Source organism: Danio rerio, chromosome 2 (assembly GCF_049306965.1).
Source record: "Danio rerio strain Tuebingen ecotype United States chromosome 2, GRCz12tu, whole genome shotgun sequence".
NCBI lineage: Eukaryota > Metazoa > Chordata > Actinopteri > Cypriniformes > Danionidae > Danio > Danio rerio.
Window position 1 is genome coordinate 13,596,928 of NC_133177.1, and position 54,819 is coordinate 13,651,746.

Sequence of the window (54,819 nt, forward strand, 5' to 3'; positions counted from 1 at the left end):
AACATACATTTAACACAAAACAAAGGTAAACCACGTGGAGATATCGGGTCTATAGAACATGTAACAGCAAAGAGAAATAGTAAAGCTAGGAGATAGGGATTTCAGATAAAAGAGTGACAAAACTTTCAGTTCCACCCGCACCGTTAAGGACCACCAAGGTTATAAAAAACACCTTTTTGATAAAAGGGGCACAGCTTAATCGCATAACTAAAATCACCTGGTTTTTCATGTCTGGTGGTCTCTTTTATGCATCTCTCTTCCGTCGTGATGAAAACTACTCTTGATGTCCTTTGATGCGTGGAGTTTGTAATGCAGTTCGGACGAACACGATCGCAAACTTTAAACTGAATTTACTTTGCCGGAAAATAAAGAAAACGTGGCGGGAAAGTCCATGCGGCTGTGAAGAGCCGTGTGGCCCTTAAAGGGACCACCGTCAATGATGTTCCTTTTTGGGACGTTCTCTTTCTGCCCAGATGTTTGGGGGGAAGTGTGCTTATACCTGCGGGTCACGTGACAACCCGTACAGCATTCTGACCAATGATTTCAGGGGAAAGTTTGCGCGCGAACCTTCCTTTGTCTCTGGGCTGTGCGTATGCAAATTTGAGCACCCGCCTAAAGCATGCGGACAGGCATTTAATACAGAGCTTTAAAGAATAAAGCAATGCGAGTTATGGTCTCGATCTATGCATCATGTGTTATAAAATGTCGAGGGCATTCTATTGACACCAAACACTCTACAAGTACATCACATTAAAGGTACATTAACATAGTTCCCATATCCTTACATCATTGATGCTTTTAAAAAGGCCTGAAAGTACGAATGTGTATAGTCTATATCAGGGATTGTACACATTACAAAAGTTAAATGAAATTAAACAAGAGATTTGGGTTCTAAATATCTTTGTTTAATTTTGAGGAATGTCTTGTCTGTGAGCAGAACGTTGGCTAAAGAGGTTTTTTTTTTTTCTTCATTATCTTATCTGTCATGTTCTTTTGAAGTAGGCAGAGAGTGGTCTGTAAAGTCTCCCAGACTTGTTAACATGTCACCACGGATTACTAAGCCAGACTTTTCGTCGCCAAGTGATTTTATTGTCCTGGCGATTCACCCAGATTGTTTTCTGGAATGTTAAATGGAATGTTTATCTCCAGAATGCAGGTTACAATATGTTACAGTCCCCCTCTTCCCAAACAACGTGGTTCGGAGAAAACCCGGTTGGTTGGGATCTAACTTAACTTGTTGGTTGGGCAGGAAGTGAGGGCCCCTCGATGTCCGTTCCTGAGTCAGCTGGACGGAGTTTCATTTCGATCAACGTGGGCGCAGCTCCTTGGCGTTCCTTTCCTTTCCCAGCTTTCCGCTGAAAGGCTCGTGGGAGTACGGCGGTGCACTTGTTCACTGGTGCTTGCATCTTATTGAATGGCGAGGCCCTTGTTAATGTATGCTTACCTGTTGTCGGGAGGCACGGAGTGGTAGTTGTTCCGCAGTTTTCCAGAGATGAGTGATAGTGGAGTATAGTTGTGAGGTTGCAGTGGTCTTCTGGTGAGACTGAGGTACAGGATCGTGGCTGTATCCTGTGTAGAAAAGGAAGAGAGAGGAGAGAGGGAACAGGGGAGAGAGTAGGTGGTGTCTGTGATGACTGTGCTTGGCTGGGCATTCCACGGTGACACCGGTTGCAGGGTCTCTACCTACTTTCCTGGCTTGTGGCCCAGTGTTTGTTACTCTGGTTGTGATACGTAGGTTTGAGGGTTGGCTGCTATGCAGCTGAGCGTATACAACCAGGAGTCTTTGCCCTTCCTGTGTGATGTTGGTAGTGCAGGGTGGGTGCCTCTGTCCAAGTTGTTTACATCATCAGAAGATATGCCGTGGTCTGGGCTGTGTCGTCGGTGCTGAGAGACACTCTACCCATTTGGTGTACTGGCATATGAGTTCAAGGGGAAGAGAAAGCGAAGGAGGGAAAAACACACACACAAAAAAAAAAAATTGTTGCTCCTTGTGAGCCCATGGAAGCGTCCAGCCCGATCCATCTGGGTGTCTGATCATGAGAGGATGGTTTCTCTGTTGCTGTGGTGCTCGGTGAATCAGCGCCCTGGGCATGTTTTGCTGTGTGCAGGGTAAGTACATTAGCATTACCCCCCTCTGGCTCTGAGGCAGCACGAACTGTGGTGTCGTGGGGTCTTCAGGGACAACCCAAAAAGGATTCACACGCACCTGTTTTTTAAGATGTAGGAGGTGTTGAGTGACATCTGTGTTGAAGCTGAGGTCAGACAGAAGGATCGGGTGGTAGGTGGGGTGAGTGGTGGAAAACTAACAAAACAAGAGACAAAGTAAAAGTAAAAAATAAAACTGGTCTGACGTGAGGAGTCAGATGCCTACGTGGTCGCAATGTCGTTTGCGAAATTTGTCGGGCTGGTGAGATTGGATGTGGCAGCTAGGCTAGGCAGGGTTGTTGGCTGCCGGTTACAGCTGCCAGATCTCGGGGTTTTGGTTGGGTGGTGACCATGGTCCACCGTGTGATGCACCTTCTTGGTAAGGGCATCGGTCCAGTCATTCAGGTCCAGTCATTCAGGTCCTTGTCAGTGCCTGAAAGTTTGAACTGTTCTTATCTCCTTCTGTAGACGACCATGATGTGGTTGTCAGTGTTGTGGTCGCCTACTTGGGAAGAAGAAAAAGTGTTGACGTTTCACGGGCTTGTGGTGGGCAGTTCTGAAGCCTTTTGTTTCCCCCCTGGGAGGTGGAACGTGAAACAGAGTCTAGCAAGTTGGAGTCTGCAGCTAAGTGCACTCTGATGTCATGGGCTGCTGTGCTTTGAAGGGTTACAATGGTGACTGCCATTTCTGCATACTGCGGTGGTTGTGGGAGCATCCATCGACACAGGTTGTGGTCATACCTTGGCACGCATTCTCATCCCAGTACTTGGGAGTACTTGAATGACAGGTTGGCAGAGGTGGCTGGGGTTCCTCCTCTACAGCGTTGCCAATTGTCTGTCAGTTGTACAGTCTTGGTAAACAGCTATGCTGTTACCCAGCGTGGATTTGTGGCTTAAGGTGTAACAAGTGTCAATACAGTGGCCCTAGGGGGCCATCGGCCGCATGGCCGTACTGGCATTAGTCTTTATGCCATCCCGGATGTGCTGACTATTCAGTAACGTGACAGGTTGGTGGCAGGTGTCTATGATGGTTTTAGTGCTCCAAAGAAGTTGGAGAATAGCTGTTGAAATGGCACCCACCGTGCAGAGCGATGTTGTTACACAGTCTTAGTATTTGCCTTCTGGCGCAAGGAGTGTCTTACTTGCATATGCCTAGACGTTGTCTCACTTCAATCGTGGCCAGCTGTTGACCTTCCGTCAAACAGAAGGACAGCCCTTTTTGACAGGGTGGTCACGGGTCGAGAAGTCTTTGAACAGTTCTTAATGACGTGTCTGGAGTAGTTGCACCCCCTTAGGGAGCCGCTCAGTACAGAGACCTTGCTAGGCGGTAGTCTTTGCACTAGCCACAGTCAACTGTTGTAGGCCATGGTCTATCTCCTTTGAGTGGCCAGACACGGTGGTACTTTCATTAAGGATGTCATCAACGTAGATGAGGTTGCCTCTAACATAAGCATCGGGATATGCTTTGTTCAGGAGGATGTTGCTTTCGGCTGGTGAGTTGGCCTAGCCGATGGGGCACCTCATGATCGTTTAGTGTCTGTTGTTCAAGCTGAAAGCTAGCTTATGCTGGTCATTTGGATGCACAGGTATTGTCCAGAAGGCGGGGACCACATCAAGCGTTGAGGAGATGGTTGGTCCTTGAATTCTGGGCACTTCCTGTTCCAGTGGTGTCGTTGGCCCTCGTGACAATGGCATTTGCTGATTTAGCTTTCTATGGCTGGTGGCTGGTGCAGGATGACCGGACCATCGATCAGATCGTCGACGCTGTGGTACTGGAACAGTTCATCGCCCGCCTTCCCTCCCGAACATCGGAGTGGGTCCAGTGCCACCGACCAGACGATCTGGAAACGGCCATCCAGCTGGCGGAGGATCACCTGGTAGCGAGGTCCAGGGTTGGCAAAGTAACCTCTCTCTCTCCCCCTGTCCCTCCTCTTTCTCTCTCTCCTCCTATCCCCAGGCCCAGATCGAGGGGACCCCCCATACCGACTCCCAGGAGGCGGATCCCAGGCCCGGAGCCCCAGCGCAGCACGCATCGCTGAGGCACCTATCGGGATAGAGACGGGGAGGCACGTGGCATGGGCGGGCCTACAGCTATGACGGGTCTCTCTCCGGCCCAATCAGTTGGTCCTGCTGCCCTCGGGGGTATAACGGGAAGGTCTGGGCCGGCATGTTGGCATTGCGGGGGGGCGGATCATGCACCAGAGAACTGCTCCTTGATGGAGGTGGGTGCATTGGTCCGCCTGCCCGATGTGCCAGCAGTCGCCCCCGGTTGCGACGGGCTATACCGGATACCTGTGAGTATTAAAGGGGGTACATATCAAGCTTTGGTGGATTCGGGGTGTAATCAGACCTCCATCCACCAAAGCTTGCTTCAAGACCCGGCTTTGGATATGAGCCGCACGGTAAGGGTAAGGTGTGTACACGGGGATGTAATTCACTACCCGCTAACGGCAATAGACATTCAATTTCGGGGGAAAAAGCATAGAGTGGAGGTAGCGGTTAACCCGCACCTCAAACACCCGCTAATTCTGGGAACTAATTGGCCTGGATTCAATAGATTATTGGGAGTTTTATGTGCGGGTGTTTCTTGGAAGAAGAAATCGCCGGATAGGGGACGTGTCGCTCAGCTGGGGGAATCCCAAGCAGTGACGTCACGCGCTGACTCAGGGGAAGGGCTGGGAATTTCCCGGTGTAAAGACTTTCCCCTGGAGCAGTCGTGTGATGATACACTAAAACATGCACTCGAAAGAGTGCAAGTTATTGATGGGAAAATCCTCCAGCCTGATCGACCCCTCTCCTATCCGTATTTTGCGGTTATTAATGATAGGGTGTATCGAGTGACCCAAGACGCTCAGACAAAAGAAGATACAACCCAGTTATTAGTACCAAAGAGCCGCCGGGAAATGCTTTTTCAGGCGGCTCATTCTAATCCTATGGCCGGACATTAGGTCAGGCGGCCACACTAAATCGCCTCTTGACCCGATTCTTTTGGCCGGGCATTCACGGTGACGTCAGCAGATGGTGCGCTGCGTGCAGTGAATGTCAGCTGGTAAATCCGCCGGCCACCCCAAAAGCGCCGTTGCGCCCTTTACCAATTATGGAGATCCCCTTCGAGAGAATTGGTATGGATCTCATCGGGCCATTAGAGCGATCCGCACGCGGGCATCGGTTTGCATTAGTTCTGGTGGATTATGCAACCCGATACCCGGAAGCAGTCGCCCTCCGTAATATCTCAGCAAAGAGCGTTGCGGAGGCGCTGTTTCGCATCATCTCCCGTGTGGGAATCCCCAAGGAGATTCTCACTGATCAAGGCACCGCGTTCATGTCACGCACGATGCGCGAGCTTTATGGATTATTGGGCATTAAATCTATTCGCGTCAGCGAATCACCCACAAACAGACGGGCTGGTGGAAAGATTTAATCGCACGTTTAAATCAATGATCCGTAAATTCGTTCACGAGGACGCGAAAAATTGGGATAAGTGGTTGGAGCCCTTATTATTCGCTGTGCGAGAGGTTCCCCAAGCCTCCACGGGGTTTTCCCCCTTCGAGCTTCTCTACGGCAGACAGCCCAGAGGGGTTTTGGATGTTGTTAGAGAGGCTTGGGAGGACGAGCCTTCTAATAGTAAGAATGAAATTCTATATATCCTGGACCTTAGAGCAAAACTCCACACACTGGGGCGGCTCTCTACAGAGAATTTGCTTAAGGCTCAGGATGACCAACGCAGGCGATATAATAAGGGCACTAAACTCCGTAAATTTTCACAGGGAGATAAAGTACTTGTACTGCTACCCACTTCCAGCTCTAAATTACTCGCCAAGTGGCAAGGGCCGTTTGTGGTCACACGACGAGTCAGTGATCTCGATTACGAGGTGGTTTGTTCGGACAGGGCTGACTCGCGTCAGATTTATCACATTAATCTGCTTAAGCAGTGGAGGGAGCCGGAGGATGTGGTGCTGGCTACGCTTGTTACTAACGAGGATGACCTGGGGCCGGAGAGCTCCGGCCGAGAACGGCCGAGCGCTCTGGTCAACGGGGGCGATCAGCTCTCAGCGAGCCAGCTCCTCGACATCCGGCACCTCCAACGTGAATACTCTGACGTGTTTTCGCCCCTGCCCGGTCGTACTAACCTGATTCAGCACCATATCGAGACCGAACCGGGCGTGGTCGTTAGGACCCGGCCGTATCGCCTACCTGAACACAAGAAAAAAGTGATTCAGGAAGAATTGAATAATATGTTGAAAATGGGAGTAGTAGAAGAATCCCACAGCGACTGGGCCAGCCCGATTGTCTTGGTACCTAAGACGGACGGCTCGGTCCGGTTCTGTGTGGATTATTGCAAGGTGAATGCTGTGTCGAAATTCGACGCTTATCCAATGCCGCGTATTGACGAGTTGCTCGACCGGTTAGGTGCTGCTCTATATTACTCGACATTGGATTTAACTAAGGGCTATTGGCAGATCCCCTTATCTACAATATCCCGCGAAAAAACAGCCTTCACTACGCCGTTTGGATTGCACCAATTTGTGACGCTTCCGTTCGGGCTGTTCGGGGCGCCGGCGACGTTCCAGACGGGCCGGGCTCACGGCCAACCCACGGAAGTGCGCAATTGGGCGAGTGGAGGTAAGGTATCTGGGCTTCCACTTAGGTCACGGGCAGGTGCAGCCCCAAATTGATAAGACTGCAGCCATTGCAACCTGTCCGAGACCCAAGACCAAAAAGGAGGTGAGACAGTTTTTGGGGCTGGCAGGATATTATAGGCGGTTTGTTCCTAATTATTCGGCCCTTGTCAGCCCATTGACTGATCTCACTAAAAAGGAGGGACCGGATACCGTCCAATGGTCGGAGCAGTGCCAACAGGCCTTCTCAAAGGTAAAATCTATACTTTGTGGGGGGCCGCTATTGCACGCTCCTGATTTTGCTCTCCCCTTTATTTTACAGACTGACGCATCCGATCGGGGTCTGGGGGCGGTTCTCTCCCAGGAGGTGGCAGGAGCGGAACGGCCGGTGCTGTACATTAGCCGCAAGCTAAGTAAAAGTGAGGCTAAGTACAGCACCATAGAGAAGGAATGTTTGGCGATCAGGTGGTCCGTTCTTACTCTTCGCTATTACCTCCTGGGTAGGGAATTCGTCCTCTGTTCAGATCATGCTCCTCTCCAGTGGCTCCACCGTATGAAGGATACCAACGCGCGGATCACCCGTTGGTATCTAGCATTACAGCCTTTTAAATTCAAGGTGATCCACAGACCGGGGGCGCATATGGCTGTAGCCGACTTCCTCTCCAGAGCGGGTGGGGGGGGGGGGGATGGGGGGGGTGGGGCTGGGCTGCAGGCCGGACGGCTCCCCGGCCTGAGGCGAGCGGTGGGGGTATGTGGAGAGGTAAGCATGATCGAATACCCAATAAAGGGGGGAGAGCATGCTCAGAGCCCGGCGGCTAATCAGCAGGCCAATCCGAAATAATAAGCAACACCTGTTTATTCTAGTGATTGGACCGGAGAGACACCCGTCTTAAGGAGAACGGGAGGAACAGTCGGGAGAGAGAGCTGAACGACGGCCACATAGTGGGAGCTGAGCTTGCAGTTGTGACTGAAAATAAAAATATCTATTACTTACCTCAACGCCGACCCTGTCTTCTTCTTCCCACACAAAGAACCTTTGTTACAAGGATGTGCTGACGTTTGTCAGGTGGCCTCATCCTGCGTGGCCTCAGCATGTCTGTTCTGTTGAGGAAAGTGCCCTGTATTCATCCATGTTAGTGATGGGGTGACGAGTGGCTGGGCACACGGCAAGGAGTTAGTCCTCTGTGAGCTCACTTCTGCCTACCGGTTCTTTGTTTACTGGTAAGACAGACGTGAGTGTGGCGAGCTGGAATGGAACAGTATAGTCTGTGTTTTCTAAGCTCCCCTCTGGTGTCGTTGCATGTAGGGTGAGGCCACTAATTGGCCCAAGAGTTCAAAGTCATGGAACTCGTAGCTGACCAATCGTCCCAGTAGGTAGTCTTTGGGGATTTTTATGTCAGTTGCCATGCAGCTATTACACAAGACATATACTGTTCATGAGGACAGTTCAATTTAGTGTATGGCTTCCAGGTTGAGGCCCAGTTTTATGCCTTCTGTTGTTGGTTGGAAGGAAAACCCAAGGTGTGGTTTAGAGTTCGGCCTTTCATATGGAGAGCCATATAGAGCACCTGTTTGTATAGGCTGGCACCACAGAGTCTTGTTTGATGATGACAGAGCAGGCCTCTGGCATGGTCTGGCCTGAGTGGGGCTTCTTGAGGGTGACAGCCATTGTTGTTGGCTGTGAGAAGTGTGGGTGCCTATCACCAGTCGTTAAAGGTGTCTATATATATGCCTGAAGATGTATCAGGCTATTAGCTCTGATGTAAACATTGTGCGGCGGGGCCGTGAGAGTTAGGACGGGATGGGTCAACCATCCGCCGTTCCGATTCAAGTTCAATGTGCAAATGCTGTTGGCAGTTGTCATGTGTGAGAGTTCAGCATTTGGACAGTAGTGTGTATGCTTGTTAGTTGAACACAGGTCTGGGGGTGTGTTCAGGCGGAGTGTCGCACAGTGCGAGGCTGATGGCTGCTGGGTTGTCTGCTCACAGTGCAAGTACAGTGTCATTCACAGTCCGGTTATTCAACATTAAGTCCTTTGAGGCCTGGGGCAGCAAGCGTTGGGGTTTCTAGCTGGTTTGAAGGCTGCAGAGTAGCGACCTTGACCCCCTCTATGTTGTTGAGTTTGGGTTCTCGCGGGTTCCAGCAGTTTCCCGCGACCTCGGTGACCTGACAGTCTGTTGGGGTTGACCTGACGGCTGTGAGAGAGTTCTCGCACTTGGGCCCAGATTTTAAAGGGGTTCAAAGTTCGAAAGAGGTTCACACGTACGCAGCGGATTTTTACCATTCAGCAGCAGTCCCATTGGCGACGGGTACACGGGGTGCACTGCAGTCATGGGACAGTAGTTACTTGAATGGGAGCGATGTATGTGAGTTGAACCTCAGTTGGGCTGTATGATTTGCACAATTAGCCTGCCTGGTTGGCAATTAAGTGTTTGTTTTAGTCTCTGAGCTCTTCCTTTGAGTTACTCAAACAGGAAAGATGACATTATTGTGAGGTCTGCTCCCGTGCTGACGCGCGTTTTTCATCTTTCTTTCATCTCCACGGTTACAGCCAAGTAGCGCGTTGTTGCCACGCCATTTTGGTCAGGTTCCCCAAGAGTTGAAGTGCAGGGGCCTGAGCAGTTGTTTGTACGCAGGTGTGGCTGGTTGGTGGGCTGTGGCTCAGGAGGTAAACAGACAACCAGACCAGTGTTTCCTGGTACCTGAGGTTGCAAGCATGGTGGCACTGGCTGCTTCTTGGGGGAAGCGTGATGCTGCAGTTAGATACATAGTCTTTAGCTTGTGTTGGACTCGCAGTACTCTGCGGGGATGGAGCAGAAAGCAGGTGTTCAGGGGGGGTAAATGGTTTTGGACCCCCCTCTAGTCATAAGGAGTCTGGCTTGACTTCCTGTAGGGCCCCTTCAAGCTTTTTAGCAGTTCTGCTGCTCATGACGCCACCGTGCCGTTGTTTGGTGTCAGGTTTTCACCTTTGGCTTTCTCTGGCGTGTAACTAGCTGGATGCTGGTTGCTTGAGCTCCTAGCTACTGCAGGTTGTTCATTCCTTGGTTGCTGTTAGGCTCCTTTTGGGCTGCTTGTGGTGAGTGGCTTGTCCCAGTGTGTCTCTAAGCATCCTGTCTGGTGTTGGGACATGCGCCTTCCTGGCGGTGCTGTCCTCTGCTGGCAGAGAAAGGCTTTAACTCACTGTTTGGAAGTCTTGCGGCTGGGAAACAGTAACGTGCCTTTTAAAGTCAGCTCCGGATGAGATTCTGAGACAGGGTAGCTTGTAGGTGTTTGACAGTCTTTCAAAGCAGTCTTTGTTTTGAACAGATTTTATGAGCTAAACTCTGCCGCTGTTGGGTGGTCAGGGCGTGGGGGCAGGGCATTGCCCGTGTGCGGACTCACCACAGAAAGCAGGTTTTTGGGAGAGAGAGGATCTGGAAGGTGAACTCCTCCTCCGTCCGTGGCTCATTTCCTGTCTTGAAGTAGGGTTGGTGTAGTCGACTGCAGTATGCTTCTGAGGTCTCTTGGCTGTTCTGAGACCCATGGCGACAATCAGTCCTTACTCTGACACGGGGTCAGGTAAAACACTCTAGTAAGAGCTCTTGCATTGGCTCGTAATCTGCTTTGATGGCATGGCGCTGTTGATTCAGGAAACTTCTGCCTCACGGCTCGAAGTAATTCTTAGCAGATACAGTTTGTCACAGAGAGTGGCACTTGGCCTCTGTGTAAAAGTGTAAAAGTCAATGTCTTAGAATTAGGGGTGCATGTCGTCGCCTTCAGCAAGGTTTGGGGTGAAAGTTGGCATTTCCCTGGCCAGCTGGTTCAAAGTCTTTGGCTGACAGATGGTGTCTGTCGTGGGGGACCCCATTGGAGGGAGTCCTGGCCCTGTGTTGCTGATGGGCGTTGCTGGAATGCTGGCTGGCGGGGCGGCATGAGTTGGATTCACCCCCCTCTGCTGGTCTATCCAGTCTTGGCTTTTGGGGCTGACTGCGGCACTTCCCCTTTCTGGTAGTCACATGGCTTGTAGGAATGTGACAGTTCTGGGTGAACTCTGTCAAGTTCATGCATAAAGTCTCTTTGTTGGGTTCCGTGTTGGAATTTTGCTCGGGCCCTCAGCCGTTGACTTTAGAGGCCTTGACCTGAGCTTCACTGTCTTTAGTTCTGCTCTTTGCAATAGTGTTTCAGCTTTGTAGCTTTACACTCAGTTCATATTTGGCTTTCTCCTCTTGTCGCTCCTTGTGTCCGTTGTCCGCTTGTAGCTCCATCGGGGCGCGCTGCAGTCCATCCATTTGCTCCAGAAGTTCGGCGTCCTTTTCCCTCGTCGTCTTGCAGGCGTTCTGGGCTCGATGCTCCAGCTGGTTGAGACCCTTTCCTATGGGTCTGGCCGGTGCAAGGGTGAGGTGTGTCAGGGCCCTGGAGAGTTGAGTCTGGGCTTGGCTGTCATGGCTCCGGGCTAGGTCGTTCGCTCTCAGCGGATTAATACAGACGTCCAGCTGTTCTCTGCTTGGCCGCTGCAGCTCCATGGCGTCGTTGGGCAGGAGGTTGTGGGTTAAGCACTTAACCAGGCCTCCAGTTGGTCCCAGTGAGCAGCGGGCTGGATGCACATGACATGCTGGTCTGTTGGGTGAGACAGAGATAACAAGGGAGAGAGAGAGAGACCCACATGGCCAAATCGAGTGGATGTTAGCATTGTGCTATATTATTAGTCTGACAGGGTTGTCAGCTAGGGGGTATGTGCCGGCTAGACGTTGGTCCTTCTAAGGATCCACTGGGGGCCGGACAATTCGGATGTCGAATTTGGGTGGCTAGATAACAGTTGATATCTACGTACTGGCCTCAAAGCTTTTAGTCATGCGCCAGGCTGTGCAAATTATCAATCAATTATTTAAATCACCCTGGTGGTTCTCAATAGCGTGGTCTCTGAACAGGTCAAAGTAAATAAAAATAATTAAGTAAATAAAAATAACAGTAACCCCAAAAAAAACAAAAATGAATAATACTAACGATAAGTTAGACAAAAAGGGCACCTCGCTCGGATGAACGAGTGTACAGGGAAAGAAAAATGAAAGAAAATACTAATATGGATATCAGTAAATATGAATAAAAATAAAACTGAAAGACAGACAAGGATGAGAAACGAGGGAGAGAGAGATAGAGAGAGAGAGAATAGCAAAGCCTATGGGCATGTCTAAAAGGTTCGTTTTATAGTCCTGTAGTGGGCTAGGTTTAGACTAGGTTTTACATGCTATTTACACTTGGTGGTGAGTGAAAGGCATTCAGATGAAGGTCGCAAGAGCGTGCTATCTGGCTAGACTTTCCCCAACTCCTACTGCAGTCGCTATCAGATCACTTGCCTATAATGTAACTCGGTTGTGAACTCACACAGCGTAGGCTTTTAGCACAATACGTAGCACTTAAGAAAGTCACTGACCGCCTGGCATGATTCAAAATTGGGTTTTGCCTGATGATTCCGGTGCCGCACTAGGCCTGTAGAATGAGGTGGCCAATCTCACTCAGGCGGGCACGTGTGTGGAATCATGACAAGGTAATTAACCAAGATTGATCGTATGCCAGTTGACACGGATGGTGCTTCTTGGAGTACGATTGCTGATGCCACTGTGATCCACACAAGCCGGAGAGACAAAACGCCAAGGTATCTAACGCATCCTTCAGCAGGGGTCAGTTATGTCAGACAGATGAACCCAATCTTTTGATCTGCAACCTGAATAACCTGTACGCTTGTACAGGTACCACACAAGCACAGAGGACTAGGATCCGGATACGGGCAGTACTATGGATCTACTATTCTGGGCGAGCCAGTTGGAGTAGGAATCTTAGTATGCTGTAGTATCTGATGGATAGAGAAGGTTATCACCCTGTGATGGAGGGAGGCTAAAGGAAAATTAAATCGGCATAAAAGAATCTAAAAGAATAATCATAATAATCCCCTATAGGTAAAGGCAGTACAGGACGGCTTAGAAAAAGTAGAAAGAGTGCCTTAGTATTCAGGGGCATCTACAAACATTCATGGGTTAGCCCAACATGTTTTGATCAGATGTGGGATCTATAGATTGATAGCTCTGAATTTAGCTTCAGACTAATACTTGCCCTAATATAGTTATACTTTCCCTATAACCTAAGAGGTGAGGGAATAAATAAGGCATGAGGAAAAGATGGAGTAAAAAAAAAAAAAAAAAAGGGAAGAAAAATTATGCCTATTAATGATAATAATAGAGAGATTAAAGGCTATTCCCTAAATAGCAAAACCAACAAAATTAAAATTAAACATGACCTAAGTTTAGAATAGATTATTGGGAACTTGATTAAAAATCAAGTAATAACAAAATAAACTGGACAACGGTATTAAAATGAAAAAGACAGAAGGCAGAAAATTAATAAAAAATATTGAAAGTAACAAAATAATTCATAATACCAAAAGAAATAAAAACAGACCAATAATCTATACTTAGGTAACTAAACTATTGTTTGGATAAAATGATAACAGGGAAAATAAAATGCTTAATCGAAATTAAAACAAATTAACTCCAAACTGTTTGACCATTTCAGACCACTTGAGACACAATGGTGGGCGGAACTGATGTGAGGAGAGCAGAAGGAGACAGGGGGAGATGTTTCCGAGTTGCACTTCACATTCGGTTAGCCTTGTGCTAAAGTTTTTTTAATGTTACAAAATGTGAAGGGTTGGTTTGCTTAAGCATTAGCTGGCGTTAGCCGCTAGCAAGTTGTTACGCTTCGCATCCGGTTAGCCTTGTGCTAACAGTTTGGTAATGTTAAGACGCGAAGGGTTAGTTTACTTAAGGCTAGTCGTTAGAAGCTAGCGAGTTGTTTTGCCCTGTGATGTAAGCCGCGTCACACACTCTGCCTCCTGAAGGCGGATCTTATGCTTTGGGGTGGTGACTACGTCATTCACGCATGCGTGCGCGCGCACGAGTTACGTGGAGTCAGTGTTACGAGGACCGGAGTCACGAGTTACGAGGAGTCAATGAGCGCTCGAAGGGTCGTTTTTATGAATGAGTTCTCATTCATAACTTGGTATGCGGCTGACTTCACAAAGGCAAAGCGCGAACCACTAAGATTCGCATAAACGGTCATTATATATCATGTTGCCGTAACACTGATAATAATATTCGACCATTACAATTAGACAAAAAAACATAAAATGCGAGACGTCTCTCGAGGCGGTGCACGTTTGTACACATATTTGGTCCGGACGAACATAACTGAAATATGGGAATTCACATCCATATCAGATTTCGGTACCATTTAAAACACGCTTATGATTCTGAGAATTCCCTTCGTCAGAAAGCGGTTAATTGGCAAGCTTGCAGCTCCCAAATACATTAATTTAAAACCGTCCAGCAGTTCTGAAATTAATTTCGCACGGCGGCGAAGCAAAGAGGTTAAACGTTAGGCAGCTAATCTAACAGTTTGAAACCACGGGAGAAATAGTCTAGAGGTTTTCTAGCTATAAAGGCCTTTTAAACGTACAGGTTTGGGGTTACCAAACTGTCTTACAAGCGCTGAGAGAGGCGTCTTTTCCTCCGACAGGCACACTAATATATTCAAATGATTTGCGGATCGTGCGTCTCAGCAAAATCGATTCAAAATATATATGAACTGCAGTTTAAACTGTTACACTCTACACGGGCAGCTCTCTGCTGTGTTTAGTGAACAGAATAGCTGGAGCAGGCTTTCCGTCCTCCCAGCTTTGAAGAAAAGGAAATGCTTCTCGCGGTCCTTTTTTTTCTTCTATAGCGCTTAATAAATCACAATGAATTGGAAAGTTTGTTTCACAGAAAATGTTTGGAAAACTGCCCGCATTCTCTCCACCAATATATGTAACATGAAATTAGCTCATTTGATGAATATTAATAAATCAACAATAACGGTTTATTCTTAATTATTAATATTCCGGCTTAAGCTTCAGTCAATTTGGTCAAACAAACATATGATTGTAAATGATCAAGCTCGCGCGACCGAGCGGATTCCCAGATTCTGAATATTAATTATCAACAATAACGAATTATTATTAATCATTAATATTCCGGATCAATTTATTGTTAATTTGACCAAACGAACACAAGCAGAGCCGCCGCTCTTCCGAGCGGACACAGTAATCTATTCATTTAGAAAAAGGGAATTTAATTGCTACTTCTTGTGAAGTAGATTAATCATTCAAAAGTTTTAAACAACTTATAATAGCTAGGCAGGGGAATCTGTATTTCAGTGACATTTTCTCGTGAGGCAAACAATACAATTCATTTGATTATAATGGAATTTATTGACTAGTCAGACGTAACGAACAAACAAATGCACAAACATACATTTAACACAAAACAAAGGTAAACCACGTGGAGATATCGGGTCTATAGAACATGTAACAGCAAAGAGAAATAGTAAAGCTAGGAGATAGAGATTTCAGATGAAAGAGTGACAAAACTTTCAGTTCCACCCGCACCGTTAAGGACCACCAAGGTTATAAAATACACCTTTTTGACAAAAGGGGCACAGCTTAATCGCATAACTAAAATCACCTGGTTTTTCATGTCTGGAGGTCTCTTTTATGCGTCTCTCTTCCGTCGTGATGAAAACTACTCTTGATGTCCTTTGATGCGTGGAGTTTGTAATGCAGTTCGGACGAACACGATCGCAAACTTTAAACTGAATTTACTTTGCCGGAAAATAAAGAAAACGTGGCGGGAAAGTCCATGCGGCTGTGAAGAGCCATGTGGCCCTTAAAGGGACCACCGTCAATGATGTTCCTTTTTGGGACGTTCTCTTTCTGCCCAGATGTTTGGGGGGAAGTGTGCTTATACCTGCGGGTCACGTGACAACCCGTACAGCATTCTGACCAATGATTTCAGGGGAAAGTTTGTCTCTGGGCTGCGCGTATGCAAATTTGAGCGCCCGCCTAAAGCATGCGGACAGGCATTTAATACAGAGCTTTAAAGAATAAAGCAATGCTAATGATAACCAATGATATGGTCTCGATCTATGCATCATGTGTTATAAAATGTCGAGGGCATTCTATTGACACCAAACACTCTACAAGTACATCACATTAAAGGTACATTAACATAGTTCCCATATCCTTACATCATTGATGCTTTTAAAAAGGCCTGAAAGTACGAATGTGTATAGTCTATATCAGGGATTGTACACATTAAAAAAGTTAAATGAAATTAAACAAGAGATTTGGGTTCTAAATGTCTTTGTTTAATTTTGAGGAATGTCTTGTCTGTGAGCAGAACGTTGGCTAAAGAGGTTTTTTTTTTTTCTTCCTTATCTTATCTGTCATGTTCTTTTGAAGTAGGCAGAGAGTGGTTCTGTAAAGTCTCCCAGACTTGTTTTCTGGAATGTTAAATGGAATGTTTATCTCCAGAATGCAGGTTACAATATGTTACATTATATAGCTTATTGATGCTACAGCTTTCATTATTTGCTTTTGATTCTGCTGTTTATGTTGACGTTGTTGATTTTGTCACTTTTATTATTCTTTATATGATGAAGTTGAACCATAGACATTTTTTTGCTTATAAACTTTCATTATTCTGTGGCATGTGCAAGCATGTTATAACGTTACTTCTAACAATGGATTAAACATTGGTTAACATCAGTGAATTATATTATTTCATCACAGGTTGAGCCTCACTTAAGTTTTTTTTTTTTTTTTTACTTGGCTTCTTTGCTGTAATGAATAAACTTATCAAGCAAAGTTCTTAAAAGTTACAGCTTTCCAAAAAAAATGTATAATAAAGGGCACCTAGGCTACCCCTTTTTCAGATTTAATATAAGACTTTTGCGTCTCCAGAATGTGTCTGTAAAGTTTCAGTTTAAAACACCCATCAGATTTTTTTATTAGACCTTTTACAAGATTCTATCCTATACCTTTTTGCATGGGGTAGCGGTTTTGTCGTACTGCGCCTATAAGGCTAGTCCTTCCCGCCTACTGTTTCTACATGCCTTTCTGCATGCCTTAATCTCCTCTCTCGGCTGCACAAGACAACAGACAGACTTAAAGGAAGCAGATCTCACATATCGTTTGTGAGAAATACGACAGTAAGAACTTTGCCAATGAGTATTTGTTGTAGAGTTGCATCGATAAATCACACACAATGTTGTTACAAAGTTCAAGTGCACACACACATACACACACACACACAGATACACATTGCAGACACACACACACACACACATACACAGAGAGAGAGACAGACAGAGCGCGCATTTAGCTTTGCACTCTTTTTGCAAGCAAATGTGACAGGATACAGGATAATCTCCGCTGCTGTATGGATATATGTTATGTTAATGTACAAAATAAACCTGATGTAACGTCCACAAAGCGGGATCGAAGCGTATTCCTTTATAATTGTTCTGACACACAGCTGTGCTGATGAAGTACAGCTGAAGTAAATTGTTGTACTTCATTACACACATGCACTGTTTTAAAACATTTTAAACTTGTAAAACTCACTCTTGATCACATTTGATGATGATTGATGATCCTAGCAAACTGAACAGACCTTTTATTCCCGGTTGCTTTGTGCACGTCTGGTCTTGTTGATATGATTATACACGTGACTACAGGACATGTTAATACGCAGCTGTCAATCAATTCGTTGGGCAGGGGAACCACACTTCTACGTCAAGTTGCGGTCGGTCTCCAATTGGTCCACCGTTTTTGCATTGTAAATTAAAAAAAAATAAAAGGACTGGGTGTGGTGATATCACCCCAATATGATGGTCTATACACTATACCCACACACATGTCTGTCCAAACAGATTAGATGTTTCACCATAGGTGCCCTTTAAGAGGTTCAGGGCTATGAGCTCAACTAAAGCAAACACTTTTCTCCATGACGGTGACTTAAGTCTATGTGGTCCACATATGTTTTAGGATAACTGGGCCACATTTGCCATATCTTCTCTAAGCCACTTTAGGCTCACAGTCACATTAGCCAGAGCTAACTGTGCCAAATATTTGCCAAAAGTGGCCCACGTTTGTTTAAGGATAACTGGGACACATTTGCCATATCTTCTTTGGGCCGCTTTAGGCTCACAGCAACATTAGGCAGAGCTAACTGTGCCAAACATTTACCAAAAGTAGCCCACATTTGTTTTAGGATAACTGGGCCACATTTGCCATATTTTCTCTGGGCCACTATAGGCTCAAATCCAAATTAGCCATAGCTTACTGAGCTGAATATTCACCATAACTGGCCCACATATGTTTTAAGATAACTGGGCCACATTTTTCATCTTTTCTCTGGGCCACATTAGACTCACAGCCACAATAGCCACAGCGTACTGTGCCAAATATTTGCCAAAAGTGGCACACATATGTCTTAAGATAACTGGGCCACATTTTCCATATTTTCTCTGGGCCACATTAGGCTCACAGCCGCAATAGCCAGATCTTACTGTGCCAAATATTTGTCAAAAGTGGCACAATTATGTCTTAAGATAATATTTGCGCTTACACGTGAGAGCCACTTTATGTTTAGACCCAGATTACCCTTAAATGACTGTGCCACATTTTGCCAATTGTGGCCCACATTTGACCTCCATCATTTGGGCCAAATTTATCATTTTCCACATGGGCCACATTCGGCTCACGTACAGATTAGATTTTGCCATGAGTGCCAAATCTTTTCCTTATATGGCCAATGTATGAATTTGAATCTTTTGCCCACCTTTGCAATTGTACAGGAGGGCCACTTTAGGCCTACATTCATTTTGTCTGGGCCAAAGAAATACCAGCAGTGCTGCATAACTGCCTAAAGATGCCCACATTCGTATGCTATTTGGGTTTAATTATGTCAGTAATTTTTAAGTTGCTAAAGGAAATGCACAATATTTTATCAGTATTTAGCACAGAACAATATAGATATCATATTATGAAAATACATTTATTATTTAAAAAATATTCATGAAACATTAATTATAGTGGCATTTTATATAAACAACATGTTTTATAAGCTATAAACGTCTCGTCAAAACAAATGTATTGTTAGACTGATTTAGGCTACATCTCTTTTTTGGCATGAATGCAATTAATTTCAGAATTGTTTAAACAGACTGTAAAATTACCATTTAAAATTAGCAGAATAAACTTTTTCAAGTACGTTTGCTTGTTTAATTTTTTGATGAATGTGCTGCAATTTGAAGTTTGTAATCTTATCAATTATATTGTGTGCACAGAGAGCTCTAGTGTGATTACAGATTCTGACATTATAATATACTAAATTCTTGGTCATAAAGTTGTGGAAAACATCACGCCAACAATGTCCAACAAAACATCCTGCTATACAAGTGTTTACTTTAATTTGTGTTTATTGTATACAATTTTAAAAAAAAAGGAGAAATAAGACTTGATGCTGTATTTTTTTTTTTCATTTATTTTATTTTATTTATCTCCATTCAGCAATGTTCAGAAAATCCTGTATGTAGTTCTCAGGAAAAGGCTCACCTTGACATAGATGAACTAAAAATACTGCTGGATCCATGCTGTTGCTTAGTTGTCTGTAATGGTGTAAACAAGAAGGGTTAGATATCAACGCAGCTTTCATTGAAGTAGTCAGGCAGGCAAGTTTCAACATAGAATCAGATGGTAGCAGGGGCGTAGTAGACATTTTAAAAGTGGGGGGCAGCTGAATAAGATCCAAAATGTTCATATAATTATTAATCATCTGTTTCTAAATGGTCTGTTTATGAAAGTGAGGGGGGCGTATAGACCCAGCTCCACAACGACAAGGAGTGTTATACAGGCATTCGCGACGGCTACATTGCTAGTTATCACAACATTAACAAAGTGAAATTTATTGACATTTTGTTTGAATTAATATAATGGATAAGATATAATATATAGAAAAATACATCTTTAAAATAACAGAAAATGTACTGGCAGTTTATTACAAGCCTTTCCCTGAGAACTACAACCACCAACCCAGACTCAAACTTTTCAAGGTTAAAAGTTGTTGAAAGAAAATAAAATCAAAGTCCTGTAATGCAATTCGAAAGGCTTAATAAACAGAGAAAAAGAAAAAAACACGAATCACAAAATACAAAGAAACTGCTAATTTATTAATATAATTTACAAATTTGTTCAGTTTCATTTGGAGTGCGTCACAAACTATTTTCTGATGTGGGTTGAATAATAATATTTAAATCCATATTAAAAGCTTTTCGAAGGGCATATATAATTGAACTTTTTAAAATGCATGAAGTTATAGCTTTTACTTTGAAACCTGTTTTAAAGTGTTAATTATTTCAGTGTTGTGTAAAATCCCTAAATGTAGTTGAGAAACATGACTGGTTAAGACTGTTTTTTTTTATAGAATACATCTTGATATAGGTTAAGAAAGTGTTTGTTGCTTATGTCAAGCTAAACTATAATTATATTTTGGTAGCCATTATTATTTGCCACTAGCAGATGACCCCCTAAAACCATAACTTAGTTTAATTGAAAACATTTCTTATTAATTCAATGTTTTACAGTAAAGCATTTAGAATATATTTGATTTAAGACATTTTGTCAGAATGACAAATGAAGAATGCAGAATGAAACGCATGCGGCTCAAGCCACATGAAATATACCACATGAAATATGGTGTTTTAATTTAAATTGCCATTATACATCACAAATGACTAAGTAAAATCAATTACTAATATTTGTTTTATTTACAACATGGACATTTTGTTGTTGCCTCTTCTGAAGCTGGGATTCTTTGTGTATAAGGACATCTGCGATCTGTATTGTATATTGTATTTTTCATTTGTTCCACTAAAATCAAAATGAATAAACAGGAAGAAGTGCATTGGGTTTATATAATTCAGCTAGTTTTGGATAATTGTATTTGGTTTTGCTAAATAGAGTCCTTAATAGCCTATTACATCCTATTACAGTTACTCATGTATACAATTTATTTACATTTAAATTCATTTAACAAATATTTTGTAACTGAATAAATCAAACAAAGTAATATTTTCAAAAGCTAATGTATGTAATTGCTTAGGTGACTGACATTAGGTGCTCTGAATTTCTAATTAGTGCTAAAATATGTAGAATATTTCCAAACGTGAAGATGATTTTTGTTTCTTATCATGACACATGGTGTGCTTGTCACATTCTGAAGAGAGATGTTTGAGGGATGTACCTGAAAGACGTACTATTCTCTTCTGGGCTGTTTAATGTTCTCTGACTTAAAGTTATGCATATCTGTGTATGCAACTCTTAACACCTGATCATAGCACCCTAAATTAATCTAAATTCTTTAGTGGTTAAGTGGTAGAACAGTCAGATGGTACAAGAAACTTAAATAAGCTGTCTAAAAGCTTCTAGTTTACAAATTCTATTTACAATTTCCACGAGAATGCTACTAATCTTGTAACCACAACATGATGTGAATGCACCAATGGTCCTGGTTTGCTCAGTGTTTACAATGTGATACTTTAGGTCAAATTTTATGTGACAGAACTTACTGAACATTCAAAACAATATTGTATGCTGGGTTAAAGACAATACACAGTATACACACGTTATGGTGTTTTTATCACCAGAAAACTTGTGAAGAGCTAATAAAATAAAAAACCCTTAATTAAAAATTAAAACCCTCCTCAGACCTTCATTTATCTTCTGAGCAAAAATTAAGATATAAGGTACCTCATCCTCCATAGACAGCAGTCCAGAGATGTTCAATGTCCGGAAAAGGAATCAAGACTATTTTCAAAACATCCCATGTAAGTTCAGTGGTTCAATTGTAATTATAAAAACTGTAATGATGAACCTTTTCTCCCACGGCAGGTCGTCGGGCTGTGCTTTTAGTAAGTATTGCCATTAGAGTCAGCAGCCCAACTGCAAACGTCAAATCGCCCATAATAATTGTGGAATTTCTTTTTTTTTTTTTTTTTTGATACACAGAAATGTTCTTGGAGCTTCACATGATTAGAGTTGAATAACTGAAGCCACATTGAATATTTTGACAAGGTTTTTGGTTCCTTTTTTGGACATTGTTTGTTTTGAACTTTCTGTGTTGCATTAGATGTTTAAAGATGGTTTAAGCCTTCTGCCTTTTTGATGGTGAATCTTGTCCGGTTTTAGTTTCTCATCAGTTGTCTTAACTCCATGATCCATTCATACTTCATTTTAACTGCAGCAGAGTCCTTTGGAAGTGATTAGAGAATTAACTGTCCAGTGGTCTCAGTCTACTTTTTTTAGTGTGGACCGTGGTTTTGATGGTAGCATTCTTTTTTTAGATGAGCAATCGCGGCAGAGTCGACTATAATCAAATCAAAATTGCCATGTGTGCAAGGGATACTGTGACTAAACATTTACATACACTATCGGCTAAACAACTGCCTTAACAGTTGCACTATTTCTTTTTCTTCATACACTATAAAACTATCCTACAAAAAACAAGACTTGTTTAAAAAACCAGGATCTACTTTAGTGCAGATGCTTCATGCAGATAATTATATCTTTATAATCATCTTCATATTTATATAAGGAATCCAGTAAGTCTGTTATGTACTACACTCAAAATTATTTAAAATGTGAATTAATTTAAACAATGTCATCAGTGTCTTTCACCTTTTGTCTATCTTTTTTGCCAACCTCTCATTATGTGTCGGCTGTGCATTAATTTTCTTTTTTTTTCTGACTTTCTGAAAGCAGAGACTTGAAATAAAGTGGGAAAGAAAGACTTGAAAAGAGTGGGAGCAAGGCTTTATAGAGGATCAGTCTTGGGACATGAATGTCTTTTGGGGAAAGCAGAGAATGGAATTTTGACAGCACAGAGAGTGTTGAATCGATAGAAAAGAGGGAAGGCGTGTGAAGAAGCAGAAGGTTCCTTATTGTTGAGCAAGGTAGGCTCCTATGGTCAAGCCAACAGCCCCGAGAGCAGCTAGACCAAAGACCGTTACTATTGATGACCATGAACTGTGAAACACAGAATCCCTCTGGCTGCTGTAGAGCTCCACAAATGCTTCCTAGTGATAGAGAGAGAGAGAGAGAGAGAGAGAGAGAGAGAGAGAGAGAGAGAGAGAATAAATTGTATTAATCTTGGTGCATCACAGTTACAATTTAGTTTAATTTTAAAAACAATCTACATTGTAATATTGAATTACGATATGCCCTAGTTCATAAATGTCTTCAAATTAAGTATAATACATGTGAAATGTTATATATAATGAATATTTATAATTTTATTTCCTAATTTGAACTTTACTTTGATATTCACTCAGCAACTTTATACGGTAAAGCTGTTTAATTGGATGTCAATTCAAATATTTAATCTGCAAATTAGATATTAGAAGACTTTAATTTCATCTGCATCAGATAAAGGAAAATATTCAAATGAATATATTATAAATAATAATAAAAATTATTATATTATTAATTAATTAATTAATTTATTTATTTTTTGTATAGTTTGCCTAAATGCAAAAACCAAACATCCCTCTACTAGTCCACAGAAATGCTTGATTGATGCTTGACTGTCTACTGCAGGTCACTAAGTTCCAAAAACACAACCTGCTCCTACCTGCCCTTACTATAGTGACCTTCATCCAAGTGGCGGCTTTAGGCATAGAAAATGTGGGCTATATATTGCAGGAGACCGGATAGGAAGTTAATGAGTGGCACTGTTACCATTCTCCCTGAACATCGAAATTTGCACTGTATGGTTGCCTTAACTAAAAAAAAAAAAAAAACACTCATTACACTGAAAACACCCCCTGAACATTTAGCACATCCACATTTAATGGCCTACAGTAGCAGAAGACCACACTGGTGCAACTTCTGTCAGCTATGGACAGAAAACACAAGGATATAATACTTTCATTAATTTTCCTCCTTATTTAACAGTGGTCGCCACAGCAGAATAGAGCAGCCAACTCTTCCAGCATATGTTTTACACAGTGGACCTTCCCAGCTGCAACCAAGTGCTGGGAAACACCCACACACTCACATTCACACACTATGGGAATTTTTGTTTACACAATTCACCTATAGCACATGTCTGTGGACTGTGGGGGACAACCAAAGGAAACCCACGTGAACATGGGAAACATGCAAACTCCAAACAGAAATGCCAACTGGCCCAGTCAGAACTAGAACCAGTGATCATCTTGCTGTAAGGCAACAGTGCTACCCACTTAGCCACCAGGCTGCCTAAGGCTACAATTTACTTCATAATTAAGGCATTCCTGAAAACCAAATCTAATCCAGTACTAGCAAAATGCACCTACAATGCAGTGACTGAGTGACTATGAGTTAAAAAAAACTTACATTTCGGTTTTATTTCTAACATTTTTGATTTATAGCTTTCAATGATTTAGAAACTAAAATAAATATGTGCATAAGGTTAGAGTTGTGCATAAAGTATTATCTAACTAATGTTTTTAATAGAAATAATTATTTAAATGAATCACCCATTTCCAGTTAAAATCTCTTTTTTTTATCAAAGTAGCATGGTTACAAAAATACAAATAATGCTAAAAAAAACATTTATTGTATATGATCATAAACATTCTATTAATTTTAAACAATCTGTTGTTTGACAATGTTTACACTGCATGCATACACAATGTTTACACTGCGCAGGAATGCGGCTCTCCGGGAACTGAGTTTGTGATCCCTGCCGTTAAGCCATAGGTAGATGTTTAAAGTGTGTTGCTTCTACCGTCCCCTAGAGGTAGGAATGTGCTCTCTGTTGTCCAATTGTATGGGGAGATTTTAGTACTTGTTTCAAGAGCTCTGGAGATAAATCAAGTTCAAGACCTCTCAATAACTCGGCATATACTTCTTAACTTTTGCTACCACATGCATATACACTACTGTCACTTCACCTCAATTAAGTGCAATGTTTAACATCTACAAATTAGGGATTTCCACGGATCAGTAGTAGTCTCAGAAAGTGTAGTGTCTTTAACAATGAGTAGAGAGAGATGCCTACCAATATTACTAACATCCAGGCAGATAATATGTAGCATCCTGAACAAGGAACTTTGTGTTCAACAGGATGTCAAAGAATACAGCTGAACTGGGGTAGAGTAAGTTCCTCTCCAGATGACAGAACTCAGAATTTTAGAGACTATTGTGACATTAGAAACACCTTATTTCTAAAACGGAGACAAAGTATAATAAATAATTTAAAAATCAACTTTATACACTATGAAAAAAAAATGTGTTTAAGTGATTCATATAGGCATTTCATATGACTTCTATATGGAACAAAAGACAATTTGAAAAAAAAATGTCTAAGATGCTCTTTTCCAATGCAATGAAAATGAAAGCATATTAAGCTACTAAAGAACAAAACAGAAAGATTGAGGTATGATTTGTATCTTGTTTATAATTTGAATGTTTATCACTTTGGAGATGCTTTGACACAATCTGCATTGACATGTAAAAAGTGCTATTAAAATAAAGGTGACTCTAATTATTTCCCTACATTTTCGTGTTCACTGTATGCCATTTTTAAAGGTTGTCAATGGAAATGATTAAAAGCTGAATTGTGTATTCATTTTTATATTTTTCTATATTGAATCTGAATGTGGGGCGAAGCAGTGGCGCAGTAGGTAATGCTGTCGCCTCACAGCAAGAAGGTCGCTGGTTTGAACCTCAGCTCAGTTGGCGTTTCTGTGTGGAGTTTGCATGTTTCCCCTGCGTTCGCGTGGGTTTCCTCCAGGTGCTCCGGTTTCCCCCACAGTCCAAAGACATGTGGTACAGGTGAATTGGGTAGGCTAAATTGTCCGTAGTGTGTATGGATGTTTCCCAGGGATGGGTTGTGGCTGGAAGGGCATCCGCTGTGTAAAAACTTGCAGGATAAGTTGGTGGTTTATTCCACTGTGGAGACCCCGGACTAATAAAGGGACTAAGCCGACATGAAAATGAATGAATCTGAATGTGCTGAATAAATCTACAATCAATAAAAAGTCCCCTTGAGAGTATTTGAGGAAATGTTTGTAGGACTAAAACTTAAAGAAAAACAAAATATATTTCCCAAAATTTCCTCAAATGGTGGAGTGGGTAATTCAATGTAAAGAGGCCACAAAATTTTGAAGGCAAGTTTTCATATAATTGCAGATTGAACAGCTCAGGAAGTGGTCCTGCATGTACTTTGAGTCATATGATCAATTTCATTGATCCACAGGTCCAAAGCCATTCAGTATCTAATCTCAGAAAATGTTTTGGGATTTAAATGAATTAATAGTTAACTGGACTAAAATTAAATAAAATCTATTATACATTTCAGTCTTTTAACATTGACTCAGTTGCTTATCTGAATGGATAGATGGTGAGTAGTGTGATTATGATGATGATGATGATGACCACGACCCAAGAGTGAGCCAGAGGAGTTAAGGTAAGAGAAATGTAGACAAAATGCTTTGAGTGTGTCTTATAGGTTAATCAGGAAGTGCACAGGTGGCATGGATTAGAATTCAGGTGACAGAGATCTGGGGTGCTGGGATTCATGGCTGAAGGTGAATGCCTGACAGTAGCATTATATGATATCATAAACCTGTTAATCTGTATCATTAATATCAAACAAATAAATGTTTATTAAATATGAAATTTCTTTATTATTTTTTCATGAATGCTTCTGTTAAATAAATGTCATATATATTTAACTATAAAATTTGCCATAGAACACAAAGCCATATAGTGGTTTTACTATTATTAATTGTATATTGTATAGTTCTCAGGCCCTGTTCACACAGAGTTTTCCCCACTTTCATTAAAGAAATTCCATCCTCATGCATGTTAAGGGCTTACCAAACCAACAGGCAAACACAAAGACACTTTAATGCTGTGATCACACCAAATGTGTTATTAAATATTTTCGCAGGACAATTTAATACGTCAACTTAAACTTGAAACAGATGCCGATTACTGTTGTGTTTTACCGTGAACATGCAATATTTGTCTTATTTGTGTCTTCCACATTTGGTGTGAATCAGTCAGATTCAATTTCAGCAGTTGGCCAATCAAAAAGGAGAGAACAGCATGCACACTGACGTCATGAGGAAAAAACTCATGGTTGTAGTGTCATGACCACATTTTACACTGAGCTTTGGAAAATTTTCACCCTGGCAAGAGTATTCAGAAAGTTTCAGTAAGTCTCTCGAAACTTTGTTTTTGTTTAGACAAACAGTGAAACCAAAAAAAAAGTGCTGTGTTAAAAATGTCTTTGTGTGGACTGGGACTTATAGTCTAAGGCCCCGTCTACACTAGTGCGTTTTAGTTTTAAAACGGCGTTGTAGAATGAAAACGATCCGCGTCCACACTCGCGTTTTACCCAGCGTTTCTGAACAGCTCTCCGTCCACACCAAAACGCTGAAAACGCACATCACGTGACCACACACACACTCTGGGGCAAGCGCTCCAGCATTTCTACCCAGATGAGAGCTCTGCTTGTCGGACTGCTCATCAAGCATCTCCCGCTGGATCTGATCTCGCTATATTTGCTAAACGTGATATTTCATTCATGTTGTTGTCTTTATCTAACGACATAGGCCAAGTCCCTGACTTTGGTCATTGGAATCTATTAAGTTACTTGTTCACGGGTAACATGTTTTGGTTAAGCGCAAAGATAAGTTAATGATTAATCCAGGTACATTGACTGATCGCTTGCCTTTATTTCCTACAATGTATAAACTTATTGTATGTTATACTTTTATAATTATCGATTATTAAAACTGATATTCAGCAAAAGAGAGGGTGCGTTTCGTATTTTCACTGAAATTGAAAGGAGGCAGTTGTTATCGGCTCCGTTTTGTTATAAATATCCACACAGTGAAGATGACGCTCATATATGCAGCACGACGCCTCAACATTTCTGCTGTCTGTTAAGTTTTCTAATATTAAAAAGAAAATAGGCAGTTCCTTAAATCATGTTTACATTTTATTGTTGAGAAAGTGAAACAACGTAGCCAAGGTGATGTGAATGAAGTTATAAAGTACACTGTTCCCTTTGAAGATTTACCCGTGTCCTCGGTATGTTTTCCATATATCAAACTGAAAAGGGGGAGACTGCAGCCTTGATCAAACTTGCGAAGTCTTAACTTACAAGAAGAGGATGCGAGACTGAACTGTGTGTGTTAGGCTACTTAATATTGAGGAAAAGCCCCAATCAGATAGGCGAACGTTTGCAGCCCCGCCTCCGTTTTCAGATGTCTCCGTCTTTCCCCATCCACACTGAGACGGAGCAGCAGCGTTTTAGAATGAAAACGGCCTTTCCAGCGTTTTCAAAAAGCTCCGTTTTCAGCGCTCGAGAACTCCGGCGTAGTGTGGACGGATGGCGTAACCGTAGCAAAACTTATGCGTTTTCAAACTAAAACGCACTAGTGTAAACGGGGCCTAAGGGTGCTTTCACACCTACAGTTTTGTTTCGGAACCTGTCTCGTTTGCCCAGTTAGCGCGGTTCGTTTGGCATATGTGAAACCACCAATTGCTCTTGGATTCGTGCCAAATCAATTGCTCCGAGATCGCTTGAAGGAGGTGGTCTCGGCTTGATTGAAACGAACTCTGGAGCGGATTGATTGCAGTGAGAAAGCGATCCAATCCGAGCGCGGTTATATCACTGTGTTTTGTGGATATGTAATAGGCATACGGCTATATGAAGAGAGAATTATGAGTAGGGCGGGAAGTTTTGCTTGTCTCCGCATGCCCATAAACGAGTAATAATCTCCCGGTAATCTTGCGTCTCCCTCCCAGTCCTCAAATAGGCTCCGTCGCCCATCCTTCTCACCCCTCCCCACCGCATCTCTCCTCACTTTTCAGACACGTTGCGCGCACCTTGTCAAACACCACCAAACCACCACCTCTCCTGAGAGCTTAGCAGGACTCTACACAATAAACCCTGACTCTCTGACCAATGTGAGGAGAGTTTACTCACACGTGACTTGTTTTAACTCTTTTGGTCCGATTAGAAACTTTGCAGTGTGAAAGCGCACCGCACCAAGAGCAAAGAGCAACAATGTAACATTTGTAATCTCTGTTATGGAACAACTGAATCGATTCACAGGTGTGAAAGCACCCTAAGTACGTTTTCAACCTTTTGGTATCCATGCTTTTTCACCTTTATATTTAGGATTTACTCACACTAGGCATGGTTGTCGTGAACTGTGCCCAGGCACCCAGTACCTGTGCCCAGGCACCCCTTTTCCTCTAGCCCTCGGCCCGCACTGACATTGCATTTTTTGCCTTCCGAGCCCAAGCACACTTAAGTATTTGATAAAACACTCTCGCTCCATTTATTGGAGATTACTTTAGTTTTAGGTCATTTAATATGCAGTGACACACAGTCAAATCTTTTGCTGAACAGATCCACCACTTCTGACACTCATAAATGTTCGTTAAATTCATCATGCTGCTCTGACGTATCTTTAGTAAACTATGATAGTTAAAAACTTAAAAAAAAATTAAAAAGTAAAAATGATTAATAAATGCATATAAAGCACTCTCTTAAAAGTGGCGTTGCGTCTTCAGTTTCGCACTCAAGTGCATTTTGCACTCACACTACAAGCGTACCGTGCCAAAGCTTAACCAAACTGAGCTCTGGCACATCTCTTCCAACTGGGCCATGGCCAGCAAATTGAACTGCACCTGGGCCCAATTCTAACATTTATCAAATGAACCGGGAAACACATGCCTGTGCATGGTTCAGATAGCCTAGTGTGAGTACACGCTTAGTTATTGTCATGAAAATAGGAACACATCTATATTTAGTTGCTCTCACATAACTCTGAATATTTTAGGGCCTATATAGTTACCTGATACATGGAGCCTATCTTGTTTGAAAGGTGATCATTTAGTGCTTGAAATTATCCAGCTCATGAATCTTTCAGCAACATGTTTAGGCCTGGTTGTTGCCACAGGCAAAATAGTTTTATTTGACCGAGTGGCTTCATTGGATGCAAGAATTCCTCCAAGTAAACAAGTCTGACAATTCTGACAAATATGTAGTTACTTTAAGACAGATGAATCAAGGATGGCATCATATTCATCATAGGCCCTGATTACTACAAGTATTAAGATGCAGATGTTTAAAACCAACAAAATGCATCTACCTGCTGACCTAATTATTAAGCATTGTGGCATGTGTTGCTAAACTACGGAAGCTAGACAGGATTGAAATTATGCCATCTAGAATTCGTTAGTTTTAAAGGGCCATGAAACCCCCTCGTTTCAGCAGTGTGTTTTCACACCTCTACTTTGGAAAAAGTCAGAAAAGTGGGCGTGTCCAGCTCTGTTTAGGGGGGAGTGTCGGAGGAAGAAAAGCGGCTTGGTATGGGAGTGTCTATTTGGGCGCGCTGAATTTCAGAGTCAAAACACACACCCACAGCGGACAATGTGACTGTGTTTACATGGACATCTGTAGTCGAATTATTTGCCAAATTATTAAATGGTGGACTTTAACTGCAGTTTGGCTCTTTCATTCAGGGAATTCATTAATGTCCCTCCCGACAAACGTGATATTTGATTCGAGGAGCTGCTCTAAGCGTGTATTTTTCATGCAATGTTTGATACCGCACGGCGAATGAGAGAAAAAAAAACTCAGCATTTCCCGGAAACTTAGATACACACGGCAGGTAGCGTCAGAAAGCCTCGTGTGTTATTCCGGTCACAAAATCCAACACGAGGTTATAGTTTGGTTGTAACTGTTAGTGATAACTATTGCACTCGGTGCAATAGTTTGTTTGATACGAATAAAATACGAACTGAATAAACAAAGAGCACTGGTCGCTCACTTACCAAATCTATAGAGACAGGACAATCACCAGCAACACTCGGTGCAATAGTTTGTTTGATACGAATAAAATACGAACTGAATAAACAAAGAGCATTGGTCGCTCACTTACCAAATCTGTAGAGACAGGACAATCACCAGCAACTAGAGCCGCGTCTTTATTTAGAGGAGACTACAATCTGGATCTCAGCGTTTGCAGATGAGAATAGCTCTCAGGTAAACAATAATCCTCCTTAGACACGTAAGTTATTGTTGTCGCGCGTCGCGTACACTGTTAATCCACACATGAGTCTGCGCTCTCACAGAGAGAAAATGAAAACGAAACTTAACTGCAGCAAACTATAAAAGCAACACTTCACGCTTGTTTTGCCAACACAACGTGGCGTCTTTGCCGTCTACACTGTGACAGTAATGAATATTAATGAAGTTGCACAATAGAGCGCGCTGATTGGTTTGAACCAAGCCTTACTCATGCATTAATGCAACACACTGTAAGACGTAATAAGACTCACTCTGGCACAGGCGTCCAGTCTGCACGCTGGAATACACGCTATTATGTCATGACCGTGATGCAGCTTCAAAAATTCGTTTCAAACAGGAAGTACGAGTTTGCTTGAAATAACGCAAAAACAACAAATTTACACTTTTTAGTGAAATATAGGTGTCCTAATAGTGTTTTTAGCAGTGTGGGACACATATACGACTGTCAACAGCTCAAAAAATGTGTTTTGGTGTTTCGTGACCCTTTAAAGGCAGAACAGATAATAAAATTCTGATAAAAAATAAAAGTTGTTATTCTTCATATAATTTTCTATTGTCCTCTTTGGCGTTCATATGTAAACTGCACATTCCTAGTTTACAATCAGTTCATCAGTGGAATAAAAGATAAAAATAAGCTAATTATTATTATTATTATTTTTTTGAAGAGCAGTTGCATTGCAGAGTTGAAATAGATCTTTTAATTCCAATTTCATTGCAATTCCTGTCTTGTCCATATGATTATATGTCTATTACAAACATGTTTATATGCACATGTCAATCAATATTGGTGGGTGATTAAAACAACACTGCTATGCCATGTTGTGGTGGGCTTTAAGAATCCTGGAATTTGGAAACTGTTTTAAGGTAAATTTTAAAAAAGAAACTTGTATTTATATCCATCCATTATGACTGTTGACTTGGGTAAGCTGAAATTGTCCATAGTGTATGTGTCTGAATGTGTGTATGGATGTTTCCAAGTGATGGGTTGCGGCTGGCATCCACTGCGTAAAATATATAATGGACAAGTTAGTGGCTCATTCCGCTGTGGCAACCCCTGATCAAGCCAAAATAAAAATGAATGAATGAATAAATGAATGACTGTGGACTAGGGCTTTCCCCAACTTAACTTTTTCTTAGACATCCAGTTTCATTAAAGCAGTTAGTCAACTAATCGCCTGTGTATTACATTGCATTTCTTTTTTGTTCTGTCGATGAACTTACCATTAACTTACCACTGCTGCTCATATAGACGTTAACATAACAGTTGTTTATTCCACCAAAATGCCAGTAAAGACTTGGGTTATTGCAAAACAAGATGGAGATTTCATTGCAGCGATTACATGGCAGGGTACGTTATTTATATTCTCCTGGATTTTGTATAAGTGTGGTGGTGTTTGTATCTGATTTTTATATTACACATTAGCATATTTATACCCATAGTATTCACCTTATTCTCCGCTGATGAGTGGGCGCTGCCATTTGAATCTTTTTGGCTTGAGACTTCCGGTCTCATTCACTTCCATTCATTTTTTGAAGTTAAAAGCTGCTCGTTACGCTGATTGAGGTTGCAATTTGATATTTTCTTATTATATTATTCTTCTTGGTGCGTATAGTCATGCAAACATTTGTTTGTAAAGCAAGTAGCTTGACCGTTTTCTGCCGTTTATTATTCCTAGTCATTTCTCCCATAGGCGACTGAATCGGAAGTTCTAAGACAATCTCGAAAACAGGCGCGCTTCCGCATTTTAGAATAAGGTCAATATAATCTTTATTGGTGCTGTCAAATAAGTTTGTACACATGGATGTATTGAATGAATGTTTATTACATGCCACCTTTTTTTTCCATTTTTCAGCAAGTTTCTTTAACTTCTCCCACTTTATGAGCAAAAACTTTTGGAAGACTAAAAAAGCTATTCAGCATTTCTTATTTGGCCAATTTAAACAATTATACAAAACATACTATACAAACATATTCGTTGCAATACTAAATCTCTTCAAGAGCTGTCGGAAATAAGAGAGTATCAAGAGTTTTTGAAAATGTTGAACTGAAATCTAAAAATATATTTGGGGAAAATACATTGGATTTTAAGAGTCTATATATGTGTTTATTTGTAGATTAACATTTATACATTTGTTAGTTCATTCAGCAGTTTCGGATGAGAATGTTGGCTTTGGAGTCATCCATTAAAAAAATAGGGGTCAAGTTCATTCATTAAATTGTTTTCCTTCAGTTTAATCTCTCATTCATCAGAAGTCACGCAGCAGAATGAACCCCAAGGGGCAGAAGCGCAGCAGAAATTTTAAAAGTGGGGGGGGGGAAGCTGAATGAGATCCAAAAGTTTACGTTCCTCTAATTATTAATCACCCCTGTCTGTCTCTAAAAGTGAGGGGGACATCCCCCCAACCCATTTTTTGCAGACTTTACGCGGTTTTGGAACATCTAGTTGTAGCAAATATACACTGCTATATACACTGATATATCCATTCTACTACTGTACAAAATAAACAAGATTTAAAGTCCACAAAATGATCTCCTGTTGTGTGTTTGAAGCATCCTCCAGTTATGAATTACATAGCAATTTTATTCTCTGTCATGGTTCAGGGATCTGTGTTCCCATTCTGTATGAGTTGTTTGTCTAGTGGGTGTGTGTGTGTTTACCATTTTTCCTGGCAGTATGCGTCTACTGTCTGCTGATTCTTCAGCAGCTGCGGCTTGTTTAGCCACTTATATTAGAGTCTGTTTTCTTGTTGCTTATGTTTGGTTCCTTTCTCGTCAGGTCCCTCTCTCCGTGAGGTTCCCTGACAAGGTCTGTGTGTGTGTATTCAGCTCTTGAAGTGGCAGTCTAGCATCGACTCCTGTATTCACCTGTAACGTTACTGTGTTTATCTGGTACTTGGATAATAAATCCTTTTATTTTCAATTGGATCCTGCTTGTGACTATCCTTGTGACACCGTCGTTTCTTTATTGCAAACATGCACTTATTTAAAAAAGGTTTTAAACTTGTAAAACTCATTCATGCTGGCGCGGAGCTTTGAAACAGATTCCAATATCTTTGCAAGTCTTGCCTTGAGGATCTCATTATACGCATTACTATGGAGTCATAATATGCAGCTGTCCATCAATTTGGTGGGCAGGGTAAACTGCACTCCTACATCACCTCAAAATAGGCCGGGATTTGGATCCTATTTTCATTCATTTTCTTTTTGGCTTACTCTCTTTATTAATCTTTGGTGACCACAGTGGAAAGAACCGCCAACTTATCCAGCATATGTTTTATTCAGCGGATGCCCTATCACTGGGAAACACCCATACACACTCAATCACATACCTTCACTACGTACAATTAAACTTACCCAATTCACTTATGGCGCATGTCTTTGGACTGTGGGGGGAACCAGAGCACCCAGAGGAAACCCAGGCGAACACAGGAAGAATATGCAAACTCCCTACAAAAATGGCAACTGATTTAACCGAGGCTCCAACCAACGACCTTCTTGCTGTGAGGCGATTGTGCTACCCACTGTGCCACCGTGTTGCCTGGATCCTATTTTAATGTCAGGAAATTTTTAAAAACAGACTTTATATCACACCAATATGAATGTAGATACACTATACCTACACACAGTTCTTGTACAAACAGCTTGATGATTTTGCATCATAGGTGCCCTTTAATGCTCAGTATCAACTGACTGTGCATGTTTTAAGTCCATGTTTTTCTCACAAAGTTCAGTCAGTTGACCTGGCTAAAGTTGTTGTCCAGGCACATCCACACCCAGACAAGGTCTCTCAGGAAAGCAACACCCAGATCATCTGTTTTATTTATTGCATCCTTCCAAACAGCACTATCCCCTGGCCTGGGAACAGGGCACATAAGTATGCTGTGGAAAGGTGTGAATCATCTCTGGGAAAAGTGCCTCCACCAACAACAAACAATACTCATACACTGACACCATTGTGCTATCAGAAAAGCACACTGCATGAAAGGACAATGGATTACAGAAATCACATTCACTACATTACAGTGTGGTAGGTTGCGAGATTTAAGCCTAAGTGATTAGAAATATTTAGAAAAGCATATGAGACACTTTTACATTAATGTGCAACATAAATGTGTCATTAGTTGATATGCAAAATATATAAAAATATGTGATGATAACTGATTAAATAAAATTAAAAACAATTCTAAACTGCTCTGAGCTTTTGTCATAACTTTTTAGACCAGTGGTTCTCAAACACTTCAAGTACCACCTCAGAAAAAAAAAATGTCTCTAGTACCACCACAATGAAATACTTTTTACGTTTAACCAAACCTCCTCAATGGAGGCCATTACGTTAAGCCTTACTAGACATACTCGACTATGTCAGAGTGAAACAGTATGTCTAACCTATCAGTGTAATTATACTTTAGACCAAGTCTTGCATGGCCAGACCTCAGACTGATCTGGGAACTTTGGGCACTTTGAATAGTTAAGGACTATGTTACTTGACTGACAGGTTAACCAACCAAACTTTCCCCCTTCAGATGGGGAACTCCAATGCTATGTGGAAATCCTTTCACTATGGGGATTTCGTCAGAAATCAATCATATGAACGAGTATAAAATCGGGCCAATGAAATGCCAAATTAATTGGCAACATCAGCATGCACAGCTGGCGTCAATGACAATCAGTCAAGTATTTAAGATGCGGATAGTGAAATGCTCGACATCCTTTTCACTTTCAGAGCCTTTCACTAGCTTCTGAGTCTTTGAGGGTTCTCCTACCTGTGTCTACAGAGAGAGATCAAGAAGCAGCTTCTCCCTGTCCAGAGCGCGTATACACAGTGGCAGACGGTCGAGCTGGGTTTTTCTCTTCACTCAACCTGTGGTCTGTGTGAGTCCTAATGCCCCAGTAAAGTGAAGGCGACACTACACTGTCAGTGGGCGCCGTCTTTCGGATGAGACGTTAAACCGAGGTTCTGACTCTCTGTGGTCATTAAAAATCCCATGGTACTTCTCGTGAAAGAGCAGGGGTGTAAACCCGGTGTCCTGGCCAATGTCTCTCTATCGGCCCTTACGGTCATGGCCTCCTAATCATCCCCTTCCACCGAATTGGCTCTATCACTGTCTCTCCACTCCACCAATAGCTGGTGTGTGGTGAGCACACTGGCGCCGTTGTCCTGTGGCTGCCGTCGCATCATCCAAGTGGATGCTGCACACTGGTGGTGGTGTGGAGAGACGCCCCTCATGATTGTTAAGTGCTTTGGGTGTATGGCCATACACAATAAATGCGCTATATAAATACACATTACATTACATTACATTACTCGGGCCAATCTGAGAATTACAGTGGGAGTATATCCGCCGCCTTCGGGCTGCAAACCTCTCGCTCCTCCACGCGCTCGATCCAAGCTTTTAGGTGAGCTTCACCAAGCTTTAGGTGAGAGTATCGCTCCCTCTTCAGATGGTCGCTCTCTCACTTGATGACACCAAGGATCAGATGTCCATCACTGCATAGAAGGATGGGCTGTCATTGTCTGATGAGGATGCAAACCCGCTCCTCCCTCCGGGTTGATGAGCACAGTGTCGAATTTAGAAGCAGACTTTGTGGCCTTGCTTCCCCAGGCTGCTTTGGCCGTGGCTCTGGAGATGGTTTATCCCCCAGCCCCACGACTGGACCAACTAGATGGGTGTTATGTGGAGGATTCAAAGCCTTCCGTCCCCTTGTTCCCGGAAGTGCACAGTAAGCTCACGCAGTTTTGAGGGCACTTTTTTTTCTGCCTGATCTGCATGCGCTTCCATCCTTGGAGGGTGGGCTGTCAATGTCTGATGAGGATTCGAACCCGCTCCTCCCTCTGGGTTGATGAGCGCAGTGTCGAATCTAGAAGCAGACTTTGTTGCCGTGCTTCCCCAGGCTGCTTCGGCCGTGGCTCTAGAGATGGTTTATCCCCCAGCCCCACAGCCAGACCGACTAGAGGGGTGTAAAAACCTTTCTTCCTGGATGCGCACAGCAGGCTTACGCAGTGTGCTGCGTGCGCCTCCACCCTCACCTTGCATGCTATGGCTACCTACCAGCGCTACCAAGCACAGGCGCTGCCCCAGCTGTGCGAGGATGGTGCCGACCCAGGACTGGGCATGAGCCCCGCACCCTGGGAAGGACGCTGGCCACTTTACTGAACAGGAATGCCACCTCAGGCTAAATATGTTAATGTGTGTGATTAGGGGTGTCAAAATTAATTGTTTCTTCGGTGCACCGCGATGCGGTTATTACTGGGGTCATTTACCTCATATGTGCTCTGTCGCGAGGGAGGTGATCGCGAGTATTTACAACGCTTTAACTACTTAAAACTTATAAACTGTGCACAATTTCACTGTGTGTGTTTGCTGGATCAGTCTTTCACTGACATATACAACAAAAGCCTCTATTTCACTGAGATCGAGAGAATGAAAGTTCTTAATTTCTCTCTCTCTCTCTTTCTCTCTCTCTCTTTCTCTCACTCTCTCTCTCTCTCTCATACACACACACACACACAGTGGCCCATTTGACCTGCTGGCGTGGCTTTTCTTCTCCTCTCGACTGTTTTACAGTGTTATTTCTGGGTAAAGAAACAAGCGCATGTCTGCAGAGTTTCTCCACCATGTCTATCATACATCAGCTGTGAGATCACCGCTGACACCTGCCACTTATCAGTGTCACTCATCTGTGAAGAGCGCAGCACGCAAGAGCCAATCGCAACTGTTTTTGTTGAGGGTGTGACCAATCAAAGAGGTGTAAAAGGATCAGAAATTGAGCTGGATATTTATATTTGTTTATATAATTTTCTTAATGTTCGTTTTGTTTAAAGTTACAGTTTATATGTCTGACTGTTTGCATTAAATGAAAAAATTTTATTACAAATAATATATACATAAAAATATATTCATACATTTTAACACAAGAACTGCTACTGTGAAGAATATATAAAACTGTGTATGAAAAGCACCGTCAATGCATCGTGATGCACCAAAATATCGAATTGAACCGAATCGATGGAATAAAAATCGTAACCAAACCAAACCGTGAGACACAGCTCTATGACCGTAGGTTCACAGCTCTATGTGTGATGTTGACAAAGTTCGCTTTCTTAGCTCACCCATATCCCGGGCTGGCCTGTTCGCCGACACCGTCAGTGAATTCGCTCAGGAGTTCACACCGGTGATGGAGCAGTCGGAGGCGAAGTTATAATCTATCGGCGGGATCGTAAGACTGCTTCATCCCACCGAGCCATCCACATCCACTGCTTTTCGCCGAGACCGCTCGCCTGTAGCTTTTTGCTCCGCCGCCCCGCCTGTGCCTTCGGCCAAGCGACTGCGCTGAGCATCTCGCAAGCAGCCAGCGCCCCCCGACCCAGGGTACAGCTAAGTTCGGTAAACAGACCGCGAAGCATCCCTGAGATGGGCCATCCTGAGAGGAGGGAATGTGCTCTTTCCCCGCTGGAGGGTGGGGCTCTTCATTTAACGGCGTAAAAAAAAAAAAAAAAAATGGCATAAAATCTTCAAAGAGCTTTTTCCTCTTCCCTGGCATGCCTACGCCCAGAGTCTATTCACTGATTGGTGCGCTTCTCGCTGAGAAGACCCCCGATCTTGCCAGATCAGTGTTGTGCTTTCTTTCCTTCAGGACAGGCTGGAGCGAAGGCTGTCGCCCTCCACACTGAAGGTCTACGTGGCCGCTATTTCCTCTCATCATGATGCGGTAGATGGCGACACCGTGGGGAGGCATAACCTCATCATCCGGTTCCTCAGAGGTGTGAGGCGTATGGTTCCACCCCGCCCCCCTCTCATGCCCTCTTCAGGTAGTGAGCCTGCAAGCGCTGCCCACAGAGGAGGCAGACCCAGCCCTTTCATTATTGTGTCCTGTTTGTGCTTTGCGAACCTATGTGGACCGCACTGAGAGCTTTAGATCCTCTGACCAGCTCTTTGTCTGTTACAGTGGTCGGCAGAAGGGAAGTGCCGTATCTAAATGGAGGTTAGTCCACTGGAGAGTGGATGCCATCTCCCTCGCTTATCTTTGCCAGGGTGAGCCATGTCCCCCAGGGGTGAGAGTGCACTCCACTTGGAGCATCGTATCCTCTTGGGCATTAGCACGCGGCGCCTCTCTGACAGACATTTGCAGAACTGCGGGCTGGGCAACACCTAATACATTTGCTAGGTTTTACAATCTGCGAGTGGAGCCGGTTTCCTCAAGGGTATTAGGTAACCCTTGGTGATTGAGGAAACAGTTCGGTTGGGGTGTTGAAATGCTTGCTGCACCATTCTCCCTAACACGGAGGTACGTGCGCTTTTCAGCTTTGTCAGTTCAGTTCCCCGTTTGGTGAACCATACAGAGTTCCTCCGAGGCCCCCAGCATCTGACTCAGCGGAGGAGTCAGACGTTGGTCTGTTACGTTGTTGGCATGCCCGCTGGTCAGCCCGCGTTCTGGGTATAGGTGCCTTCTATGCGTGATCCCCTGCGGGCGATCCCATATGCTCACTCAACTTTAGTCACCCCTGTGTTAAGGTGGGCTCGTGTCTTCCCTCCCCGCTAACCATCCTCTTGTGTACCCCTCCCCCATCCGGGGCTTGGCCACAGGCTATCACCAGGTCTCTCCTCTTTGGGTAGCAGGTGAACTCTGCAGCGTCCTTCCTATCGGGACTGAACGCTTTCCCAATATACTGTCGTATTAAAACCCTTTCTACTGGGTTGTTATACAATGGTTCAGATCTTACCTCACTGACAGATCATTCAGGGTGTCTTGGAGGGGTGAGGTGTCCAACCTACAGCATCTAAACACTGGGGTACCTCAAGGCTCTGTTCTTGGGCCACTTCTCTTCTCCATCTACACATCATCTCTAGGACCAGTCATCCAGAGACATGGATTCTCCTACCACTGCTATGCTGATGATACCCAGCTATACCTCTCTTTTCATCCTGATGATCCCTCGGTTCCAGCTCGCATTTCAGCCTGCCTGTTGGATATTTCACACTGGATGAAAGATCATCATCTTCAGCTGAACCTCGCAAAAACGGAAATGCTTGTAGTTTCTGCCAACTCGACTCTACACCATAACTTTTCAATCCAGATGGACGGGGCAACCATTACTGCATCCAAAATGGTGAAAAGCCTTGGAGTAACGATTGATGACCAACTAAACTTCTCTGACCACATCTCTAGAACTGCTCGATCGTGCAGATTCGCACTCTATAACATCAGAAAGATCCGACCCTTCTTATCTGAACATGCAGCTCAACTCCTTGTTCAAGCTCTTGTTCTCTCCAAACTGGATTACTGCAACTCTCTACTAGCTGGGCTTCCAGCTAACTCTATCAAGCCTCTTCAACTGCTCCAGAACGCAGCAGCACGAGTGGTCTTCAATGAACCTAAACGAGCACATGTCACTCCGCTGCTAGTCCGTTTGCACTGGCTGCCAGTTGCTGCTCGCATCAAATTCAAAGCTCTGATGTTTGCTTACAAAGTGACTTCTGGCCTTGCTCCTTCTTATCTGCTCTCACTTCTGCAGATCTATGTGCCCTCCAGAAACTTGTGTTCTGTGAATAAACGTCGCCTCGTGGTTCCATCCCAAAGAGGGAAGAAATCACTTTCGCGAACGCTCACGCTCAATCTGCCCAGTTGGTGGAATGAACTCCCTAACTGCATTAGAACAGCAGTCACTCGCTACTTTCAAGAAACGACTAAAAACTCAACTATTTAGTCTCCACTACACTTCCTAATCTGTAATTACCTCTCTGAATATCACACTAACTGTACAAAAAAAAAAAATATATATATATATATATACTAATACTACTAATACTTCCCTTCTTAGACTTTACAGACCTGAAACTTGCTTATAGCACTTATTCATTGTTGCTCTTGGTTGTGTAAATTGCTTCCTTGTCCTCATTTGTAAGTCGCTTTGGATAAAAGCGTCTGCTAAATGACTAAATGTAAATGTAAATGGGTTATTTTTGACTCCTTGAAAAATATAGCTAAACCTGAACAGGTAAATAAGGTAAGTAAGGGCAAGGGGACACGTTGGAAGACTGCATCTCGCGGCGTGGTAGGTGCGCCTGTATACTGCATGGCGCACCCTTCGCCAGGGAAGCGGTAAGGTGCTTTCGTTGTGGCGTTTTCTATAGATTTCCCCACAGTGGAAGGTTTTCCACATAGCATTGGAGTTCCCCATCCGAAGGGGAACGCTACGGTTAAGTAACCCTCGTTCCCCGAGGTGGGGAACGGAAATGCTATGTACCTTCGCCACAACAATCGTCCCTTAGATGTTGAGCGTGAAAGTCTCCTCAGCTCAAAAGGATGTCGAGCATTGCACTAGCCGCGTCTTATATACTTGACTGATTGTCATTGACGACAGCTGTGCATGCTAACGCTGCCAATACATTTGGCATTTCACTGGCCCGATTTTATACTCTTTTAGATGATTGGTTTCTGACGAAAACCAAGGTTTTTCACATAGCATTTCCGTTCCCCCACTCGAGGGTTACTTTAATAACCGTAGCATTAGTACATTAGTAACCGTAGCATTTCACTTGTCCTGCACCATATTTGTGGGTGCACCATCTTTAGTCTATAAAAGGTCTTTAAAAGTTTACAGCAATGATACATCAATATTCTAAATGATCTGTCAACAAAACAGATAGGTCAATTAGACATGTAAGCCTATGTAGACTTTGTTCTGAAAATTCATCGTTTTGTGACACATTTTTATGTAAAGTTCAAGCAGACTGAGGTAACAGATGACTGATATATTTTTTGTTCTATAAAAGCAAGGTTTTGTCGTATTTGTGAGTATACACAAATAACATATACAGTTACTGTTTTGCAAGATGACTCTCATATCTTTATGACTAAATTACAAAATATTTGAAGGTTTTCACTGCCTTTAGAAAAAATAAGTCAAGAATATTAGTGTACCTGAGTGTTTGTCAACATCACAGGTTGAAGATTTGTTACAGTGAGTATTGCATCCTTTCAATAATCCAGCATTTAAGTAAAATCAATAAATGCTCCTTACAAAAAGACGTGTGCAGGCAGTAAATCCTTAATTCGTGAATGTCTCAGAAAGTTGTGTATTAATGAAGACTGTCATCAATATAATCACATCAATATAATTGTGCACTTATCTCCCAGAAATCCTGTATACTTTAACTGATCAGAGGACGACTCAGGATCTACTAAAGTGTTTCGAGAAAAGTATGCCATATGCATCAGATGTTTAGCCAAAGGTCCATGGGAGGTGCTTTACATGAATTCTGAGGCTGAAACTGCTTTAGACCAAATATTATTAATTGGTATTTATACAATGCAAGACTCTTCGAATCATTATTTAATCTTTTGTATACTGTGCATTGATAAGACTACAAAACCAGCTCAGTTTAAGGTAACAAAATCTGATGTCATGGCACAATAAGCACACCCCAAAAGTAAGAAAAAAAAGCAATAAACTGCGCTATTGTCTTTAGACCAGCTTGTAGTTGGACAATGATGGGGTCATCTTTAGCTGCCTCATAGAGCAACATGCAAACAATGACTCTTAACACATTTTCAGACCAGCAGGCTCATGGGCACACAAATGGTACAAATCATAGACTGTAAAAGATATGGACTTTGTCTCCATGACATCACCCATAGGTTTCTGAACAGCACAAATGAAGCTACAAGTAGTCGTGGCAAACTGTTGGTATTTTCTTTGTGGGTCATCGCACCAACTGGGGTTTACTAAAAAAGGGCAAAGAAGCGAAGCGTCAGTGGAGCTACAGATGCCTGCCAGCATTTTGCTTAGACAGACTTTTATTTGGGAGAAACGCTTAATACTTCATTACCTGCAACTCATTTGTGTTCTGACCACATGTGCATGGTTGTGTACTAACTCAGTAGTGTTTAGTCTTTTTAAAAAAACACTGTTGTAATACATTGAGTCACTAAGCATTGTTCTTATGATGTTTTTCTACAGTAGGAAAATGTGAATTACTTCAAAAAACCTCAATTATAGCCTGTGTTGGTAAATGCAATACTACTTATGAAAAGCAGGCATAACCCTGTATGACCTTTCAGACGACAGCTTATCAATCTGTCAGATACTTGAGTGCATTCAAGTTCTAAAAAAATTATAAATGATAAACCTATAAATCTTAAGTAAAACAAATACATTTATAGATATGATAAGTATATAAAGATTTTGCTCACTTGAGAAATGGAGGCAACTAAAATGGTTTGTGAGCACAATTAAGTGCACAGTACTCCATATTATATAATTGTAGGAAATAATACAAAATGCAATTAACTATGTAAAGCCACATAAAAGGGCGACGCAGTGACGCAGTAGGTAATGCTGTCGCCTCACAGCAAGAAGGTCGCTGGTTCTAACCTCAATGTTTCTGTGGAGTTTGCATGTTCTTCCTGCATTCGCGTGGGTTTCCTCCGGGTGCTCTGGTTTCCCCCACAGTCCAAAGACATGCGGTACAGGTGAATTGGGTAGGCTAAATTGTCCGTGGTGTATGAGTATATGTATGTGTGTGTGTGTGGATGTTTCCCAGAGATGGGTTGCGGCTGGAAGGGCTGCACAAAAAATGTGCTGGATAAGTTGGCGGTTCATTCCGTTGTGGCCACCCTGGATTAATAAAGGGAAAAGAAAATGAATGAATGAAGCAACATAAAACAAAACAAAAATATGATGTATATGCAGAGGTCAGCGGCTAATCAGCCGGAATCAGCTGAGGTTACCAGACAGTAGGGGTGGGCGGATCGATCCTAATATCAATAGTATCGATACCATCATTGGTATTGATACCAGATCGATAGTAACCTTCCGAGAGCAATACTTTTATTTAAATTTCATCTAATTTACTTTAAAGTACACTGCTCCTGTTTCATAAAAGAGCGGACATGTCTCTAAATGCCCCGCGCTCCTTTTATATCTCGTATGCACCATTGCTTCTTCTTTCTCTGCTGTTATTAGTTGTACTTTTATCTCGTGACTCAGCATCGCTAAAGCGCAAGCACTTTTGGCTGTTCTGAGATGACTGAAAAAGGGGAACGCTGTTTGGAGTTATTTTACTGCAGTAAACAAAAATATTGCAAACTGCGATGTTTATAGAAAGTCTATTGCTCGGAGAATTACTGCGAAGGGTTGCACTGGGGCTGCAATGTTGAGTCCTTGGAGGGCCTTGACTAATTCCTCTGTAAATTGAGTGAGGTGAGATAACTGTTGCTGATGAGTAGCGAGCACTAGAGCTTGTATAGTGATTTCGTGGACAACAATGGCATGGCTGCTGGATCCATGTTTGGCAAAGTCTTCTATAACGAGGACGCTGACACAGAGGGATCCATTTGCAGTATGTTTATTAAAAACAGTTTCATAACAAACACACTGTAAGTGCTGATGGATAAACTCACATGAAAAACAGGCTTAAAGGGTCGATGGGCAGGCAGCATACAATCATTGGTCAATATTACAGGCATAGGTCAGGGGCTGGTAGCAAGATGCAAGATCTGAGAGACAAGCAGGTAATCAGGGCAGGCAAAACAAGGTCAAGGACAATCCGGGTTGGCGACAAGAGAACACACAGGAACTGGAGTACACACTCAGAAATGTCAGCAGGGCAGAACAAGACAAGTGAGTGTGAGCGCTGCTTATATGTGTGTGTGTGTGTGTGTGTGTGTGTGTGTGAGCGTGTGTGAATATCATCAGGTGCAGCGCAATCCGCTGGCAGAATGGGTTTGTGGTAGATGTAGTGTTCAGTGTTCCGGTGAGAGAGACCTCTGCTGGCCAGTGAGGGGAATGACTGGGACCGAGTCGGTGACACTGATACAATAACTGTAAAAAATATGGACGACGCGACAGCCCCTTTTCCCATTGAACGCTTTGAGGGCAAAACGCCTGCTTGACGGGCACCAACTGTCGCAAAAGACTGCTGAAATTGGAGCCTTGACATGCGCAGAAGGACTGTCTGATGGAGCCAGAGGAGGAGCTGCGAAAATGAGCGGAGTCGAGCTTCCAACCAAACGCTTTATGTAAAATCAACCACGCCCCCCGAACTTCTCAGCATGCGTTTGCTGTCTTATCAACACAAATGGATGTAATAACGTTAACAAATATGAGGGTTTTATATATTCAATCGCACCAGCTCCGGTCCGCAGCGCATAACCTACTCGCGGCGTCGCGGGCTGATTCCGGCTCGCATGCGGCAGCGCCGGCTTGCTCGGATGCCGCAACTGGCTCGATTGACTCGGGCTGGAATCAGGCAGTGAGTCCAGGCATCCGGAGTAAGTCCAGCAGAGGTAGTCAGTCTGAGCTCTGAGGGGTAAGTCTTCGGCTGGAATCTAGCTGGAACTGGCCCTAGTGTATTTTGCTATCTGGGTGGCTAGGCGTACATGTATCAGCAAACTAATAAAGCCCGAAAAAAGCCCTGACCTTAGCGAATAAACAGTCTTCCACCAGGATCATGTATGTCAGAAACTGTAGTTTACTACTGAACTCATTTTGTCATGGTAAAATAACACAGAAATCGAATAATAACACTTCAGTCTCCTGCCGAAGCTCAGATGCGCTGCTTTGAGAAACTGTCAATCACAGCTGTCAATCACGATGACACGCCCAGCATTAAATTACTTAATTTTTTTATTTGGGCTCAAGTCTCCTTCATTAACACAGAGGAGGCGGGCTTTATGACTTGTACTGCAGCCAGCCCCCAGGGGGCGATCTAACGGCCGAGACCTTCACTCAAACGCAGGCTTGCGGCACACTTGCACTGATATTATGAATGTTCTAATCCTACAGTATCTAATGTACAGGTTCAGCATTACAGGAAAAGTTTTATTGTAGTATATATAGGGATAAGGTTCACAAAATATATATTTTGTACACAGCTAAACATTTTTATCCAACTGTTCTGAAGTTTTCTCATGTTTATAAATGGAAGTAAAAGAGACCCTAAATCTATTATAACAGCTCATAGTTTAGTCAACATTTTGTATAGATATATGTCATAAAACAAAACACTAGACTTACTTTAACTCAAAAGCTTCTATTTTTAACATGAACAGGGGATAGAAATCATAAAAGTAACCTCACTGCATCCTAAAATCTCTCTACATCCAACAGAAACAGTTGTTACTGAGCATTCACTATAGTTTAAAAGAATTCAGGTCGTATCGTGTCCATTATTTTAAATCACTAATACCTGAGGCTACTAATGAACTCAGCTCATTCTCAATGGCTGTTCTACTACAACTTCTCCAGCAGATTTTATATAGCTCTGGAGCCAATTTCAAAGCAATGAATGGAAAGCAATAAGTAGAGAGACCCTTTCTGTTCCTGTCAGTTAGACTGTAGTCCTTTGATATGTGTCAGAACATTCCACTTTCAAAAAGGTCAGGACACAAGAGGAATGCTAAACTTTCCTTCCTTAAAGATGAAATACAGTTTTTTAATTATTGATAAATGCCCTCCAGACACAGTGCTTTGAATAATGCACCTCCACATTAAGGCTTTGTTCTAACACACTAACTAGGGCTAAAAAATATAATGTTGTTGTCCATTGTTGTAAAAGGGGACAAAATGAATGAATAAGGGGGTGTTATGATGTGTCATTTGGGTCCTGTGCTATACCCCAAGTATACCACATATTTATCACTTTACAAATCATAGTGCTATTATTAATGAAAGTCCATATGCTGAACTTGTTTTACTCTATTTTATATTCTGAAACCAAATTTATTGTCTAAATAGCATGCTAGCTTGCTGCTCAGAGTGAAATAAGAACTGCATTTTTGTAATGGTAACATATTCATTCATTTTCTTTTCGGTTTAGTCCCTTTATTAATTTGGGATTGCCACAGCAGAATGAACCACCAATTTATTCAGCATATGTTTTACGCAGAGGATGCCCTTCCAGCTGAAACCACTCACTGAAAAATAGATGCAGGTTTTTGGATTTGTCGGGGAAACCGGAGCACCCAGAGGAAATGGTAACGTGTTATATATTTTCTACTAGCAGAAGTACCAGTAAACAAAACAAAACAAAAATTATTATACAGAGAATGATTTTTGAAGAACTAAACAAGTCCTTATATGATTACAAAAAATGTTTTTCCATTTTGTTTTATGAAGGAATGTCTAAAATAAAGGTGAAGTTTGTAATTGCGTTGAAACCAAATGGAACAGTTTTTGTTTTTAATTATTCATCATTCTGGAAATGAGAGATCAAGTCTAGATCAAGAAATATCAATACTACATGCTACTGAAATAGAAAGGAATATAATGTTTGTATGATTATCTGAAGGAATTCTGAATATTGGAATGGAGTTATCAATTTACAAGTTTAATTAAGTTGCTATATCACTATTTCCTGTGGTTTCACCAAAGCCTGAAAGACTAAGGCCCTGTTCTTCCATTTGGCATCAAATGCCCCCATCATATATTTTATATTTGACTGAGTATTCAATACAGCACACAAAATGAAATCATGCTTAATGTAGCTGAAAAAACACACACTTCAATCATGTGGGCTTTGCTCTGAACAACAGAGGTTTGAAGTTCTGCTCTTTCAACTAACTTAATACAATTATTTTGGCACTGGAAATTGAATAAGAAACAAGGTTACTGTACATTTCACACAATAAAACATGTAACAGCGTATCCTTTCTGTTATTTTGATAAACATTTAAGTGTAAAAGCAAATGTATGAAGGGGTGGGGTTTATGCAAAGTAAATAATTGGATATATCTTCTTCTTTTTTGTCTTTCCCAAAAAATGCAAACCACATGTTTCATTGGCATGACTACAAAACTTTGCAAATATTTGCAAAATGTTTTTTTTTTATTATTATTACATCTAATTACAGTAGGTTGTGTTCCTCCAGAGATACTCAATACTGAATAAATAAAAGAATAAAATAAAATAAATAAAAGCATCAATCATTTTCTTGTCGGCTTTGTCCCTTTATTAATCCGGGGTCACCACTAAATAAAAGCATTACAATCTCTAATTGTCGATTCATTCATTAATTTTCTTTTCAGCTTAATCCCTTTATTAATCAGGGGTTGGCACAGTGTAATGAACCACCAACTTATCCAGCATATGTTTTACACAGCGGATGCCCTTCCAGCTGTAACTCAACACTGGGAAACACCTATACAGTATTGCATACACACACACACTATGAACAATTTAGCTTATTTAAATCACCTATAATGCATGTCTTTGGACTGTGGGGGAAAACGGAACACCTGGAGGAAACCCTCGCGAACATGAGTGAACATGCAAACTCCACACAGAAACGCCAACTGGCCCGAGGCTCGAACCAGTGACCTTCTTCACAAGGTCCTCTAATTGTCACTGCTCTTCTAATTGTCAAAATAAACAAAACTGATAATGATGGCAGCAGACATTTTGTCATGTTTTGTTGGATTTTGAATGAACATAGCCTATTCTTTTCTCCTCATCTAATTGCAACACAGTAAAAAAAAACAAATACTGGTTGCCTTAAATTTTTAAGCTGAATCAAATTAACCTTATGAGTCCTTTGAACTTATATTATGTTAAACTGCATAAAAAGCATAACCTATACAGTTAAGTTAGAACATGATTAAGTTCATTTAATAAAGTACAATGAACTAAAAACATATGTGGTAAGCTAAAAACACATGCTCTATAAACTATGAACTAGAAGATCTTCATATATTTTTTGCAGTGCAGTACAGTCTTGTTTTTTATGACTGACAACTGCAATAAAAAACTGCACACTATAGCACTTTATCTGTATTTTTTTAAAATAGAATTATGTAGTAACAGTTGCTCACCGTTTGCAACCATCTGACATAATGCACTGTTTCTGCATGCCTAATGTAAACGCAGCCCAAATAGTTCAAAATGAATGAAACCCTAAATCTTTGATGAGTTTTCTTCTACGTACGATTAAGGTAACTAGATGTCCCATCTTCTTCTCTCTCTCTATTTTAGTGTGCCAACTTATTCTTCAACACAGTTTTTGCATGCATTCTGTCTTTTTTTCTGGCCTTTTCTTGTGATATTCTGCTTTTTATTGGTTTAGATGTTTTTGGGTAAACTTTTCAGTTGAACCACACCATTTGGAATGTGGTTGTAATTGTCACCTCACAGCAAGAATGTCGCTGGGTCGCTGGTTCGAGCCTCGAGTTGGTGTTTCTGTTTGGAGTTTGCATGTTCTCCCTGCATTCGCGTGGGTTTCCTCTGGGTGCTCCGGTTTCCCCCACAGTCCAAAGACATGCAGTACAGGCGAATTGGGTAGGCTAAATTGTCTGTGGTATGTGAATGTATGTGTGAATGTGTGTGGATGTTTCCCAGAGATGGGATGCGGCTTGAAGGGCATCCGCTGCGTCAAACAAAGCCTGTCAAGTGTGAACTCCAGCTTAGTCTATGTAATGGCTGCAGCACTACTCTGGTTGCGCTATTATATTTACTGACATTGCCTGAAAAACAAGGCTAGAAAATGATTGGATTTTAAAAATGATTTGTACAATCTCACACTACTTTTATCACAAAAACAGTTGATAGCGAACAGCCAGCCCAAAGAATTTTAACAGATGTTCTGTAAGTAAATATTACAGCCTGCAGTATATGTTGTAGCAGACTGTTTTGTGTGACTAAACATATTTCTGTTTGCATGAATCAACAGCAAAGCCTGAATGTTCTGGACGTACGAGCCACACCTTCAGCTCTGCAGACAGCAGCTGTCAGTGATGGCTTCACGGAACAGCCCCATCACGCAGACGTCAGAGGGGTGTGACAAATCGCCTCCGTTAATTGGTCGGGGAACTTTAAGGAACAGCGCTAATAGCAAATCAGCGCTTCGAATACGTCAACGCAACTGGCAGAGGCAGAGCCAGCTACGCCGCATATTCGGACGTGAGATATTTATTGAGCTAATTACATACCCAACCGCCGTTCTCCCGGATCCAACCGTGAAGCGGCCCGTTCAGGTAGTCTGCCATCCAGACAGCAATGTTATCCACCTGCCCCGTCATCTCCTTATTCACGCATTCAGCACAAACGGTGCCCCCAAACTCGAAAAAAGCGATTATTCTGCCCCAGTTCACGCCGTCCCTGAACAGCTCATCTATGACTGCGTTGAAGCGCTGATGTGCCGTGATGGACGTGACGTGCAACTGTTTGGACATCTCCGCAAAGTCCGACTGATATAAACTCTCCAGTTCATCCCCAGCCTCCCGTAGCACGTTATGAAGAGCGCTGTATGGGTCGTGACGGGAGCTGGGAGAGACGACGCTGTTCTCCTGCCTCCCCATACTCAGTCCATTCGAGACACTGTCATGTCCATTCACTTCCCAAACGTATCCCTTCTTCCACAGCTTATGGTGGATGTAATTTTCCACTATACTGCGGTTATTATACACATTCTCCTGTGCCATATAGGCTATATATCAGTAGCCTACCACTGCGTTCTTATTTACCCTGACGCATCTTCAGCATCACTTTCTTCACATCAAAGCAATAAAGCGAATTATTTTATTAACATGTATATCGTTTAAACAGCGAACTTGCAGCGCTCGCATGAATCCTTCGGTTGTAGAAAAACGCCCACTTTCTGTTCCGAGAAGTGATGCCTGACATTAAGCAGAGGATGTGAGCATCTTCCTTAATTTCAGAATAAAAATAAAAAACACGCATTAAAAGCATAGGTAAGAAAGTCTCTGGTGTTTCGGGTGGAAATTGCGCGCGCGGTAAGACATCGTTTATCCCTGTTAGAGTCCAGAGGTGCGTGAGACGGAAGATGCAGATCACCGATGTTCGGGCGCACTTGTGAGTTTCGTCTCGCACGGAGCAGTGTGAAGAACGAATTTCTCAGTGGCGTACTGTCGAATGTAGACTTAAATGCTAAACGGATGACAGTTATGTCGCTGATTTGCTGTCTAAGTTGTGTTCACAGGCGTCTGCTAAGCGCAGTTGCTTCAGATGGAGTCAGACTGTCCCCTTCATAGCAGAGAGGTGTTTCCTGCGCTACGTCACCCATTCATGTGCTTGAGTTGAAATTAAGCTTTTATTTTAACAAAGGTTTATTTCTAAAGATTTGAAGTAAATTGCTCATTCTGCGATCAACAAACTGAGGATCTGTCTCATCTTTTTTGAAATTGTGAATGTAAATGGAAAAATGAAATGGAAAAAAATCTATTAGGTATGTTTAATGGTATAATTCCTGATGTTATGTTAAAATATGAAAATGTTATTTTAGGATAACCATTAGAATAAACATCTAAATGTTCTTATTTTTAATAATTAAATCTTATTATAGTTCAGGCTAAACACTTAAATGTAAATTTTGTAAGCCTAAACCCTCTATAGATTTTTTTGAAGATTTAAACCTTTTTATAACGTTGATTTCTAAGTCCACTAATATCTGTCATGTAATGTAATTTAATTTTTGTTCTTATAATAATAATAATAATAACTACACACACACACACACACACACACATATATATATATATATATATATATATATCCCCTTTAATGTAACTCCTCTATTTCAGTTCATATTGAACTAACCACTGACCTCAGAGGAGCTAGGATTATGTATTTTTCAAGAGTTCACACTTAGCTGATAATCAAAAAAGCGTATTTGGCATGCTGTCCCGGGAGAGAGCCCTGAGCTCGTAATATCCTCGAGCCCTGTGTTCCCTTAGAAGTGCGAGAGGGGAGTTCGAGGTCAGGTAGGTCTCGAGAACTCCCCTGCTTGTTACCGTGAGAAGTGTAAACTAAGGTTGTATTGGGTGATAATTTGTTTTAGTCGATTGGTTTGTGTTTTTGGACCGTGGGAGGAAACCGGGGAACTCGGGGGAAACCCACGCGAACAAGGGGAGAACATGCAAACTCCGCACAGAAACACCAACCGGCCCGAAAGGTTGGACCGGCGGTGTTCTTGCTGTGAGGCAACAGTGCTAGCCACTGGGTACCATGTCGCCTGATCAGAAAAAAGGGGAGGATGAAGGGGTGGAAAGGGGGGAGCTTCAAGACGAAGATAACTGGAGTGAAAAACTCGGGTTATTTATAATGCTTCCGTAATCATCTAATAGGGCTGATTACGGAGCTAATAAGGAGCCAGCCATGTGGATTATAAGCATGTGATCCTCTCGAAATTAGTTTATGAATAAACCGCACTTAAGGTTAGAGCATTTTCCTTGCAAACAAAAATTTGTATTTATATTTAATCTTTGCCTAACTCTAAAGACAGAAAAATATCCAGATGCTCTGGACTGAAATCAGCATCTGTTCAAGCAGAAGTTGGTCTTTATTCATGCATCATTTAAACTTCTTTGATCTTTCAGCACCCTTTGCAGTCACCTCACTGTAAACTATTTGGTTGGAAAGACTGAATTAAAGCAAGCATGTATGTATGTATGTATGTATGTATGTATGTATGTATGCATGTATGTATATGGCGACGCAGTGTCAAAGTAGGTAGTGCTGTCGCCTCACAGCAAGACGTTTGGAGTTTCTGTGTGGAGTTTGCACGTTCTCCCTGTGTTCACGTGGATTTCCTCTGGGTGCTCTGGTTTCCCCCACAGTCCAAAGATATGTGAAGGTGAATTGGGTAGGCTAAATTGTCCGCTGTAACGAGGAGACTGACACGGAGGGATCCATTATGCAGTATTTATTAGTCAAGCTTTCACTCAAAACACACAATATGCACTAAAGTGCACACACACATCCACAATAGTCTATGAAGTATCAAGACTGGCGATGAACAGACACAGAGGGGTTTACCAGGCATTGGTCGAGGGCAGGCTGCGAGTGTCAGAGTCCGTGTATCAGGCGTGGGTCGTGGGCAGGCAGCGAGTATCAGAGTCCGTGTATCAAGCGTGGATCGTGGGCAGGCAGAGAGTATCAGAGTCCGTAAATCAGGCGTGGGTCATGGGCAGGCAGAAGGCGAAGCAGAGTCAGAAACAGGCTGGACTAATGCACAAAGAATCAGGCAGGGAATAACGCTCAGAAATGCTGGCCGGGGCTAAACAAGACTTCGCACTGACTGAGTGTTTGGAACTGGCTTATAAAGGGTACGTGGGTCGTTAGCTTGATTCAGAACAGGTGTATGCACAATCAGCGTATGTGGATGATGTAATGCTAGAAGTCCGGAGATGGCGGCCTCTGCTGGCCAGCGAGGGGAGTGACTGGGACCGAGTCGGTGACATCCGCAGTGTATGTGTGTGTAAATGAGTGTGTATGTGTTTCCCAGAGATGGGTTGCAGCTGGAAGGGCATTTGCTGCATAAAACAAATGCTGGATAAGTTGGCGGTTCATTCCGCTGTGGTGACCCCAGATTAATAAAGGGACTAAGCCGAAAAGAAAATGAAATAATGAATGAATAATGTATAAGTCAGGTAAATGCGTATTATGCTGATTATTCAATCAATTTATAAATGATCAATACAAGACATCAAATTCTCAAATATAAATTTAAGATCAAAAGATACATATACCTGACTTCAAAATATACACTCTAAACACGGCTGGGTTGAAAACAAACCAATTTGGGTTGTTTTGGTAACCCAGTGATGGGTAAAGAAGGGACAAACTCAACGCTGGTTTACTTTAACCCAGCAAGTTGGCTTGTGTTTTTAACCTAACAGTTAAAAATTACTACACTGCTGGGTTAAATGTAACCCAAAATGGGTCAGAAATTTAATCTAGAAACTACTTCAGTAATAAAATTTTAATCATGACAAAAGATTAAAAAAAAAATGTGTCCAAATGAATATAAGACATTTTTCCCATCTGCACCTCAGCATTAACCCTTTAACTGCCTGCTCTACCAAATGGTTTGTTTTTACTGTTTTAAATAATGACTGTTAAAGTAATTTAAAAAATAAAGATGATTTAGTGTTCAAAATGTTTTACTATGAATACTTTTTTTAATAAATTGGTCTTACACTTCATATTTTCATATTTTTTTCATGGTAGATGTATTAATTCTGGTACTTTTACCAAACACACTTATCAGCCATTTGGTAGAGGTTGATATTTTGGAAATTATGGTATGTGTTAAAAAAAATGTACTGAGTGTGTGAACTAGTTACATAGGAGTTAAGAAATGCAATCCATGTTTTTTCTTGGTTGTTAAAGGGTTGAGAAAATTACTGTAAAAATTTATCAAACTGTATCACAGAAACACTGACTAAAGTCAGTAACAATGCATCAGACTGAAGTCAGACAAATTACCTTGAAAAATGCATATTTGAAATGTGAAAACTTTTCATAACATTTACATCATGCATAAATCATGAATTATAAGTAAGAATCAATTGCAATGCTATTGCAAAGTAAAGTATGTAGAAGTAATGAAAATGCATCTAAATGACTGAAGTCAGAAAAATTAACTTCAAAATAAAAAAATTGTGCACAAACATCAACATATCCTCATATAAATCATCAACTGCAATGTAAAAATAATATGTGAAAGTTATAATGAAAAGGCATCAAACAGATTAAAAAAATACAAATTTAATTATAGGAAAAAATAAGAAAACATTTTATAACTTTCCCATTATCAATTATGTGCAAACATCAATATATACTGATATATAAAGGAATCATCAGTAAGGATGATCAAGTGCAATGTAAATGAAGTTTAGAAGAAAAACCAGATGTAAAAGTAAAAATGAAACCTGAAGATGTAAGGATTTTTAAAACAAACTTAAAATGGGAAAACATTTCATAACTTTTACTTGAACAATCATGTGCAAATATCAATAGATCCTGAGATATAAAAGAGTAATCTGTAAGAGACATTTTTTACAATGTAACTGCAATGTAGAAGAAAAATATATTTAGAATAATAAAAAATGAAATGTTTTGGGAAAAAATCTGTTAAAGCAGCTTTAGGGAAATATTTTTAAAAATTACAATTTTACAGGAGGGCTAATAGTTTTATTTATTTGGTGTGATGGTAAGCATGCCTTTTATCTGTGTCAAGATAGAAGTTGGTTAGGATCCAATTACATGGTAATCTTAGATAAGGAGTATATGCAAAATACTTGAG

General features: G+C 42.0%; 1 protein-coding gene across 1 annotated transcript; it reads right to left on the minus strand.

Annotated features, from left to right (window-relative positions):
- Positions 1 to 19,180: 19,180 nt before the first annotated feature.
- Positions 19,181 to 50,746, minus strand: bcl2b (BCL2 apoptosis regulator b). Its single transcript, XM_001341178.8, has 2 exons — positions 49,703 to 50,746; positions 19,181 to 22,750 (listed from the first exon to the last, which is right to left on the minus strand). The coding sequence occupies exons 1-2, from the start codon at positions 50,192 to 50,194 to the stop codon at positions 22,613 to 22,615; spliced, it is 630 nt and encodes a 209-aa protein (XP_001341214.1). The 5' UTR covers positions 50,195 to 50,746; the 3' UTR covers positions 19,181 to 22,612.
- Positions 50,747 to 54,819: the final 4,073 nt, after the last annotated feature.

Bases quoted from the DNA above. Each gene is read 5' to 3' on its own strand.
- bcl2b (XM_001341178.8), bottom strand. From the start codon at position 50,194: ATGGCACAGGAGAATGTGTATAATAACCGCAGTATAGTGGAAAATTAC. The intron at 22,751-49,702 runs GTATGTAATTAG...CTCTATCACTAG, and splicing joins TCCGGGAGAACGGCGGTTGG to GAAGCATTTGTGGAGCTCTA.